Below are 72,089 nucleotides of genomic sequence, written 5' to 3' on the forward strand. Positions count from 1 at the left end.
ATCATTGACTCTCAGGGTTATTTCCCCCTGTTGGACGTCAATGAGGGATCGTCCAGTTGCTAGGAAGGGTCTTCCTAGAATGAGAGTAGCACTCTTGTGCTCCTCCATTTCCAGCACAACAAAGTCAGTGGGAAAGGCGAATGGCCCAACTCTGACAATCATGTCTTCAATCACGCCTGATGGGTATTTAGTGGAACCATCAGCAAGTTGGAGACATATCCGGGTTGGTTTAACTTCTTCAGTTAAGCCAAGCTTTGTGATAGTGGATGCAGGTATTAGGTTGATGCTTGCCCCAAGATCGCATAAAGCTGTCTTGGTGCAATTACCTTCTAATATGCATGGTATTAGAAAACTTCCAGGGTCTTTAAGCTTTTCAGGAAAGCTCTTCAGAATGACTGCACTGCATTCTTCAGTGAGGAGAACTCTTTCTGTTTCTCTCCAATCCTTTTTATGACTCAAGATCTCTTTCATGAACTTGGCATAAGAAGGTATTTGCTCAAGTGATTCTGCAAATGGAATCTTTATTTCAAGAGTCCTGAGATAATCTGCAAAGCGAGCAAATTGCTTATCCTGCTCCTCTTTCCGGAGTTTTTGAGGATAAGGTATCTTGGCTTTATATTCTTCAACCTTAGTTGCTGCAGGTTTATTGCCTACAGAAGTGGTTGAAGAAGCCTTTTTAGAGGGATTGTTATCAGCATTTGTGTGTGTCTGATCCCTCACTGGCAATTGAGTGCCAGAGTTAGAAACTGGAGTGACGTTAGACGCCAACTCCTTGTCTGTTCCTGGCGTCTGAACGCCAGAATTGTGCCCATTTTGGGCGTTCAGCGCCAGATCTTGCCCAGTTTGGGCGTTCAACGCCAGATCCTTGCCCATTTCTGGCGTTGAACGCCAGTTTTGCCTTGTTTCTGGTGTTGAACGCCAGTTTTGGGCATGGTCTGGGCGTTCAGCGCCAGCCTTCCACCAATTTTCTGGCGTTTTAGCGCCAGAATTATTTTTCCCTGGGCTCTTACTATCCTCAGGTGAATCTTTGGTGGGTTGCTCATTTCTTGACTTTTTGCTGCCTTGAGGTGAGATATTTAATGTCTTCCCACTTCTTAATTGAACTGCTTGGCATTCTTCTGTTATTTGCCTTGACAGCTGCTGCTTTGTTTGCTTAAACTGTTCTTCCATATGTATATTAGCCATCCTTGTCTCTTGTAGTCTATCTTTGAATTCGGCTAACTGCCTTGTTAGGAAGTCTAATTGCTGATTAAATTCAGCAGCTTGTTCTACAGGACTGAGTTCAGCAGTTGCTGTTTTAACCTCTTCTTTCATGGAAGGGTCACTGCTTAGATACAGATGCTGATTCCTGGCAACTGTATCAATGAGCTCTTGGGCCTCTTCAATTGTCTTTCTCATGTGGATAGATCCACCAGCTGAGTAATCTAGAGACATCTGAGCTCCTTCTGCAAGCCCATAGTAGAAGATGTCTAACTGAACCCACTCTGAAAACATCTCAGAGGGGCATTTTCGTAGCATCTCTCTGTATCTCTCCCAGGCATCATAAAGAGATTCATTATCTCCTTGTTTAAAGCCTTGGATGTCCAGCCTTAGCTGTGTCATCCTTTTTGGAGGGAAATATTGATTCAGGAATTTTTCTGTCAGCTGTTTCCATGTCCTTATGCTGGCCTTAGGTTGGTTATTCAACCACCTCTTAGCTTGATCTTTTACAGCAAATGGAAACATTAATAGTCTGTAGACATCCTGATCTATTTCTTTATCATGTACTGTGTCAGCAATCTGTAGAAACTGTGCTAGAAACTCTGTAGGTTCTTCCTGTGGAAGATCGGAATACTGGCAACTTTGCTGCACCATGATAATGAGCTGAGGATTCAACTCAAAGCTACTGACTCCAATGGAGGGTATGCAGATGCTACTCCCATATGAAGCAGTAGAGGGGTTAGAATATGACCCCAGAGTCCTTCTGGACTGTTCATTTCCACTTAGATCCATGATGGAGAAAGGGAGATGATGTCAAGTAAAAATTTTATTTATTTTTATTTATTTATTTATTTATTTCGAAAATAAATTAAAATAAAATAAATAAAAATAGGTGAAGATTTTCGAAAAAATGAGGAGAGAGAAAGTGGTAAGAAAGTTTTGAAAAAGATATGATTTGGAAAAGATTTTAAATCTTGAAAAAAATCTGAATTTTTTTTTAAAAATAATTTTCGAAAATTTGTTTTAAAATTAGAGAGAAAAGATATTTTTGAATTTAGTGAGGAGAGAGAAAAACAATAAAATAGAACAAGATTTAAAATTTTTAGATCTAATGCTCCTTGTTTTCAAAAAATTTGGAGAGAAAACACCAAGGAACACCAAACTTAAAAATTTTAAGATCAAGACACAAGGAAAACTCAAGAACACCTTGAAGACTCACAAGAACACAAGAATATGAAGAAGGAACACCAAACTTAAAATTTTTAGAAAACCAAACCAAAATATTCGAAAATCAAGGGAAATCAACAGGAAAACACCAAACTTAAAGTTTGGCACAAAATTTAATAGAGAAAATATTATTTTTGAAAAAGATTTTAAAAAGAGTGTACCAAACTGCCACGGGCTTAGACTAACGCTCTAGCCAATTGGGCAGTAAATGTAACACTTGTTTTAAAGAAGGATATTTTTAACCAAGAACAATAATAAGAGACTCTAAACCAAAAAGAAAAATTTCCTAATCTAAGCAACAAAACAATCCGTCAGTTGTTCAAACACGAACAATCCCCGGCAATGGCGCCAAAAACTTGGTGCACGAATTATGAATCACACTTTTCACAACTCGTACCACTAACCAGCAAGTGCACTGGGTCGTCCAAGTAATACCTTACGTGAGTAAGGGTCGAATCCTACGGAGATTGTTGGTTTGAAGCAATCTATGTTTATCTTGTAAATCTTAGTCAGGAAGTCACTTATGTTTATCAGTTGAATTGCGAATAACCAAGAGAGCATAAATTAAAGGTTACTTGTTATGCAGTAATGGAGAATATGTTAGAGTTTTGGAGATGCTTTGTCTTCTAAATCTCTACTTTCCTCTGTCTTCTAATTCACGCACGCACGTCCTCCTATGGCAAGCTGTATGTAGGGGATCACCGTCGTCAATGGCTACATCCCATCCTCTCAGTGAAGAATATGCTCACATGCTCTGTCACAGCACGGCTAATCATCTGTCGGTTCTCAATCATGCTGGAATAGGATTCACCCTCCTTTTGCGTCTGTCACTACGCCCAGCACTCGCGAGTTTGAAGCTCGTCACAGTCATTCAATCCCTGAATCCTACTCGGAATACCACAGACAAGGTTTAGACTTTCCGGATTCTCATGAATGCCGCCATCAGTTCTAGCTTATACCACGGAGATTCTGATTAAGGAATCTAAGAGATACTCATTCAATCGGATATAGAACGGAGGTGGTTGTCAGGCACACGTTCATGGTTTGAGGAAGGTGATGAATGTCACGGATCATCACCTTCATCACATTTAAGCGCGAATGAACATCTTAGATAGGAACAAGCGTGTTTGAATGGAAAACAGAAATACTTGCATTACTTCATCGAGACACAGCAGAGCTCCTCACCCCCAGCAATGGAGTTTAGAGACTCATGCCGTCAAAGAGTACAAAGTTCAGATCTAAAATATCATGAGATACAAAATAAGTCTCTAAAAGTTGTTTAAATACTAAACTAGTAGCCTAGGTTTATAACAAATGAGTAAACTATGATGGATGATGCAGAGATCCACTTCTGGGGCCCACTTGGTGTGTGCTGGGGCTGAGAGTTAAGCAATCCACGTGCAGAGGCCATTTGTGGAGTTGAACACCAGTTTTTGTGCCAGTTTGGGCGTTCAACTCCAGCTTTTGATCCTTTTCTGGCGCTAGACGCCATAATTGGGCAGAAAACTGGCGTTGAATGCCAGTTTACGTCGTCTATCCTTGTGCAAAGTATGGACTATTATATATTGCTGGAAAGCCCTGGATGTCTACTTTCTAACGCAATTGAAAGCATGCCATTTAAAGTTCTGTAGATCCAGAAAATCTACTTTGAGTGCAGGGAGGTCAGAATCCAACAACATCAGCAGTCCTTTTTCAGCCTGAATCAGATTTTTGCTCAGCTCCTTCAATTTCAGCCAGAAAAATACCTGAAATTATAGAAAAATATACAACTCATAGTAAAGTCCAGAAATATGAATTTTTCCTAAAAAATAATGGAAATAAACTTAAAACTAACTAAAACATACTGAAAACTATATGAAATTAACCCCAAAAAACGTATAAAATATCCGCTCATCATGTATGTTGATAATTTAAATATTATTAGGACTCCTGAAGAGATTCCATCAATTATAAAAGTTCTAAAAGAAGAGTTTGAGATGAAAGATCTTGGAAAGATTAAATTTTGTCTCGACCTGCAGATCAAGCATACAAAAAATGGGATATTTATTCATCAAACAACACATACAGAAAAGATCTTGAAGAGATTTTATATGGATAAGTCACATCCATTAAGTACCCTAATGATCGTAAAGTCCTTGGAGGTGGAAAATGATCAATTCCGTCCTAAAGAAGAAAGTGAAGATATCCTTGATCCTGAAGTACCATATCTCAGTGCCATTAGAGCGCTAATATATCTTGCTAATAATACACGATCTGACATATCATTTGCTGTGAATTTACTAGCAAGGTATAGTTTCTCTCCAACCAGAAAACAATGGAATGGAATCAAACAAATCTTTCCATATCTTCATGGAACAATTGATATGGGACTGTTTTATCCATATGAATCCAAGTCACAATTAGTTGGGTATGCAGATGCAAGATACTTGTCTGATCCACACAAAGGAAGATCTCAAACAGGATACTTATTCACATATGGTGATACAGCTATATCATGGAGGTCCACGAAACAAACGATAGCAGTAACATCCTCTAATCATGCTGAAATACTAGCGATACATAAAGCTAGTCGCGGGTGTTTTTGGCTCAAGAGTTTAATCCAATATATTCTATCCTCATGTGGACTGAGTGATAGAAAAAGAGTTTCAACTATTCTGTTTGAAGATAATACAGCGTGTATTGCTTAACTTAAGGGTGGATACATTAAAGGTGATAGAACAAAGCATATTTCTCCCAACTTCTTCTTCACTTATGATCTTCAAAATCAAGGAATAATTAATGTTGAACAAATCCGCTCAAGCGATAATTTGGCAGATTTATTTACAAAGTCACTTCCAAAATTCCCCTTTAAAAAATTGGTATATCAGATTGGGATGTGCTGATTTCGAGATATTAAATAATATCGACAAGAGAAAGAGGCTGTACTCTTTTTACCTTGGTCAGGTTTTTTTTCCAATTGGATTTTTCTTAACAATATTTTTAATAAGGCAGTCCTGATCACAAAGGATATTGTACTCTTTTTCCTTCACTAAAGTTTTTTTCATTGAGTTTTTCTTTGGTAAGGTTTTAACGAGTCATAATTCTAAATGGACATTTAAGAGGGAGTATTATTATATGGATAGAATGGATACCCATTAATAATATCAGCGGTTAAAGTTTTTAAGAGTGAGACTTAAGATTCTCACAGAAGACCAACCTTTAATAAAATTTGAAAATGATGAACTCATGCATGTAAAAATAAGATTTTATAGCCTAAGACATAACACACAAAATGAAAAATCATTCTCGCATACAACACTTTTTTCTTTCTCTTCATATATTAAAATACATATATTCTATCTAAATTATATTAAAATACTAATATAAAAAAAATATTAATATTAAAATTATCTATTTATATCTTTATATTTTATATCTATTTTTTTCTTATTTATTTATCTTACAACAAGTTTATCTATATATCATTGAAAAGTTGTGCAATTTATTGGAATTTTGTGTGCTGTGTTAATGCTTTCATACATTGTTAACTTTAGTAGCTATTTTAAATTCAACAAATCAGGTTACAATATTTAAAGGACAATCTTGCTAAATATAAATTCAATAAAGAAGGTTGCTCAATTCCTTTTTAAATGGAATATAACATGACATATTAACATGTTCTTGTTCAAAACACAATACATCCTGATTAAAGTTACTCTTTATAACCTGATGCACATCATAATACTATTACTTTAAAATACACAATATACAAATTAATCCCATAACTTAAATTACAATTATCAACCCCATGAATATGAAAGTCATTAGTATTTTAAGAGCTTTAACTTCTGCTTTTAAACTGTCCGTTTAGCATGTCATGTTCACTTTTTATTTGTTATAATCGCTTTCAATTTTTGCATTAGTTTTTGTATTTTTTTTTTCTATTATATTTATCATTATCAATCCACTTAAAAAAAATTGTAATGACTGCCCTTCTGCAAAAATTTTAAATGAATAAGATTAAAAAACCATATAAATAGTAAGAATGATAAAGATAAAGAAATTCATAAGAGTAACTTATCCGGTATATTGGACAAATATGAAACAATCTATCTGAATTTTTTGAAATTCTAAATTTCTTAATCAATGTCTTTAGCTCACAAATAATATATTAAGTCTTTGTTCTTTCTCTTCTTTCGCATAAATGATGAGCGGATATTTTATACGCTTTTTGGGGTTAATTTCATATAGTTTTTAGTATGTTTTAGTTAGTTTTTAGTTTATTTTCATTAGTTTTTAGGAAAAATTCATATTTTTGGACTTTACTATGAGTTGTGTGTTTTTCTGTAATTTCAGGTATTTTTCTGGCTGAAATTGAGGGAGCTGAGCAAAAATCTGATTCAGGCTGAAAAAGGACTGCTGATGCTGTTGGATTCTGACCTCCCTGCACTCAAAGTGGATTTTCTGGAGCTACAGAACTCAAAATGGCGTGCTTTCAATTGTGTTGAAAAGTAGACATCCAGGGCTTTCCAGCAATATATAATAGTCCATACTTTGCTCAAGGATAAATGATGTAAACTGGCGTTCAACGCCAGTTCTCTGCCCAATTCTGGCGTCCAGCGCCAGAAAAGGATTAAAAGTTGGAGTTCAACGCCAGAAATGGATCCAAACCTGGCATTGAACGCCCAAAATGGCCTTATGCACGTGAATTGCTTAAGTCTCAGCCCCAGCACACACCAAGTGGGCCCCAGAAGTGGATCTCTATACCATCTGTTATAGTTTATTCAATTTTTGTAAACCTAGGCTACTAGTTTAGTATTTAAACAACTTTTAGAGACTTAATTTGTATCTCATGACATTTTTAGATCTAAACTTTGTACTCTTTGATGGCATGAGTCTCTAAACTCCATTGTTGGGGGTGAGGAGCTCTGCTGTGTCTCGATAAATTAATGCAAGTATTTCTATTTTCCATTCAAACATGCGTGTTCCTATCTAAGATATCCATTCGCGCCTAACTATGGAGAAGGTGATGATCAGTGACACTCATCACCTTCCTCAATTCATGAACGTGTGTCTGACAATCACCTCCGTTCTACATCAGATTGAATGAATATCTCTTAGATTCATTAATCAGAATCTCCGTGGTATAAGCTAGATTGATGGCGGCATTCATGAGAATCCGGAAGCTCTAAACCTTGTCTGTGGTATTCCGAGTAGGATTCAGGGATTGAATGACTGTGACGAGCTTCAAACTCGCGAGTGCTGGGCGTAGTGACAGACGCAAAAGGAGGGTGAATCCTATTCCAGCATGATCGGGAACCTCAGATGATTAGCCGTGCTGTGACAGAGCATTTGGATCATTTTCACAAGAGGAGGGGATGTAACCATTGACAACGGCGATGCCCCAACACACAGCTTGCCATAGAAGGACGTGCGTGCGAGAATCAGAGGACAAAGGAAAGCAGAGATTCAGAGGACAAAGCATCTCCAAAACTCCAACATATTCTTCATTACTGCATAACAAGTAACCTTTAACCAATGCTCTCTTGTTTATTCGCAATTCAACTGATAAATACAATTGACTTCCTGACTAAGAATTGCAAGATAACCATAGATTGCTTCAAACCAACAATCTCCGTGGGATTCGACCCTTACTCACGTAAGGTATTACTTGGACGACCCAGTGCACTTGCTGGTTAGTGGTACGAGTTGTGAAAAGTGTGATTCACAATTCGTGCACCAAGTTTTTGGCGCCGTTGCCGGGGATTGTTCGTGTTTGAACAACTGAAGGTTTATTTTGTTTCTTAGATTAGGAAAATTTTTCTTTTTGGTTTAGAGTCCCTTATTATTGTCGTGTTACAATTTTAGAATCCTTATTTTCTTTTTAAAATCTTTTTCAAAAATAATTTTTCTATTAAATCCTGTGCCAAACTTTAAGTTTGGTGTTTTCTTGTTGGTTTTTCTGTGTTTTTCGAAAATTTTAAGTTTGGTGTTCTTGTGAGTCTTCAAAGTGTTCTTGAGTTTTCCTTGTGTCTTGATCTTAAAGTTTTTAAGTTTGGTGTTCCTTGGTGTTTTTCTCTTTCCTCACTAAATTCAAAAATATCTTTTCTCTCTCTAATTTTAAAACAAATTTTCGAAAATCAATTTCAAAAAAAAAATTTCAGATTTTTTAAAAAAAATTTAAAATCTTTTCCAAATCATATCTTCTTCAAAACTTCCTTACCACTTTCTCTCTCCTCATTTTTTCGAAAATCTTCACCTATTTTTATTTATTTTATTTTAATTTATTTTATTTTCGAAATAAATAAATAAATAAATAAATAAATAAATAAAAATATTTTTTTTACATCATCTCCCTTTCTCCATCATGGACCTTAAGCGGAAATGAACAGTCCAGGAGGACTCTGGGGTCATATTCTAACCCCTCTACTGCTTCATATGGGAGTAGCATCTGCATACCCTCCATTGGAGTCAGTAGCTTTGAGTTGAATCCTCAGCTCATTATCATGGTGCAGCAAAATTGCCAGTATTTCGGTCTTCCACAGGAAGAACCTACAGAGTTTCTGGCACAGTTTTTACAGATTGCTGACACAATACATGATAAAGAAATAGATCAGGATGTCTACAGACTATTACTGTTTCCATTTGCTGTAAAAGATCAAGCTAAGAGGTGGTTGAATAACCAACCTAAGGCCAGCATAAGGACATGGAAACAGCTGACAGAAAAATTCCTGAATCAATACTTTCCCCCAAAACGAATGACACAGCTAAGGCTGGACATCCAAGGCTTTAAACAAGGAGATAGTGAATCTCTTTATGATGCCTGGGAGAGATACAGAGAGATGCTACGAAAATGCCCTTCTGAAATGTTTTCAGAGTGGGTTCAGTTAGACATCTTCTATTATGGGCTTGCTGAAGGAGCTCAGATGTCTCTAGATTACTCAGCTGGTGGATCTATCCACATGAGAAAGACAATTGAAGAGGCTCAAGAGCTCATTGATACAGTTGCCAGGAATCAACATCTGTACCTAAGCAGTAACCTTTCCATGAAAGAAGAGGTTAAAACAGCAACTGCTGAACTCAGTCCTGTAAAACAAGCTGCTGAATTCAATCAGCAATTGGACTTTCTAACAAAGCAGTTGGCCGAATTCAAAGATAGACTACAAGAGACAAGGATGGCTAATATACATATGGACGAACAGTTTAAGCAAACAAAGCAGCAGCTGTCAAGGCAAATAACAGAAGAATGCCAAGCAGTTCAATTAAGAAGTAGGAAAACATTAAATACCCCACCTCAAGGTAGCAAAAAGCTAAGAAACGAGCAAACCACCCAAAATTCACCTGAGGACAGTAAGAACCCAGGGGAAAGTAATTCTGGAATTAAAACGCCAGAAATTTGGTGGAAAGCTGGCGCTGAACGCCCAGACCATGCTCAGGACTGGCGTTCAACGCCAGAAATAGGCAAGAATCTGGCGTTGAACGCCCAAAATGGGCAAGACCTGGCGCTGAACGCCCAAAATGGGCACAGTTCTGGCGTTCAGACGCCAGGAACAGACAATGAGTTTGCATCTCACGTCACTCCAGCTTCTAACTCTGGCACTCAATTGCTAGTGAGGGATCAGACACACACACGTGCTGATGACAACCCCTCTAAAAAGGCTTCTTCAACCACTTTTGTAGGCAATAAACCTACAGCAACTAAGGTTGAAGAATATAAAGCCAAGATACCTTATCCTCAAAAACTCCGGAAAGAGGAGCAGGATAAGCAATTTGCTCGCTTTGCAGATTACCTCAGGACTCTTGAAATAAAGATTCTATTTGCAGAAGCACTTGAGCAAATACCTTCTTATGCCAAGTTCATGAAAGAGATCTTGAGTCATAAAAAGGATTGGAGAGAAACAGAAAGAGTTTTCCTCACTGAAGAATGCAGTGCAGTCATTCTGAAAAGCTTTCCTGAGAAGCTCAAAGATCCTGGGAGTTTTCTGATACCATGCATATTAGAAGGTCAATGCACCAAGACAGCTTTATGCGATCTTGGGGCAAGCATCAACCTAATACCTGCATCCACTATCAGAAAGCTTGGCTTAACTGAAGAAGTTAAACCAACCAGGATATGTCTCCAACTTGCTGATGGCTCCACTAAATACCCATCAGGCGTGATTGAAGACATGATTGTCAGAGTTGGGCCATTCGCCTTTCCCACTGACTTTGTTGTGTTGGAAATGGAGGAGCACAAGAGTGCTACTCTCATTCTAGAAAGACCCTTCCTAGCAACTGGACGATCCCTCATTGACGTCCAACAGGGGGAAATAACCCTGAGAGTCAATGATGATGAGTTTAAGTTGAACGCTGTCAAAGCCATGCAGCATCCTGACACATCAAAAGACTGCATGAAAGTTGATCTTATTGACTCTTTGGTAGAAGAGATCAACATGGCTGAGAGTCTCGAATCAGAGTTGGAAAACATCTTTAAAGATGTGCAGCCTGATTTAGAGGATTCAGAGGACATGAAAGAGCCTCTGAAAATTTTTCTGGAAGAAGAAAAACCTCCTAAACCCGAGCTCAAGCCATTACCACCATCCTTGAAATATGCATTTCTGAGAGAAGGTGACACTTTTCCAGTGATCATAAGCTCTGCCTTAAATTCACAGGAAGAGGAAGCACTTATTCAAGTGCTAAGGACACATAAGACAGGTCTTGGGTGGTCCATAGGTGACCTTAAGGGCATAAGCCCAGCTAGATGCATGCACAAAATCTTATTGGAGGATAATGCCAAACCCGTGGTTCAACCACAGAGGCGGCTAAATCCAGCCATGAAGGAAGTGGTGCAGAAAGAGGTCACCAAATTACTAGAGGCTGTGATTATTTATCCTATTTCTGATAGCCCCTGGGTGAGCCCTGTCCAAGTCGTCCCAAAAAAGGGAGGCATGACAGTGATTCATAATGAAAAAATGAACTGGTTCCTACAAGAACAGTTACAGGGTGGCGCATGTGTATTGACTACAGAAGGCTCAATACAGCCACCAGAAAGGATCATTTTCCTTTACCATTCATAGACCAGATGCTAGAAAGACTAGCAGGTCATGATTATTACTGCTTTTTGGACGGCTACTCAGGCTATAACCAGATTGCAGTAGATCCTCAGGATCAAGAGAAAACAGCATTCACATGTCCATCTGGAGTGTTTGCTTATAGAAGGATGCCATTTGGGCTGTGTAATGCGCCTGCAACCTTCCAGAGATGCATGCTCTCTATTTTCTCTGATATGGTGGAAAAATTTCTGGAAGTCTTCATGGATGACTTCTCAGTATATGGAGACTCATTCAGCTCCTGTCTTGATCACCTGAAACTTGTTCTGAAAAGATGCCAAGAGACCAACCTAGTTTTAAACTGGGAAAAATGTCACTTCATGGTGACTGAAGGGATTGTTCTTGGGCATAAAATTTCAAACAAGGGAATAGAGGTGGATCAAGCAAAAATAGAGGTAATTAAAAAATTACCACCACCTGCCAATGTTAAGGCAATCAGAAGCTTTCTGGGGCACGCAGGATTCTATAGGAGGTTTATAAAGGATTTTTCAAAAATCGCAAAACCTCTAAGCAATCTGCTAGCTGCTGACATGCCATTTGTGTTTGACACAGAGTGCCTGCAGGCATTTGAAACGCTGAAAGCCAAGCTGGTCACAGCACCAGTCATTTCTGCACCAGACTGGACATTACCATTTGAGCTAATGTGTGATGCCAGTGATCACGCCATTGGTGCAGTGTTGGGACAGAGGCATGATAAGCTTCTGCACGTCATTTATTACGCCAGTCGCGTTCTAAATGATGCCCAGAAAAATTACACAACCACAGAAAAAGAATTACTTGCAGTGGTTTACGCCATTGACAAGTTCATATCATACTTAGTAGGATCAAAAGTGATTGTGTATACTGATCATGCTGCTCTTAAATATCTACTCACAAAGCAGGATTCAAAACCCAGGCTCATCAGATGGGTGTTACTTCTGCAAGAGTTTGATATAGAAATAAGAGACAGAAAAGGGACAGAGAACCAAGTGGCTGATCATCTATCCCGGATAGAGCTAGTAGAAGGGACGCCCCTCCCCTCTCTTGAGATCTCTGAAAATTTTCCAGATGAGCATTTATTTGCCATTCAGGAAATACCATGGTTTGCCGATATTGCAAACTATAAAGCTGCAAGGTTCATACCCAAGGAGTACAACAGGGTACAAAAGAAAAAATTAATTACTGATGCAAAGTACTACTTGTGGGATGAACCTTATCTCTTTAAGAGATGTGCAGACGGAATAATCCGTAGGTGTGTGCCTAGAGAAGAAGCACAGAGGATCCTGTGGCATTGCCACGGATCTCAATATGGAGGCCATTTCGGAGTTGAGCGAATAGCCACCAAGGTCCTCCAATGTGGCTTCTATTGGCCCACACTCTATAAAGATTCCCGAGAGTTTGTACGTAACTGTTACAATTGTCAAAGAGCTGGTAATCTGCCTCATGGTTACGCCATGCCTCAACAAGGAATCTTGGAAATTGAGTTGTTTGACGTATGGGGAATTGATTTCATGGGACCTTTCCCACCATCATACTTAAACACTTATATTCTGGTAGCTGTTGACTATGTATCAAAATGGGTTGAGGCCATTGCCACACCCACCAATGATACTAAAACAGTGCTGAAGTTCCTCCAGAAACATATCTTTAGCAAGTTTGGTGTCCCTAGAGTACTCATCAGTGATGGGGGCACTCACTTCTGCAATAAACAGCTTTACTCTGCCATGGTTCGGTATGGAATTCGCCATAAGGTGGCCACTCCATATCATCCACAAACTAATGGGCAAGCTGAAGTCTCTAACAGAGAATTAAAGAGAATCCTGGAACGGACAGTAAATACCCGTAGAAAGGATTGGGCACGGAGCTTGGATGATGCTCTGTGGGCTTACAGAACAGCATTCAAGACCCCCTATAGGGACCTCTCCATACCAACTCGTGTATGGTAAGGCATGTCACCTGCCCGTGGAACTGGAACATAAGGCCTACTGGACAACCAGATTCCTAAACTTTGATGCCAAATTAGCAGGAGAAAAATGATTGCTCCAGCTAAATGAGCTAGAGGAATTCAGATTCACAGCTTACGAAAATGCCAAGCTTTATAAAGAGAAATAAAAAAAGTGGCATGACAGAAAGCTGTCATCTAGAATCTTTGAACCAGGACATAAGGTTCTGTTGTTTAACTCTAGACTCAGGCTATTCCCCGGAAAACTGAAATCCCGGTGGAGAGGACCATACGTGATTACAAGTGTATCACCATATGGTTATGTGGAGCTTCAAGATATTGATTCTGATAAGAAATTCATTATCAATGGACAGAGAATCAAGCACTATCTTGAAGGCAACATTGAGCAAGAGTGCTCAAGACTGAAGCTAGATTAAAAGCTCAGCAAGGTCCAGCTAAAGACAATAAAGAAGCGCTTGCTGGGAGGCAACCCAGCCATGGGGCAACAATCCTCTAAGCATTTTGCCCTATTTTTATTTTTATTTGTTTATATACAGTTCACTGACACTAAGGTGAGGAATCATTTGTATAAGTCCACAGAGTTACAGAAGGACTCGGCATACAAAACAGAGAAAAAGAGCTCACTGGCAAGAAAACGCCAGTAAAAGTGTATTTTGGGCGTTCAACACCCAAAATGGGCATCCACTGGGCGTTGAACGCCAGTAATGGTAGCAATCTGGGCGTTCAACGCCAGAAATGGGCACCCACTGGGCGTTGAACGCCAGTAATGGCAGCAGCTGGGTGTTGAACGCCCAGGAGAGCAGCATTTGGGCGTTGAACGCCCAAAATAGGCAGTGTTTGGGCGTTCAAACGCCAGGATGGCAGGGAGGAGACAAAACTCATTTTTCTTCAAATTTTTTCATTCTAAATCTTGATTTTCATACTTCAATACATGATTTCTTACATAAACATGTTAAGAACCCTGATTTCTAAAATCCCTAATTTCTAAAAATCCTACCTTAAAAATATCAAATGTATTTTAATCCATAAGCACCAGGCCTCTTTGCAAATTCAATCCAACTCTTTTCAAAACCTTTTTTTTACAAATTTATCTTTTCAACTCATCAATATCTTTTTCAAAACCTTCAAAATCTAAATCTATCTTTTTCAAAAATCTTTCATATCCTCTCAATTTTAAACTATATCTTCTCTTATCATATCTTCTATCTTATCTTTTCCAAATAAATCTTTTTATCATATCTTTATCTCTTTTTCGAAAACCCACCCTCCCTCCCTATAAATTTGAGTTCGGCCTCCCTCCCCTCCCATCAACAATTGCACCTAGCTCTCCTTCTATCCCTCTCATTTCTTTTCTTTTGCTTGAGGACAAGCAAACCTCTAAGTTTGGTGTGTTTATCCGCGATCACTAAGATCATGGCTCCCAAAGGAAAATAACCCACTCCAAGAGGCAAGAAAGAGAGCATTCCAAAACCACTTTGGAATCAAGGGAAGTTCTTATCTAAAGAACATTCAGACCATTATAACAAAATAATGGGTCTGAGATCAGTGATCCCGGAAGTTAGATTCGATCTGAAAGAAGATGAATATCCGGAGATCCAGGAGCAAATTCGAATCAGGAACTGGGAAGTCTTAGCTAATCCTGAAACGAAAGTGGGAAGGAATATGGTCCAGGAGTTCTATGCTAATATGTGGCAGACTGACAAGCAAAAAACTATCTGGAACTGCTTTCTATGAATATCGGACCATGGTCAGAGGAAAGATTGTTCATACCATCCCTGATAAGATCAGAGAGATCTTAAAGCTACCTCAGCTAAAAGACGATCCAGACTCCTTCAACAGGAGAATGATGAGAACAAACAAGGGCCTGGATAAGATTCTAGAGGACATATGTATCCCTGGAGCCAGGTGGACCACCAACACAAAGGGTGTCCCAAATCAACTCAAGAGATAGGATCTCAAACCAGTCGCCAGAGGATGGCTGGACTTCATTGGGCATTCACTGTTGCCTACTAGCAACCGTTCTGAAGTCACAGTTAAAAGAGCAGTGATGATCCATTGCATCATGATGGGAAAGGAAGTGGAGGTTCATCAGCTGATCTCAGTTGAATTCTACAAAATTGCTAACAAAAATTCTAAAGAGGCCAGGTTGGCTTATCCAAGCGTGATTTCTCTGCTCTGCAAGGACGCCGGAGTAAGAATGGGAATAACTAAGTATATCTCAGTTGAGAAACCAATCACCAAAGCATCAATGGAAAAACAACAAGCGCAGGAGGATCCCACCAAGAAGAAAACACAGGAATTTCTCCCAGAAATCCCTCAATCTGAATACTAGGAGTATCTTGAGACGTCTGTCACCAAGATACGGGAAGCTATGGAGCAAATAATAAAAGAACAGAAGGAACACAGTCAAATGCTGACCTATATGTTTAAAGAACAAGAGGAGCAAGGGCGTGACTTAAGGAAATTGAAGCGCCAGAAGTTTTCTCTTGAAGAATCAAGCACCCCACGGATCAGAGGAACACTCATTTCCCAGAACAAAGGTTGTTAAATTCCAATTTCTGCTTTAACTCTGTGATAGTGTCGTTATAGAAGTTCACCTTAGGAGTCATATAGTAGTAATTAGTATCTATTTTGATTTTATCTCCAATTAAGCCATAGTTTATTTTTCTCATCATCAGCAAACATGAATAAAATAGTAAACCTTTTGAATAAGAGGCAATAAAATTTCGAGTTTTTAATAAGAGAAATTCTAATTAGTTACATGTGGTGGCAATACTTTCTGTCTTCTGAATGAATGCTTGAACAGTGCATATGTCTTTTGAATTTGTTGTTTAAGACTGTTAAATATATTGGCTTTTAAAAGAATGGTGAACATGAGACATGTTATTGATAATCTGAAAAATCATAAAAATGATTCTTGAAGCAAGAAAAAGCAGAAAAAAAAAAGGGAGAAAAGCAAAAAAAAGCCAATAGCCCTTAAAACCAAAAGGCAAGGGTAATAAAAAGGATCCCAAGGCTTTGAGCATCAGTGGATAGGAGGGCCTAAGGGAATAAAATCCTGGCCTAAGCGGCTAAACCGAGCTGTCCCTAACCATGTGCTTGTGGCGTGAAGGTGTCAAGTGAAAACTTGAGACTGAGCGGTTAAAGTCAAGGTCCAAAGCAGAAAGAAGAGTGTGCTTAAGAACTCTGGACACCTCTAATTGGGGACTTTAGCAAAGCTGAGTCACAATCCAAAGGGGTTCACCCAATTATGTGTCTGTGGCATTTATGTATCCGGTGGTAATACTGGAAAACAAAGTGCTTAGGGCCACGGCCAAGACTCATGAAATAGCTGTGTTCAAGAATCATCATACTGAAATAGGAGAATCAATAACACTATCTGAATTCTAAGTTCTTATAGATGCCAATAACTCTGAGCTTCAATGGATAAAGTGAGATGCCAAAACTGTTCGGAAGCAAAAAGCTGCTAGTCTCGCTCATCTAATTAGAATCTGAGCTTCACTCAAAAAACTCTGAGATATTATTGCTTCTCAACCTATTAGTCTTCTATTTTATTTGTCTAGTTTCTTGAGGACAAGCAACAGTTTAAGTTTGGTGTTGTGATGAGTGGATATTTTATACGCTTTTTGGGGTTGATTTCATATAGTTTTTAGTATGTTTTAGTTAGTTTTTAGTTTATTTTAATTAGTTTTTAGGAAAAATTCATATTTCTGGACTTTACTATGAGTTGTGTGTTTTTTTGTAATTTCAGGTATTTTTTTGGCTGAAATTGAGGGAGCTGAGCAAAAACCTGATTCAGGCTGAAAAAGGACTGCTGATGCTGTTGGATTCTGACCTCCCTGCACTCAAAGTGGATTTTCTGGAGCTACAGAACTCGAAATGGCGTGATTCCAATTGCGTTGGAAAGTAGACATCCAGGGCTTTCCAGCAATATATAATAGTTCATACTTTGATCAAGGATAGACGATGTAAACTGGCGTTCAACGCCAGTTCTCTGCCCAATTCTGGCGTCCAGCGCCAGAAAAGGATTAAAAGTTGGAGTTCAACGCCAGAAATGGATCCAAACCTGGCGTTGAATGCCCAAAATAGCCTTATGCACGTGAATTGCTTAAGTCTCAGCCCCATCACACACCAAGTGGGCCCCAGAAGTGGATCTCTATACCATCTGTTATAGTTTATTCAATTTCTGTAAACCTAGGCTACTAGTTTAGTATTTAAACAACTTTTAGAGACTTAATTTGTATCTCATGACATTTTTAGATCTAAACTTTGTACTCTTTGACGGCATGAGTCTCTAAACTCCATTGTTGGGGGTGAGGAGCTCTGCTGTGTCTCGATGAATTAATGCAAGTATTTCTGTTTTCTATTCAAACATGCGTGTTCCTATCTAAGATATCCATTCGCGCCTAACTATGGAGAAGGTGATGATCAGTGACACTCATCACCTTCCTCAATTCATGAACGTGTGTCTGACAATCACTTCCGTTCTACATCAGATTGAATGAATATCTCTTAGATTCATTAATCAGAATCTCTGTGGTATAAGCTAGATTGATGGTGGCATTCATGAGAATCCGGAAGGTCTAAACCTTGTCTGTGGTATTCCGAGTAGGATTCAGGGATTGAATGACTGTGACGAGCTTCAAACTCGCGAGTGCTGGGCGTAGTGACAGACGCAAAAGGAGGGTGAATCCTATTCCAGCATGATCGGGAACCTCAGATGATTAGCCGTGCTGTGACAGAGCATTTGGATCATTTTCACAAGAGGAGGGGATGTAACCATTGACAACGGTGATGCCCCAACACACAACTTGCCATAGAAGGACGTGCGTGCGTGAATCAGAGGACAAAGGAAAGCAGAGATTCAGAGGACAAAGCATCTCCAAAACTCCAACATATTCTTCATTACTGCATAACAAGTAACCTTTAACCCATGCTCTCTTGTTTATTCGCAATTCAACTGATCAATACAATTGACTTCCTGACTAAGAATTGTAAGATAACCATAGATTGCTTCAAACCAACAATCTCCGTGGGATTCGACCCTTAGTACTCACGTAAGGTATTACTTGGACGACCCAGTGCACTTGCTGGTTAGTGGTACGAGTTGTGAAAAGTGTGATTCACAATTCGTGCACCAATAAACGAGCTGGACTCATAGCTATCAAGTGAGTGAGAGAAGACACTCTACTACCACAACTTCCGTTTCCAACACCCATCATGCGAACAACCTTTAGTATTACTCTTTGAACTTCTGCAACTTCACTCTAAAGGAATAGACTATATATCTACTATTATTTTGGGATTAAAGTTTATTAATTATTTAGGGATTATTGACCAAATTTTATAAAATTATTATATTAGCAGCCAATTAAGATGTAGAAGGGGGTGTGCTGACATGTAATTTAACGTGTCACCTTAGTTTTTGTTAACGTTGTTAATAAGAAAAGTGACAAAAAAATTAGTATCACTAACTTAAAATCCTTTAAAGATGGATTTGCTTTAAAAAAAAGTTCAGAGACTAAATTGGAGATTGCGTAATCTTTAGGAATCAATTTGACAATTTACTCAATTATTTTGACTAACATGAAACAATGTGTTGTTTAATAAATTGAACAGAAATTCTTTGCATACAAGCGATTAAGGCTTGTAAGCCTTACAAGTCAATTAACCACTAACCCCCCAAAATGCGCTCCTAAGATTACGTATCTTACACGCGCTATATAATAGATCCTGCGAATATATAACTACCAATTTTAAAAGATTTATTTCCTTCTTCCTTCTCCTTCTTTCCAAATTTCTACGTTCTTCTTCTTGCGTAGCTTCCCCTGCCTTTTCGATCGTTCTTTTTCCCTCCTTTCTCACTGATTTGTTCTTCGTCATTGACGTGAGTTCCTCTCTCTGTAACTCCAGCTTCGTTTTTTTCAATTTTCTGGTTTCTGAAATCAAAGTTTGAACTCGTTTTGAAGATAATGGATGATTCAACCTCAGATTGTCAGCTGAATCAGGCGAAGTGAATTTTGAATTTGAATCTAACGAAGTTCCTAAGGTTTGATTTACATTCAGCTAATTACGATTACTCTGAATTTTGTTGCAGTTATTCGTATATCATTGTCTAGCTGAATAATTCGTGAACATTGAGTGTGAAATTAATGCGTGAACATAAATCTGTGGATTGAATCTAATGTATTAGTTTTGATTAATTATCTGCAATTTATAGCAGACGCTCGAGTGTAGATCAGAATTTTTTGGGTGTATTTTAGGGGGAAGTGTGGGTGTATTTACAGTTTATGGCTTTTTTTGTTATTTTAGTTGAGTTGTTATCGTTCGGGTGTATTAGATCAGACATGATTGGGTGTATTTTTAGTTTTTGACATGGTGTATTCTGCAGCCTGTGTATTTACAATTTATGGCTTTTTTTTGTTATTTTAGTTGAGTTGTTGTCGTTCGGGTGTATTAGATTAGACATGATTGGGTGTATTTTTAGTTTTTGACATGGTGTATTCTGCAGCTTCTCTCTGTTGTTGATGACCAGTTTGTTCCGAAGGTTGGAATGACCTTTACTACCCTTGAAGATGCTGGAAAATTTTACATGAACTATGCCAAGGCTACAGGTTTTTCTACAAGAGTTCGGAGCACAAATAGGAAGGGAAATGAGATTAAGAATCAATTGATTACATGTAGCAGAGAGGGAAAATGGAAATCTAAAATATCTCTGACCGAGAATATAAATTCGACAGCCGGTTTAAACTGTCCTACAAGAATTTATATACACACATTGAAGGATGTTGGTGCTTGGATCATTTCAAAGGTTGTGCTGGTTCATTCACACCCTTGCTGTCCAAGTAAAGCAGAGATGCTCAAATAGCACAGGGAACTAAGCATGTCCATTCGTCGTACAATAGAGAATAACGAGGAGGCTGGTATTAGACCAAACAAAACTTACCAATCATTTGTTGCGGCTGTCGGGGGTCACCGTGAGTTAAATTTTATTGAAAAGGATGTGAGGAATTACATTACGAGAGAAGTGCGGAATGTTTCTGAACAAGAAGATGCAAAGGAATTCGAGAAATATTTGTTAAGAATGAAAGAGAAGAATCAGAATTTCTTTTTTGAGCTCGAACTCGAGGAGGATCAATCGATTAAGCTAGCTTTTTGGGCCGATGCAAGAAGTAGAGCTGCCTTTGAGTATTTCGAAGATGTTATTTCATTTGACACCACCTACAATACAAACAGGTAATAAACTGTCCCTGTTTATGATGCTAAATTAATGTATTTTTATGAATCTGCCGCAGAGGTGTATATTGGGTGTTTTTGGGGGTATACAAAGCATTTTTTGAGTGTACGTAATGATTTTTCATTCTGCACTATGATAATTTGTTTCAGGTATAATTTGGTTTGTGGTTCTTTTGTCGGGGTGAATCACTACGGTCAGTCAACACTTCTTGGATGCTATTTGATAAAAAACGAAGAAATTGAATAATTCAAATGGTTATTTCAATGTTGGCTTTGTTGCATGGGAGGAAATGCTCCGAAAGGGTTTCTCACCGATCAATGCGCATCAATGAAAAGGGCTTTAGAGGCTTGTATGCCAACAACAATTCACCGTTGGTGTATTTGACACATCATGAAAAAGATTCCAAGAAAATTAAACGGGTACAAGGGACATGCAGAAATTGAACAAGAAATTAGCCAAGTTGTTTGGAACTCTCATAGTAAAGACTCATTTGATAGGAATTGGAATGATTTTTTGCTGAATTTTGGTCTTGTGGACAACAAGTGGATTTCAGGTAATGTTTGTTTAAAATCTGCAGCAGAGGTATAAATTGAATTCTTTTCGGGTGTATTTATAGTCTGTGTTTGGATGTATTCTGCAGATCTCTATGAAGACTGTCATATATGAGTTCTAATCTATCTGGATCACCACTTCTGGGCAGGGATGAGAAGCACACAAAGGAGCAAGAGCATGCATTCATTTTTTAACAAGTTTATTACCCGGAACAGCTCGCTTATTCAATTTGTCAAACAATACGATAATTGCCTCGAAAGCAAGGAGCAAGCAGAGAGAGAATCAGATGCTGCAGATTTTCATACGGTCATACCGTGTGCAACCAAATCCTCCATTGAAGCTCAGTTTTAAGATGTGTACACTCATCAAAAGTTTAGGGAAGTCCAAGCACAACTCAGAAGAAAGGCGAATTGCATCACTAGATTAACGAATTCTGCTCTAGGCTATTTAGTATACGAAGTTGGAGAACAAGTTTCCAGCTCAATATTCAACAAGTTTGTAGTTACTTACGACTCAGTAGCAGCCGAGGTAAAATGCCAATGCTTATTATTCGAGTCAAGAGGAATATTGTGCTGTCACACACTAAGCGTGTTAAGCTTTGAACGAGTAAGCCAAGTGTCACCTAGATATATACTGGAACGATGGAGCAAGACGGTAAAGAGGCGGCACACACACATCAAGAGCAGCCACGACGAGCCACTGTTGGAGCCAAGAAGCAAGAGGTTTGACTAATTGGTTTTTCGTTCGCAAAATATTTGCGAATTTGCATCAGAATCGGAGGAGCTGACTGCAATTCTGCACCGTGTGTATGATAACGTCATGGTTGAGATGGAATCATTGAAAGCCAAAAGAAAGGGGACATCTTCTTTTTCTCACGAAGATGCCAACTTGGAATCCGTTAACGAGCTTTAAAGCCCTCCAAGGATTCGAACAAGAGGACGTCCAAAAAATAGGCTACGTTCAAAGTTGGACAAACAGATTGCAAATGCCACAAAGAAGAAGAAAACGAAAGCTTTAAACGAGGTAAATGTGATGTTCTTTAAATATGTGGTGATTGAGTTTAACTTTCTCGTTAATAGTTTAGCTAATATGTGAGTTTGTTATATTCAGTTAAACCTCTTTGATGCTGCATCAGTGGTGCATTCAAATTCCAGCCAATATCAAGGACATGTTATGAATTATCAGTTCAGGGTACCAGCAACAGCGGATAACTCTTTGGGTGTATTTTTGTGAATTTTCTTATGTTTCACATTTTACATATATATATATTTCACAATATGCTGTTTATGTTATAAAATATTGTTTGTTTTTTTTATTATGGTTTAAGGGTTTAGCATTTTAGGGTTTAGCATTTTAGGTTTTAGGGTTTAGAGTTTAGTATTTAGGGTTTAGGTTTTAGTGTTTAGGGGTTAGGGTTTATGGTTTAGGATTCATGGTTTTAAGGATAAAGCATTAGGGGGATAAATGTTTGGGTGTATATTGAACTTTCTTTGGGTGTAAACAATGTGAGGTTATGAGTGTATATTTGGTTTGGTGTTTTTCTTCATATTATAGTACTTGTAATTCAGACATTTTGAATACATCAGATAGAGTTTAATTATTGAAAGAAATTTTACAATAAACTGGATTATAATTGGCAATTTTTTATAGCATCTGTTCAATTTGTTACAAGACTATATAACATTTACATTAATCAGTGTCAATATCCTTAGAATCTATCTGACAATATGGACTCAATAACAACGAGGATGACTTGGACAGTCTTATTACATTACTTCCCCTAATGGCTTCAGCTTTGTCTTGATTCATTTCATGGAATAGAATCCGGGAAGCATATTCTACTCTAAAGTGGTCCACCTCGTCCTATAGTTAAAAATAATATTCTGTTTAATCAACCATGTTAATTAAGTAATATAATACAGAGTTATTTAGTTTTAAACACATTTACCTCGGTCCAATTGTCCCACTCATACTTCTGCCTTTTAATGTTTTCGGGCTGAAACATCTCAAGCCACTTCATTACGTAGATAGCACAGTCATAGCTGAAAACAAAGAAAATAAATTACAAATTACATATAGAAAAGTTTAATTTTTAGAGTGAAAGATTTATACCTTGTCTTTTGGCCCGAGTTGTTAAGGTATGGTGGTTCAATTTCCTTGTCCTTGTCCTTTGTCTTCAGAGGTGCCCCCCAGCATATACTTTAATTTGTGAAATTACATATCCCTTAAAACACAAAACAAATCAGTAATACATGAATAATTTCAATAAAGGGATACACCCAAAGGAGCACAAAGTTACACCTTATATTGAACAGAAATACACCCAACTATTAGAATACAGAACACAGAACCAACTTACAATGAATGTATTCAGGGCAGTTCTCTCATTGGACGGAGATTTCGTGTGATATGGGTCGACTATATAAAATTTTCTCTTTCTTGTATCAGCCAACCATAACCACCAATGTTGTGAATGGCAAACAGGTGCAAAAATCTGAAATATGTTCAGATTGAACACTGTTTTAGTTTATTTGGCACATAAGTAAAAAATGGTAATAAGAAGTTTTAGAAATGAAAACTTACATAACGATGGAATGCTAATTTTTTAAGGTCCAAGAATGGTATAAACATTGGGTAGTCTTCCACCCTGAATGACTTATTGTTTTTAGGCTGTAAGAACACCCTTTCTGGATGATTTCTAAAGGGCCATGTTATGCAAAAATTGCGAACCACAAAATGAATACAACAAATACACCCAAACGAATCCAGAAAATACACCCAAATGAATAAACAACTTACAACTAATTTAACACAGAAAATACACCCAAATGAACAAATAAAATACACCTGATTTAAGACAAAAAATACACCTGAAGGTATGCAAAAAATACACCCAAAATTCGTTGAAACAACTCTTACCACAATATCAGGGGGAGACAGTATACTTCCTCTTGAAACATTTTAATCTTTTGCTGGTTTAGGATGAAGCACATGGCAGAGACAATCTAGAAAAAGATGCCGATATGAATTTTACATCAATCAGAATTGCAGTTAATTTTGGTGATAAAAACATTAATGTTAATGTAATATTACCTCAGCTTCTATATGCATTTCAGGTGCAAGTGATGCAAGGTGGAGTTTTGACAAAATGTATCTATCTTGGGCTTGGAGTGTGCAGACAGTGTCAAACTCATTAGTTAGTCCATCTGCGTATTTCTTCACTCTTATGGCCCAGAGGTAGCATTTCTCTTTCATGTCAGAACTATGTTGATTCGTCCTCGCAGGAGTTTCAAACTTCTCGAAACTCTCTGCGTCACTCTCCTTTGGAATCTGCGGACTTTTTTCTTTTGTTGTCACCCACCACTTACAATTTTTTGTACAAGATCCCTAATTGTTCTAGTAGTTTTGGGGTTTCTGGAGTTTTTGCCATCCCTCCATCTTGCGTTGATGCTCCCTCCTGCGTTGCTGCTTCTTCTTGGCTTGAATCAGTGAAGCCAAGGCTGAATGATGGCATCAGATCTGTCTTAGGAACATACGATGCTGTCCGTGCCATCATCATCAGCGCAGCAGTGTCTTCTGAGGCTGGATTACTGCGTGATCATGTATAACGTATTATAAGAATAAGAATATACGAATGATAACGAAACATTGATTTTACTCTAATGAACTTACATTTTAGATGGAGCTGGGGAAGCGTGGGTGTACTTTCTTCAAGTTGTTGGGGGGTTCAGGAGTGCTGCACGGTTACATAAAATTAATCATGTTATAAAAAATATTCAGGGATCAATCGTGAAAATATACACCCTAACAGGGGTAATATACACCTAAACTGTAACGAAATATACACCCAAGACTATTTCTTACCTTTTTGTAGTTCCTTCAATTTGTAGCACATGGGTTGGTTCATTTTCTGTCTCAGGTGTTTCTTCAATTTCTGGCATAGTGATTGTTTGGGATAGTGGTAGACAAACTTGAATCGGAACTCTAAACAAGAATAAAAATAAAAGGTTAACAAAGCCTCCGAAAATAAAAAGGTTATAAGGTTGAAATTTTCTTGAAAAACTCACATTGCAAGCGCTTCGGACTGTGTCTCTTCCCTCACAACCATCATATTCTCTTCAGCCGGCTCACTGGCTAACTCTTCAACCAGACTCAACCTAAAATACACCCTAAGAAATTAAAAAATACACCCGAAGCATTCAAAAGAAAGACAGGCTTCGTTTTTTAAGAACTTACATACTTGCAGTTTTTGCTTTTTTTTTCCTGCCTTTTTTTCTCGAATAAAACAATAAAGAGCTTTTTTTTTTCTAAAAAAATATATACAGAATTAGAAGTAGAAGGTAATAAAAGAACAAAAGTAACGGTTATTTGAAAGAGAAATTATATGCTCTCTACCAGTTTGTTTATGCTACTTTGGTCTGTGTGTCCTTGAGAGGAAGGATCATCACTTCCCAAGTTTACGTCTAGTATTCTAAACATAATAGAGTACATGTTATTCACAAAAAATACCATACTATTAAATCAGGATAACAAGATTTTATCAAATAAAGCTTCTTACATTTCAGATGAGACATAGTGACCTTCTGTCGATCGCAGGTCAGCTTCCTTCTCCCTGCGAAACAAGAAACAATTATTAGCAAAGAAAACACCCTAAAATCTGAAATATACACCCCAACAAGACATACCCCTGTGCAACAGATTTTTCATTGTTTTCCCTTAAGAATTCATCTAATTCTTCAGTTCCAATTTCAGATCTGACAGTACATGCATAAAAGAACATGTTAACAAATATAATTTTGATGATAGACGATAATATAGCTTACAAAGTACTGTACCCATGATAGGATTGAGCTTGCTCAGTAGATGAATCCTCAACAATGACCTTTTTCTTTTTAGATTGTGTCCTGGGGGGAAAAAACAAGTATGAATCAGAAATACAAAATTAATTTGATCACAAAATACTATCCAAAGAAGTGCTTACTTTTTTGGTATTCTCTGAGTCTTTTTCTTTGTTTTTTGCTTCTCCACTGGTGCTGATTCTTCGCTTCTATAAGTTAATAAGAGACACTCTGTTAATACATGAAATCTTGATAATAAACCCAAAGGAAAGAAGTAATAATTTCAGAACATTACTTATTAGTTGATTCAGATTCTGAATTAGAATCTTCCTAAATCTTCTTTCTTTTTTTGGACTCCATTCTGGAAGGCAAACAATCATTATTTAAAAACATACTAAAAGAGATAAAATACACCCAAATGAATGCACAAAATACATCCAAATGAATGCACAAAACACACCTAACTTGATAAACAAAATACACCCAACCAGATAAACAAAATACACCCAACTTGATAAACAAAATACACCCAACTGGATAAACAAAATACACCCAAGTATGTTACTTACTTTTTGGCTTTTTGGCTGGGTTGTTTTCTTGGTGAATCCTCTGAGTCTTCTTTAGTCTCAGACTCAGAGGTAGAATTGTCACTATCAGTTGTTTCAGCGTCCGATGATGATGTTGAACTTGCCTTCTTTTTTTTTGGTTTCTTGTTTTTTTTTTTGCTTTTTTCTTTATTTTTTTCATTTTTTCCTTTGTTTCCACCATCTTTACAATCCCCTGAAACATTAGAAATTTTAGTTAGTAGTATTCAGGTAAATAAAATACACCCAAGATATTTTGTTCACTTACCATATGTTCCTCCATTTTCGCCTTCATTCTTTCGACCTGCTCTCTAGTCCAGTTGACAATTCAGGGTTCTGGAGGTCTTTCTGCTTTCTTCTTGTCTTTATTTTTAGATAGATGAAAGTAAACTATCATCAGGGCAAACAGGCAGCCGTCAATTGACTTTTTTTTTTCAGATTGTAATCTGTTATGCCCTTGATGATAAAATTCAAAACATGTGCTCCCCAACTCCGTTCTGTTATTGTGTCCATTTTGAAAATTGGTGCCAGGTGCACAGATGAGATTTTGTTTATTGTTGTTGGTAACAGGAACGCCATCTGTATATAGAGGATGAAAATCCTCTTGAACATGAGGCGATCCTGTTCATTATCAACGCCTATAGCCATCATCTCATCCGTCAGATTTTTGAGGGTCTTACCCTGGAATCTTCTAAAAATTTGTTTGTCATCTTCAGAAAGATCCTTATAATTGACTTTATGAGGAAATAGATCTCCTACAAAAAGAAAAACAACATAGTATGAAAATCACTTGAAATACACCCAAGCACCAATTGAATTACACCTGAATATGGCTCATATACACCCATGTTTGTAGCGAGTTACGTGACGTGTTGATGCCAAGCGCAGCCCCTATTGTTTTTGGTGTTACTTTAAAAGAGCCGTAGCCGGTTTCGAGTCTGTTTTCTCCTAATTTAAAGGAGTTAGCCAACTCCCTTAATATTTGGTGATGCACCCTTAGCGGCGGGATGTGCATCAGGCCACCAAATCCCAAATCCCTAACAATTTCTTTCTTCTCCTCGCTCATATTTCTAAATTTGTCACTCAACAAATGGGTTGCACATTTAAGGTCTTTGGTTTGCTGTAAACAAAGCAAAATTAGAGTCAGAGATATTTCTATTATGAAAAACTGATTTCATCTAAGACATATATTTGTTCTTACATTTTTTCCAGCTTGGTTTTTGCCTGCCATTTTTTCTGAAATGAAAAATACACCCATAGATATCAGTAATATACAACCATAGATATCAGTCAGATACACCTATAAATATCAGTCAAATACACCCATAGATATCAGTCAGATATCACTCAAACATGCATAAATATACAAGGTCAAGCAACATTACAAGATCAAGCAATATACACCCATGGACAAGAAAATATTAGAACAGTTGCAACTATTGACTATATTACAGTATATCAGTTCAGAAATATACACCCAACAAAGTATGCTATATACACCCAACAAATTACTCCATATACACCCACCAAATTACGCAATATACTCCCAAACATCAGTTACGAGAAGAACTAGAACAAGAAGAACAGTAGCACCTAGAACAACTAAGAAGAACAGTAAAACTTAGAAATAAGAAGAACAGTAAAACCTAGAATAAGAAGAACATTAAAAACAGTAAAATGAGAGCTAGAACAAGAAGAACAGTAAAACATAGAAGAATGTATAAGAACAGTAAAACCTAGTTCTTCGATTTCGAAATGTGAAAAATCTACGAGATGAGTAAAATAGTAACGTACCTTGAGTAATATATCTTCGTTTTTTCTGGAGATTGTTGATGGAAAGTTCTATTTTGTGTTGATGGAGAGTTCTAATCTTCGCGACGAGTTCTATATCTTCAGTTTCGAATGTTACTCGAAAATGGACGGTTTATATTTTCTTCGAAGGGGTTGGAGAAGTGGAAGAGTGCGCCATTAAGGAGCGCTTTTTGCGAAGCGCAACCGTTTGAGTGGCGTGCGTGTAAATGACACTCCATTCAAAGGGAGTGACTACGCATGTGAATGAAGTTTGGGCTAAGAATTTGTAAAGTTTGTAGGACTTTTTTGCTTGTATGTGTAGCAGGCCCGTAAATTGAAATAAATATTCATTTTATTTGATATATAAGCATCTCACTGACCTATTTAATATTTAATAAAAATTAATAGAAAGATTAACTTAAATTATATTTGTATTTTTTTTTTTTTTTTTTTTTTTTTTACAAACGCTAAATTAAATGCTAAATGAATATTATTTTGAGCATTAAGTATTTAAGTTTAATAGTCACCAAAAAAAAAGTATTTAAGTTTAATGAGTAATTAATTGCCATTTACCCGTTTTTGTGGAACATCGAAAAGTTTATTGCAATGCTTCCCGCGCAGAAGAAAGAGCAAGCAAGTGACAACCAAAAAAGGAGGGAGTAATGAATTTTGATCTCGTAGATTAAATCGCAGCAGCGGGAATCTATATAGTCATCAAAAGTCGAAACTAAACCAAAAGGCAAAAGCCAAAAGGTGGCCCGTGCCGCGCACTTGAAAACCGCAAAACGGCATCGTTGTAAGGCGCCAATGTATTCATAGCCCCGCTCTCTAATCTAACGTGATATCTGAGCCGTCCACGTATACATCGACGGCGTCACGTCTGACATGACCCCTGCCCCATAAAATAAAAAATGAAATCTGAATTCCCAAGTCTTTCACGCACAAACAACTCAACAGAACAAACCGCCAGAATGGATGCTTCTAGAACTTCAAGCAGCACCGGCAACAAGAGTAACAGCACCAAGCTGCTTAATCCATGGATGCTCCATTTCCAGAAGCTCGCTCTTGAACTCAAGTGCCCTCTCTGGTTAGACTTTTTTATATTTTATTACGTGATTGCCCTTTTTTATTGGCTTTAGTTATTTCTCTCTCTGTAATCGATTCGAATCGCACGAATATTTTAAAATTTGAATTATTATTCACAAATTAATTTGAACTTTTCCTTCTTCTTCTGGTGTTTGTGGCACCATGCATGCAGTTTGAGCTTGTTCAAGAGGCCGGTTTTGCTACCCTGCAACCACTTATTCTGCAAGTAAGTTTCTTCCTTTTATTTTATTTTTTGAATTGTTTTGTTGTTCTGTTTTTACAGTTTGATCGAAATATTATTTATTTATTTATTTTCTTTTGCAGTTCGTGTTTGGCGGATTTCACAACGTCTGGTTCCGAATGTGTTGTCTGCAATGCGAAGTATGCTCAATCAGGTAAACTACACTTCTCTCTTCTCTGTGTGTTTGTGAATGCATGCTCTTTTGTTGAGGCGGTGAATTTAATTACCTATGGGTAACTATAACGTGTTTCCGAAATTAATTTTGTTTTATGTGCATTAATTGTGTGTGGCAGATATAAGGCATGTGCCTTTTGTGGAAAACGTGGTAGGGATTTATAGGAGCTTGGATGCAACCTTTTCTGCTAGTTTGTTTAAGCAACATTCTTCTGGTGAGTCAATTTTCCTTTGCTTTTGGAAATCCTATTTCAATTGAGAGGGAAAGTAAAATGGCACTACAGTAGTAGTTACTTGCATATCACTAGTGTGATTTAATTTCTTTAAATTGGTGAATGAAGATGTGAGGGTTTTGGAGCCATGCCAAGGGTTACAAAATTCAGTTCATAGGAGCAAGGATACTGATAATGTTGGGGCTGGCAAGAATCAGAAACGGAAGATGAGTGGTCTTGCGGTGCATGATAAGGGCGAGGAGATTGAGGTGTATTCTGGGGGGCAGGTTGAGAATCCAAGGCGGTCTTCCCAGATGAAAATTGAGGGTCGTGAAGACTCTGGGGTTGTTGAAATGGATGTGAATCAAGGGACGCAATCAGCACCAGATAGTCCACCATTTTGTGACACCAAGGGCTCAGAGAATGACTGCAGTGATCAAGATAGCGAGCATGTAAGAGAAAGCAAATCCGTGTTAATGCTCTTCCATTTAATGTTTTAACACTTGGCGCGTCATTTTTCATGAATTAATATTCATTGTGGAATTAATTTAAGTAATCTTTAATGAGATTAACTGTCATTAGTAAGAGACCTCATTATGACGCAAACTAATTAAATGATGAAATTAGTTGATGAGGAGGAAGTTCCCTCGTGTTTTTTTGGGAGAGGAAAAAAGGGAGAATAAAAGAAGGGGGGGGGGGGGGGGGCGTAAACATTGTTCTGTCCTTTATTTTATTAAAGTTTAAAGTGCCTTCCTCTGCATTTTAGCTTTTGCCTTCTGGGGCATTGGAAAATTCCTCATCGAAAAGAGCAAGTACAGGAAATGGAAATTTGAAGGAAAGAATGACACAACTGAGGTCTGAAAGTTCAGCCTCTGAAACGGAGGGTCTTACAAGAGAGCTCAAGAGGCAGAAAAACCTTACCCATGGTAATGATCAACTCAGAACTGAAAAGGACCCTGGTGCCGTGATGCTTGCTAATGTAGATGACTCTTATTCAAGTACATGTTCATTTTGCCAGTCCTCAAAAATCTCAGAGGTAATATTTGATTTATACTGTAATTGTTTTACATCACGTCATTATTGGCCGCACCATTCTCCTTTTCCCTGAAAACTGTTATGCTCTTTCTATACGTGCTATTGGACAATTCATTGAAATTTGAAACTAATTTCCTGTTTTTGATGATTTATTTTAGGCTACTGGACCAATGCTGCATTGTGCAAATGGGAATTTGGTTATTGGTGATGCAGCAAAGCAACCAAATGTCATCCATGTACACAAAGTTTGCAGTGATTGGTATGATAACTTAAGAATGTGTTATGTGATTACTATAGCTTCCTGGCATATATATTGTCTAACTGGACTTGTAGATCAGCTTAACAAAATATATTAATTCTGACTGATTATGGATTGGTTCAAATATTTTGTTTTCTTGTTTTATTTGTTCTTTCTTGTATGCATTTTTTAGCATTTTGATTATTGTATATTTTGTATTAGCTTTCTGTTGGTATTTAGACAATAAACATATATAAACATTGGGAATCCAGGGCACCACAAGTTTACTTTGTTGGTGACACTCTTAAGAATGTGAAGACAGAACTGTCAAGGGCAGCAAAGCTTAAATGCAGCAAATGTGGCTTAAAGGGAGCTGCACTTGGATGCTATGTCAAATCCTGCAGAAGAACTTATCATGCTCCTTGTGCAATGGATGTCTCAAATTGCCGTTGGGATTATGTACTTCTCTCCCTTGTTAAATACTGAAGGTTATCTTTTGGCATTTGTTTGAAAAATTTTATTTAGCTCCTGTTTATTTAACATTGCCTGTATATTCTCTGGTACAGGAGGGTTATCTTTTGCTTTGTCCTGGTCATTCTCATGTGAAATTTCCTAGTGAGAAATCCAAGTCTAGGAAACAAACAACTGATAAGCATCCCACTTCATCTCACCTGTATGTTTTTTGGAGATATTATCTGTGTTCTAGTTATTGAAATTAATTATGAGTACCAAGTGTTAAACCTTTTTACCCTTCTCCCTTGGTATTTAGTATCACAACATTTTTAAAATGGCATACAGACTTTTTTTTATCATATATATAAATTTAGTTGGTCTCATGTCAACTTCTCTTAGAATTTGATGATGTCAATTGTCAGCATATTACTGTGTAAATTTATTACCCAATATCTATTATTCTGATAATGAATTCTGTATGTTTCATTTTTTTATTGAAAAATATTTTGCAAAATTCATATAGTGCACTTATGCCATTTGTAATCTGTGATTGTGTAGCATATTCCAATTCATAATTGAGCATTCCAAGGTTCAGTTCACATCCATGTTTTGTTTGCCAAAAAGTCTTCCTCTTCCTATATTAGAAAGTTATTGCATTTATTAGGGGGAGTTTAGGCTGCCTTCGTTATTCCTTTGCATGTGGCCTTTCTCCATCCCTACATAATGCAGGATGCTTTGCACCGGGCTGCCCTTTGAGTGTTGCTGTTGTTCTTGTTCTGTTTTATTTATTTATTTGTTTAACTTTTTCGGGTGGGGGATAACATTCAGAACTTAAAGTTTTTCTTCTAAATACAGGCCATCTCAATGTTCAAACGATCTGGGATGTTCAAAGGATGAAGATAAAAAATTGCTTTTTTGTGGATCTGCTTTATCAACCGAGGAAAAGGTTAGAACTCAGCAAAAGTACACAATGAATGTTGAGTCTTTTGATAAGTCTTTTTTAAAATGTTTGTTTTCTGTTAAACATTCTACACCTGATGAAGAGTACAAGGCATTAGTCTCTTCTCTGTCCATCATGTGATTAGCCAATGAGTATTTCCCAATATTTGTTTTTTAATCTTTCCTCTGTTGATGGTGCAGATACTTCTGATAAATTTTGCAAGCAAGATTGGTGCTAAAGTTACCAAGACTTGGACTTTAGAAGTCACCCATGTGATTGCAGCTACTGATGAAAATGGAGCATGCTCTAGGACACTAAAAGTTCTTATGGCAATTCTAAATGGAAAATGGGTTCTCAAAATGGATTGTAAGTTATTGTGGTTCTATGTGTTCTTATGTTGATTACTTGATTTTATCCTCATATTTTATTTCTGATTATCAACATCATTCGTAATGACTTCATTATTTGGTTCTTACTTTGCAATGATATGTTCATTTGAGGGTTGGTGGTTGGAAGGAAGATTAGAATTTGTGGGATAGTGAGATCAAATTCAGTAATTCATGTAAAATATCTATTTTGATTGTGGTCATAATAATTCTTCTTGAAATATCATAAAATGGGACATGGGACATTGATCTTTCTACTCATGGAAATTCATAAAATACCACTAGTTATTATGAAACCTAATTATTATTTATTAAGATATAATCTGCCTTTATTATTGATTGCATCTTTTATGCTTGTATATACATCTTATAACTCATTAGCCTAGTTATTATGCCTTCTAAGTTGTCTATGAATAGTTGGCCTTGCTATGGTTTTCTTTTGTGCTGGTTATGCACACTATTTATTTCTGCTTATTCATATGTCATGCTTATGTAATCTATCTCGTATTTTAGGGGTAAAAGCAAGCATGGAAGAGATGAATCCTCTTGGAGAAGAACCATATGAGATCACACTTGACAACCAAGGGTGTCACGGTGGCCCAAAAGCTGGCAGACTCAGGGCAATGGTCAATGTAAATACTGTTTCATTGCATCATATGTTCATGCAAAGCCATAGCTTGTCTTTTGTCATATAACTTGAAATGCTGCAACTTGACATCTTTGATTGCCTTTTTCTTTTTGAGCTCACTCATTTAATTATTCAGCAAATCTCTTGCTATTATGAATTCTAGTATTCTAATATTTTAATTATGATTGCAGGAGCCAAAGTTATTTACTGGCTTAAAGTTTTATTTGTCCGGAGATTATGTGACAACATATAAGGAAGATATTGAAGAATTAATTGAAGTGGGAGGAGGTGCTGTTTTGAGAAGCAAAGAAGAATTGGAAGCAAAAAAGCTTGAATTCGAAGGGGTTCCTTCGAAGTTCCTTGTTGTTTACAACCTTGATCCTCCACAGGGATGCAAGTTAGGAGAGGAAGTTTCGATTATTTGGCAAAGAATGAATGATGCAGAGGAACTAGCATCTAGTACTGGTTCTGAAGTCATTGGTCACACGTGGATTCTGGAGTCAATTGCAGCATGTAAACTTCAGCCTTTTGTTATCTAAAATGCAGTGGGAAGCTCATATTTTCTTGTATAGATTATGAGCATTGTTACTCAAAGTATGCTTGTCTATTGCTGCTATCGGACATACTGCTTTGTAACTGCAACACGAAAGCCATCTTTTGATAGGGTGTTAAGTCTGCAACAGAATTTAATTGATCAGTAGTGTATAGGGTTTCAATTGAATTTATATCTTGCTCTGGCATTTTAGGTATGTTGTTTCATGTAACATCAATTAGCTAGTAATAGTATGGAGTAACTATATCAATTAGTTAGGAATTGACTTTGATTTTGTATGAATTCCTGTCTAATATTTTGGAAATTTTGTTAACTTGATGAATTCGTTGACTGTATCCTCAACTACTTATAGAATATCTACTTTCCAATAAGTTTTAGCTCGTGGATGGTTTTTCATGTATCTGGTAAGCAGCTGCATTTAGCCTGTTGATGTCACCATGCAGTTGAAGACAGCTATTGGTGGAAGTTTATCAGCAATGATGTCTTAACCCTACGTAGAAAAACTTCGATTTCCCCTTGTTATTGATCCAAAGATTGAAGTAGTACACTGGTTTTCGCTAATTGAGATCTAGATGTGGGGTGTTTTGGCTAATTCTATTATTACTATAGCCTTGAGATGAAGCAGTGTTCATCTCCAAGCCTGTTTTCTTTTGTGCTACATCATCATTATATACAAAGAACTTGGCAACAACCAGAAAGCAAAGCAAGTTGATAAAACTCAGCCCTGCCATGAATGCATAATAATAATCCAAATGTGAAACGTTCAGGTTATTCAATACCCAACCCTTGTGACCATTTCTCTTGGTGAGATTAGCAACCGTTGTTAGAAGGAAAGTAGCAAGAAAGCTTCCAATTCCCAAGCTGGTGGTGAAGTATGATGTTCCCATACTCTTCATGCCTTCAGGTGCTTGATCATAGAAGAACTCCAGCTTCGCAATTTCAACAAAGTTATCAGCAATCCCCGTCAGCGCAAACTGAGGAAGCAAGATGAAAATAGTGAGAGGAAGTTGGTCATGCTGGCGCAAGAGGTTATGTTCTCTTGCAACGCTGAGTCTCTTCCTCTCAACAAAACTCGCAGTGATCAACACAATGATGTGAATCACGAGGCCAATTCCGAGTCTCTGAAGAAGTGTAATCCCTCTGGGATTCTTGGTATATCGCCGGATCACGGGAACAAATACACGATCATAGATAACAATGCTAATGAGCATGAAGATGGTTATGAATGATGTGAGACAAGCTGGGGGGATATCAAAATCTGGTCCCATACTCCTGTTTAGGGTGTTGCCTTGTTTTATGAAGAGTGTGGTTGCTTGAATTAGCATGGTGCTTGGTAGAAGAGTTGTGATCAAAATAGGGACCATTTTGGTCATTTGCTTTGTCTCCTCAACTTGTGTCACTGTACAAAGCATCCACGGTGAAGTTTGGTCTGTCCTCGTTGCCGCCTTGTCTAGAAAACTGCATCCATATATAAAGGGGAGAATAGTTCAAATGAGTCATGCCAAATTTTGGGCCACCTTTGTGTTTTGTGTTTTGTTTTTCTCTTTATTCATGAAAACGGTACTAAGATTGTGGAACTTAGCTGGAGCAATTCAAAAGAACAATCAATTTTTAAAATAAATAACTGATCACAAAGTTTCACCTAGACAAAATCATAAAAACCCCTTTTAAAGTAATTTTTAGGTTTTTCTTTTTTTGGTGACAAGTAATTTTTAGGTTTAACCAAATTTGTAATTAGGACTTTATATTTTTTTTAAGTGGATCTTTATACTACTTTTAATTTTGTAATTAGATCCTTACCAATGTAAAAAATGTTAGAGCTAATATTTTTTCACAAATTGAAGGTGCACACAATTAAGAATCTAATTAAATCTTTGATCACAAATTTTTTGTTAGGAATATTTCGTTAACTTTTTCGTTTTTGACACGAAAAGGACCTAATCACAAAAATAAAAGCAGTGTAAGAATCTAATTGAAAAAAAGTATAAAGATCTAATTACAAATTTAGTCAAACTATAAAGACCAGTAACAAAGTAACTAAACCTTATTTAAATTATAACACTAACATTGTATATAAAGTTGCTTTTAGCTTTGATGCCTTGATTCTAATGTATTCTCCTAAGAATGATTTTTTAGAAAAGTTTATCCAAACATAACCTGAATGAAGGGCTATGATCAATCCTGGTTCTCCCATTACTGACATACTCCTCAATGCTTAGTTCATGCAACTCTTTTGGATCTCCAGGAATATGCACTTTCCACTTCCTCAATGCTGCAACATAGACCTGAAGAATCCTAGTTATAGGGCTCCCAGAGGGTAACTTGTGCCTATACAAGGGAGTTCCAAATAAAAAAACCAATATTGAAACTGCAAGCCCGATAGTTGGAAGCCCATACCCAATGGTCCAACTGACTTTCTCTTGAATGTAGACCAAGAAAGTGTTGGAGAAAAGGGTACCAAAGAAGATGCTAAACATCCACCAATTGAAGAAAGAGAGCTTGTGGTGCCTCTCTTTGGGCTCAAAGTCATCGAATTGGTCTGCGCCCATTGTTGAGATGTTGGGCTTTGTGCCACCTGTGCCAACTGCAATAGTGTACAGAGCCAAGAAGAATATGTCCAGTTGCAATTTGGTGGCGCGTGGGCAATTGGCGTCGTCTACACCCACTGGACATGGCGGTGGCCTCAGTGCCCGTACTGACACTGCTAGAGTTATCAAAACCATGCCCTGTCAAATGCCCAAGATGACATGATGAAATAATTTTAAAGTGAAAAAATTAATAAAATAAAATAATATTTAATTATTTTAAAATTAAAATAGTCGAGTTTATATTTTTAATGATTATTTTTTTATTTTATTATTAGAAAATTTAAAAGATTATCCCTTCCAATAAATTAGTTCTTTCGTTATTTTGAAGGAAGGCTAATTTATCTTATAATAGTAGTTTTTAAAATTTTGTCTTATAATAAAATTTATTAAAAATTTATTTATTTGGCATGCACATTAAAAATTTAATTAAAAACAAATTTGTCTGATGAAAATAATTTTTGAAAATTTGTAGAGAATAAAAATTTATTAAGAACTGCTAAATCATTTAATCTAACTCTTTAGAGACAAATTTCAATGTTTACTCAAAAAAATTATTTAGAGGTATACTCTTAGCTTTATTCATTCTTTTTGGATGTTTTTCTATATATATATATATATATATATATATTTCTCTTAGCAAAAATCAAATTTTTTTTTTACCGAAAATATGGAGACTCGAACCTACAATCTTTTAATTGAGTATGGAGAGACTATGCCATTTGAGCTATTGCTTCTTGGCGAAAAAATTGATTCATTCGTAGTTAAATAAAGTGTAAGATCAAATTATCCTTCTCGCTTATATAATAGTAAAGAAAAATGGGCGAAAATGTTTTGCTTAGGTTGTAGCTAATTTTACTTTGTTGTATAACACTAACTATTTGATATACCAGAAGATAGATTGCTGATGCAATAACAAAGGTCCAATATCGTCCAAGGTAGGCATCAGCTATGTAAGCCCCTGCCAGTGGCGTCATCCACACAGAACCCACCCAGTTACTAACGTTGTTTGAAGAATTCACAATGCCTTCATGCAACTTCTCTGTCAGATATTGTACTAGGTTTGATGCTATTCCATAGTATTGTTGGGAATAATACACCATTCCCCCTTGAGAAAACACCTTTGACAGAGAAATAAAATAGACACAATCACAACACAAGAATTTAACGTGGAAACTCCAATTACCGGAGAAAAAACCACGGCCGTTGTCAAATGACAACCAGAGAATATCACTATGTGAAAATTGTTACAACACATAGACTTCTTTCTCTCACCGGCACTCCAGTACACCCACACTCTCTCAAAGCAAATATCTAACTACACCTCACAACACTCTCTAATCAAAGAGTACAGAGGAAAAGAAAAATCAGATACAAGCTTAAAGTGTTTCTGACTGGTGCGAAAACAAATGGAGAACTTAGCCTCATATTTATAGCCTAGGCCACCCACTCCATTTGCTATCCTGAGCAATGTGGGACTAATTCAACCAAATCCTAACAATCTCCACCTTGATTGAAATAGTCACACATCTTCATCTTCCATTGTCAACACCGACAATTCTTTGCTGCCATTGTCTATACCGACAATCATAGTTCAGAGAACTATCATACTCCACCATGAAAGTATACTCACTTGGAATTAGACCACTCCAAGCATTTCACCTTGGTACAGATCGAAACCTTGCTGAAATTCATGGTGCAACTTCCAAATTGGCTTTTCCTGGAAGTTCTTCAGCCATCGACCTAACTCCGCCACACACCTTGCATTTCAACGCCAACCAATGCCCGTGTGCAATTGTGGACCCGATTGCCACAACTCATCCTTATCCATGGCAGTGCGGTAATACCATGAGGATACTTCTTGTCTTCTAGAGAACATCATCTTCTCTCATAGAGAGAGCAATATTACAAGTATCAGATTGAGAGTCTTTTTCTGAAACCGCATTACCTGGACAATTTCTCTTTACATGCCCAGACTTTCCACATTTCCAGCATGTTACACTCCTTCCACGATTTCCTTTTCCATAATTGTCACTTCTAGCTACAAGCGCCAAATCTGATGAAGTGCTACCCTCATTTTTCATTCTTCTTTCTTCAGCAATGAGCTTACTGGCAACTTCTTCAAAATTCAGAGTTTCCTTCCCATACATTAAAACAGGTTTGATATACTCATAGGAAGAGGGAAGAGACAATATGAGCCTTAGTGCCTTATCTTCATCATCAATTTTCACTCCAATTGCCTCTAATTCAGAGACAATACCATTGATAGCACTAAGATGGTCGGAGATTTTCACATTGTGATCCATGCGTAGATTATGGAACTGCTCCTTCAATAACAACCGATTTGAGATGCCCTTTGACTGATACAACCCTTCGAGTTTATCCCAAAGTTCCTTGGCTGTTTTTATTCCTTGCACATTTGCAAGAACATTCTTAGCCAAACACAGGCGAATAGCACTTGCAGCTCTCAAATCTAGTTCCTCCCATTCTTCATCCTTCATACCAGAGATCCTCTCCTTCAACGCCTTGTGCAAACCTGATTGTATCAACACATCCTTGACTTGTATTTGCCACAAGCCAAAATTGATTCTTCCATCAAATTTCTCTATTTCAAGCTTCACAGCACTTGAATATCCTGACATTGTTGCAACCGTATACTGGAATAGTATAACTCAACCGTGCACTAGGAAGGGTCCCCAGGAAAGAGAGGTGGGTCACAATGGACACACTTAAATACCAAGTCTTTCCTTAGCCAGAACCTTTCCAAACAGCACTCTCACAGTGTCACACTGCATTCCAGCAACAACAACAGCAACCAAAGATCAACCTCAAGCCACAGGACAAAATTCTTTTCTGATGTGGAAGGTCAGACTAGGCTGCAACCACAGAGCATACTAAGAATAAATTCCACCGAACCGAAGCTCTGATACCACTTGTTGGGAATAATACACCATTCCCCCTTGAGAAAACACCTTTGACAGAGAAATAAAATAGACACAATCACAACACAAGAATTTAACGTGGAAACTCCAATTACCGGAGAAAAAACCACGGCCGTTGTCAAATGACAACCAGAGAATATCACTATGTGAAAATTGTTACAACACATAGACTTCTTTCTCTCACCGGCACTCCAGTACACCCACACTCTCTCAAAGCAAATATCTAACTACACCTCACAACACTCTCTAATCAAAGAGTACAGAGGAAAAGAAAAATCAGATACAAGCTTAAAGTGTTTCTGGCTGGTGCGAAAACAAATGGAGAACTTAGCCTCATATTTATAGCCTAGGCCACCCACTCCATTTGCTATCCTGAGCAATGTGGGACTAATTCAACCAAATCCTAACAAGTATGCCATCCTCTCAAACACTTCATACCCTATCATCATTCCAAGTATAACACATGAGAAATTAACTGTTTCTTCTTTTACACCCAACACCAAAATTTTTACTATGATTTATTTTTCCAACCAACAAGAAAGAGAAAAGAGAAAGAAAAAAACATTTATTTTTTTAAAAATTATTTATGAAGTAGTTGTGAGCATTATTAGTATCGAAATGAATGAGAATTGTGATTATATGGTGCATTTTTCATGGATCAATATACCTTAATGTGAATTTCAGAATTTCATTAAGAAATTGGTTAAATAAATGCAAGTTTATTAATTTATAATTATATCATAATAATAATAATGGAATAATTAAGGCCACGGAATTAGGGCTTCATTTGATTTATTACCTACTATGAAGGAGCAAGCTTTCCATTTCCCAGTCTTTGATCTTAAAACGGGTCTACCTTTGAGATCCACTGTGCCATCTTGAGTATAATCCTCTTCCAATCTAGCAGGAGCTTTCTCTTCTGCCGTAGCAGCAGCCATGATATGATCGATGATGTTGAGAGAAGAACAATACAATACTATAGCATTTATAGACAGAGTAGGGTATAATGATATATATAATCAAGTGCGATGAGTAGTTTGAATATTTTATGTGTAATTTATTTTAGACTTATCTCTTGAGAGACGAATAATATTTATAGAGAAAGTCTAGGGCAACAATTTTTGTGTTTTATAACCAGCATTTAACTATACAAAAAAAAGTGAGTGATCATTAGATGTAATCTCACATTATTAAAAATACTATTGATAGCCAATTGATGGTTACAAAACATAAAAATTACTGGCCTAGCACTCCTGATATTTATAAGCTTAGGTTTTGTGAACTAAAGTTGGAGTCAAAGATTGCTCGTTTGCATGAGCTACCTAACATAACAAGAATAACCATGAAAGTTTCCTAGTGCCGAATAAAAGGAATCAGCTATAGCTAGGTGCATTTTATTATTGATTGTTTCGTAATACTAGTCACTTCTACTCTCATGAATGTTTCGTTGCGTGTGTTGATTACTACACTACCTTTTAATTATCGACCAAATGTCACTAATCTATATTAGAAATTGTTGGACTTCGAAGTTGACGTGAGATCGACGTGCCACTAAATGTTATTAGCTACTACGCAAGCACTAAAGTCATAATTTGAGTTCGTTGGGGTTAGTGTTTTCAAACCCGGACTGAAGCCGTCCAAACGGAACCGAACCGAACCAAGTGAACCGATCAGGTAGAGGAAGCTTGATGAACCAAGCTGGATGCGACACCACCGCGACGTGCAACACGTAACTTTAATTTGTCGAATATTAATTAAAAATATTAAAAGATTATTAGAATTTATTATTTTTAACTATCGTTTAATTATTATTGGTATACAAAATGGATCTTTTTTGACAAAAGGGCGCTTAAACTGCCAATGATTTTGACTATAGAAACGGTATTTCAACAACAGAAACAGAAATGGTTAAGCTAAAGTCGAAGAAAGATATTGCAAAGAGCGTCGAAGTCGAAAGGTATGTAGTTATTAGCTTTCCTTGAGCAACAATGCTTGTTACTCGACCTACAAGTTGAATGGAGAACATGAGTGCAAAATTTGAGGAGCAAACTAAAGAAACGTGAGACTTAAAGACAAAGAAAGTCGTGGGTATCAAAACTTAGGGATCAAGATTCTTCATATTCATGGCTAAGAAAAAGAAGGAAGTAAGATTGTGGACAACATGCTCCATAGTAAGTCTATCTCTATGGTTTATAAATCGTAGAAACTCAAAAGAGTTCTGAAACTTCTTCAAAAATACTAGAACATCACTCATAAGCCTCCGCCAAAATTTTCAGTCTTCGCGACGCAACGGAAGAACATGGAGCATCAGTACATGTGAGTGTTAAAAGTCCACTTTTATTTACTTTTCCGTTTCTTTTCATTTATTTGTTTTCTTTTCATTATTTGCTTTACGCATTTTATTTGTTACTTCTGTTCTTCAAGCATTTTTGCTTTCTTTCAAATTGCAAGTTTAAAGTTTCATCTACTCTATAGCAATTCTTTATTATTTTTCACTATTCAAGCATCTCATACATTTGGACATAACTGTTAAGTAATTTCTGGGTCGAGCCCACTCTTTTTTAGAGGAGTTGTATCTGCTCCTCGATACTTGAGATATTGATACAAGCTCAATTCAACACCCTATCGAGATATTCTGTTAAGGTTCCCAAAAATTGAGAAGTCGATCATTCATAGATTTGGCATTCCTTAAACGCTAACTACAGATCAAGGGGTCATGCTTACTGGTCAAAAAATAAAGCGGTTTGCTGAGTCACGAGGCATTAAAATAGTACATTCGACTCCCTACTATGCACAAGTTAATGGTCAAGTCGAGACCATTAATATAAAATTTTGATTAGTTTGATAAAATAGCATATAGGGAGGCAGTCTTGAAATTGGCACACTACACTAAGTTAGGTGTTATGGGCTTATAGGTGCTCTTCAAGGAAATCAGTTAAATCAACACCTTATGAGTTAATGTATGGCCATAAAACTGTATTGTCACTTGAAATAAATTTACAAAACATAAGGGTGACAAGGTAGAATGATTTGCTAGTCGAAAAATATTGGTTGAGTATGATTAATGAATTAAATGAGTTGGACCAAGTTTGACTTATGGTACTAAGCAGAATGATAAAACAAAAAGAGATAATATCTAAGTCATACAATCGAAAAGTGAAAGGTAAAACATTTACAGTTGGTAACTTAGTATTGAAATTAGTACTTTTGACTGAGCAAGCCAAAGGCAAATGGTCTATTTTATGGGAAGGACCTTTTGAAATAGAAAAAATTTTCGATGGCAATGCGTATGGGATAAGAGATACAAATAGCAGTCGAACCATGCATGTAAATGGTAAGTATCTCAAAAAATACCATTGTCACTAAAACAAAGCAAGTCGAGAATACTAAAAAAAATAAGTGCAAAAGAGAGCTACAGTAAGCTCCTAAACATGAGCTTCAGATCCTCTTGACATTGGTCTAGGCTTGAGGATTCTTGCGCTGCTTTTTGGGTATTAGTGATTCGAGTGACTGCTTCGACTAAAGCACTTTGACTTGAAAGTTTGGAAGCATGAGCCTTTTCAATTCTTTACAGTCAAAGAGAAAGAACAGCATTGGTGGATGCGACTTTGTTTTTTCCTGATTTTAGACCAGTCAATTCTTTCTCTAACGCTGCAATCTTCGACTCCATTTATCGTTCCTTTGTCCGACCCTCCGACAAAACCTCAGTGACCTGAGACTTAGCCGTGTCATATTTTTTCAGCTGAGCATCACACTCGACTAAAATCTCAAGTGACTTATTCAATTCTTGGTCAGCATCATAAATTATGGAAAGGTAGGAGGAGACGTCCTCAATGAATGAGCTAAGAGCTGAATACATGTCCGAAAAAATACGTTGATTGAGAAAAGCAAGTACATCAATAACTCAAGCCTTTAAGACAGTATTATCATTGATATCCTCAATGGAATGGTTCAAGCGATCAAGAACAATGCTGATTTTGTTGACCGCTTGAGGATTTGGACTCGTGGGCACAGGGGAAGTAACTTTTTAGAATAACTACGATTTTGGTCCTTAAGGGATAGGCCAAAATTTTTTTTGTCCCCAACCTTTTTTTACATACAAAATTGTTTCTAAAGTTTAATTTTTACCAAAATTTTAATTTTTATTACCAAATTAACCCTAACAAAAAAATTATAAATTAAAAAAAAAGAAAAAAAGAAAAACAAAACGGATGAGAGAAAAGAAGGGGGGATCGCGAGGGGGGAGGGAAGAAGACGAAGGAGGAAAGGAAGAAGAGGAGAAAGGGGAAGGGGAGACGGTGCCAGCGAGGCTTGGAGCCGCCGCCGTCATCGAGAATGAAAACCAGAGGGAGAGAGAGCTCCCGAGGGAGAGAGGAGACGTGAGCCTTGCCACGAGCCTTACCGCCGTCAGAGAGCTCATTAAGAGAGAGAAAACGCACGGCCAGGGAGAGAAAGAAGGGTGCCTCATCGCCGTCGCTGCCGTCAGTGCTTCTGGTCCTCGCCCTGCTCCTCGCCACTGGTCCTCACCCTGCTCCTCGCCGCCGGTGCTTCTAGGGTTCTATTTCTGATTTGTTCTGCTTCTGCTTCTAATTTGATCTTTTGCTTCTGATTCTGCTTTTATTGTTCATGTGCTTCTGATTCTGATTTCATTGTTCTTGTGCTTCTGATTCAGAATCTGTTTCTTTGATCTTATTGTTGTTGCACTTCTGATTTCATTGTTCTTCTGTTTCTTTGATTTCTTTGTGTTTTGTTCTTCTATTTTTTTGTGTTCTGATTTCTTTAATCTTTTGGTACTTTACCAGTAGAGAAAACAAGCTACAATACACAATACCATATTTCTCTGAACTTTGTATATTTGAGAAAACAAAATCTGAAGGTTACAGAAGGCTTAGAGAAGGGGGGTTGAATCTATGGCTTTAATAAACAAATCCTTTGTTACTCAACTTAAACTTGATTTCTGTTTGAACTATGCAGTGAAAAATTTAAGAGACAAATTCATTTTGTCTCATAAATATAAGAAAATAGAACAGAGAGAGAAAGGAATAACTTGACACAGTCATGTGTCTTGGTTCAGTTGCCTTATACAATGCAACCTACATCCAGTCTCCACCACAATAGTGGTAGAATTTTCACTATAGTCAAAGTATTACATACACCAATTTTTTAGGATTCACATAATCCTATATGGTCTCCCAAGTTTCTTCCTAAACTTGACTTGGTTATGCTAATACCTAACTCTTTACACTAAGTGCTTACCCAACTAGCAAGGAGTACCTCGCAGGTACTTGACACAAGACATAAAATTACAACCAAAGAAAATTAGAATCCACTCTTGGCTTTTCTCTCAAGTGTTTCACTCAGCATTTTTCACTCTTAGGCTTTTTCTCAATATAATTCTCTCAGCCTTTTACCTCTCTAACACAATACAAAAAGATATACATTGAAAATGAAATATAAAACTGTAAAATATGAAGGAGATTGATGCATAACAACTTAAACACTATGAACTGAACCCAACAATAGAACTCAAGACTTCATTCTTCATCTTGACAGAGTGCTCCCTTTAGTGTAGGTGCAGTGTTTCAAAGACTTCAAACTCAGTAATGAGATTTCACACACAGCTCTCTATTCGGGTTCTCTCTCCTTGCCTTTCAACTAGAAACCTTTTTCTTTTTGTACCTTATGCTGGGTCACAGTTAGGGTTTCTCCCAAGTCAACTTATTGGATTCTGAGTTTTGATAAACCATCCCTTCTCTTTCTTCAATCAACCCCTAAATTGGGGATATCAAATATGATTTTCTTACTTGACCGTGGTCAACAGAGCAGCAAAGATGATTTTCCTCAGTGATAATCCCAAATCCAAACCCTTGAAAATGTGCTTTAACTCCAAATAACATTGTAAGCCATTGATTTTCAGCAGAAGTAATCAGACACTACTTTCTTCATTAATCCAAAAATGGTGTTGCAGAAAGTTGGAGAAGGGGTGAAGAAAATAATTTGCATGCAAATGAAAATAAATCACGTTTATCCTCTGACTTAGCTTAGCTTGCTTTGATTAGGGCGATTAGACATTTGCTTTTGTGATTTACCTTTCTCTTTCTTTCTTCTTTGGTGAATAAACCAAGAGGAAGCTTTCTCTCTTTCTTCATGAGTCTGACCGAAGAGGACCTTGTGGATGTTGGTTTTGGATGGCTTCAACTTGAATGAGTAACTTGGGCTTGGATTGGCTTCTTTCCATTCATCCCGAGTGATTTCTTTGCCACATTCCATTTGGGCTTCGTTTGTGGATTTGGCACACTTTAGCAGCTTCTGTTTCTTTGTTCCATTTGTTTGGGCTACTGCAAATTTTATTTCTTTGGCCTGCAATACGTAACAAAAGCTGATCAAATAAACAATTGGATATTTAACCCAATAAATTAATGTTTGTCATCATCCTTAAACTAATTTTATTCTTTATCTCAACAATCTTTCCCTTGATGACAAACATAGTGTTAAGAAATATGATCAAAGGTATTGAATTAGATAAAGTTAAAGTACTTTTCTTTAGATGATGTCACTTGCTTTTGACTTACTCCCCCTTTCTTTTTCAAAGGTTGCTCTCCCTGAATTTGTACCTTTCATTTGTTTTCTGTTCACATATTTACAAAGAGAACACAACCATGTACAACATATAAATGATTATCAAGGGATAGAGCATACATCAAGAATTCCAAACCATTGTCTAAACCAAAGCAACACCTTAAACTGAAACCGGGCATTTGGAAAAATTTTACTTCCCAGAAACAGAGTATGTAAAAACATACAAAATAGAGCATGTCATCATCACATAAAACAAAGTATAAGACAAATCATAAAATAGATCATGTACTACTACTCCCCCTTTTGTCATCAAGGGAGAAAATAGGAGCAATTTCAAACCTGCAACAATGTGTTAAGGCAAAGTTCAGATAGCTAGATAACCATGAGCAAGGTAAAGCAGTAGTTAATTGTTTACAGTCATCCAAAATAAGACAAAGTTCAAACCAAATTACATTTGTTCCATGAGACAATTATCCAAAAAAAAAAATAGAAAAGAACAAAGGAAGAGACATCCTCAAGCATTAGAACCATCCCCCTCAGAATCAGCAGGTTCTTCAGGGTCAGAGGCCACATTATCATCCTCAAGGGTGTTTTCAATGAACTTCATGAGAACTGCCACCCTATCTCTAGACTTTCTGAGGTAGTTTTCATACTTGGCAACCAATTTTCTCTGCTCTTTGCTTAAGGTAATTAGATGGTTGGATTGAGAGACAAATTCCTGCACCACATCCTTCACCACACCATATAGAAGCGATTTATGTCCAGTGGAAGCTGAAGTCCCCGAAGCAGATGGAGGATTAGAGTCCTCAGGTTCATAGTCAATATCATCATCATCATCAAGGACCACCTTTTCAGTTCGAGTTGGTCCCTTTTTCTGCTGTTTTACTGAACCACCTCCTTTTAGATGTGAGTGTCTATTTTTATATGTCTCATTTGACAGGTCAACACCAAAATATTCAAAAATACAGGTTAAAAACATGCCATAAGGAAGAGCTTTATCTTTCTCACTTCTTATGCAATCAAACATATGTCTTACCATTAAGTATGCAAAAGAAATTTTAGATTTAGTGAGAATAGCATACAAGACTATAGAAATCATGGTTCATGGCAGATCGAAAATGGTGAGGATTATAGTTAGAGTGAGAGGTTACGAATTGTGATTTGTGTTCAAAAGGGTCAATGGATGGCTCCTTAACCGATTTAAGAGGGAGATAAAGATTACCTCTTTGAGAACGTTGAGGGGTTGACCTTTGCTTAGGTCGCGATGCTTCAGGCGCAGGCTCCCCAACAGTAGGACGCTTCCCTTTCGAAGTGCTTAGTCTAGAGGGAGCGCTGGGTGGAGCCGTCAGCTTGGGAGAGGAGGGATACCTTGGAGTGGTTTTGGTGTGTGCCATTGGATTGGTGTGAGGAGGAGAGGTTGGTGGAGATGGTGATGATGTGAAGGTCTGATCTTTGGAGCGAGGAGAAGTTCTAGGTTTTTCAGGGAGTTTGAGGATTTTGGCGCTTGGACTCTTTTGAATCATGGTTTTCTTCCTCATTGGTGTGGATAAAAGTTTTGAACACACAAATCACTAATGGTAATGGGGAAGAAACGAAGAGGTAGTGGAAGAAGTTATAAAGAGAGAGGTTTGGTAACTACAGCAAGAAAAAAAAGGTTTCTTAAAACAAGTAACAACATCACCTATGACTAGACCTTGAAAAGACTTGACATCATAAAGCATAGTTTGATTTTAGTTAAAAATACTAGGTAAAACAACTGATTAAAAATGAAACCTTTTTCACTAAAGGACAAAATACCAATTCACACATGGATTTTGCAACACTCATTGGGCCTAGAGATGATAGAGTTTAAGGAAATATATTGAACCACAATAACTCTGAACTGAAGGGTTGGCCCAGAAGATTCAGAATGTGCAATTGAGCCCAAAAAATAATATTCAGGATGATGGTTCTTCATTTGCCCAGAATTGCCTCATCCCAACCTGAGAGACAAAAATTTTAACAAACACATCAGCAAGGCACAAATAATGAATCATGACTTAGGATCCCTAGATTTGTCCTAAGATTGCAAAATCTGTCTTCAACTAGAGGTTTGGTGAAAATATCTGCTAATTGATCATCTAATTTAACAAATTGATTGTTAATATTTCCTTTTTGAACATGTTCCCTTATTGAGTGAAATCTTACCTCAATATGTTTAGTCCTAGAGTGCAAAACTAGATTTTTGGAAATATTTATTGTCACACAATAGAAAAATATTTTTATCATTTAATTTATAATCAGCAAGTTGAGTTTTCAACCAAATAAGCTGAGAATAGCAAGAGGAGGCAGCAATATACTCAGCCTCTACAGTGGATAATGCCACTGTAGACTGCTTCTTACTTGACCAGACATTTAAGGACTTCATAAAAAACAGCATATGCTTGATGTACTTCTTCTATCCACTATATCTTTGGTAAAGTCTGCATCACAATAACCAACTATAGAAAATTCATTAGTCTTAGGATACCATAAACCAAAATTGGATGTGACATGAACATATCTAATAATCCTTTTAACTACAGAAAGATGTGATTCTTTTGGTTTTGATTGGAATCATAAACACATTCCAACACTTTGCACAATATCGGATCTAGAGGAAGTTAGGTACATAAGAGATCCAATCATTCTTCTATATCTAGTCTCATCAACATCTTTCTCAGTTTCACCCTTTTCTAACTTTGATTTAGGGTGCATGGGTGTTCCCATGGGTTTGGCATTTTTCATATCAAATTTCTTAACTAATTCTTTGGCATACTTCTCTTGATGAATGAAAATACCATTTTCAGTTTGCTTTATTTGAAGCCCAAGGAAGAAATTAAGTTCACCCATCATACTCATGTCAAATTCACTTGTCATGAGTTTTTCAAATTTAGTACAAAGGGTGTCAATAGCTAATCCAAATATAATATCATCAACATAAATTTGGACTAAAATAAAAGAATCATTAGAATTTTTAATAAATAGAGTAGTGTCTGTGGTGCCTCTTTGAAATCTATTTTTCAAGAGAAAAAAACTAAGTCTTTCATACCAAGCCTTAGGAGCCTGTCTTAGTCCATATAGAGCTTTTGAGAGTTTGAAAACATGGTTAGAAAATTTTTTATTTTCAAAACCAGGTAGTTGTGCTACATACACTTCTCTATCTATTACACCATTTAAAAATGCACATTTCACATCCATTTGATACAATTTGAAACCACAATGAGCAGCATAAGCTAGAAAAAATCTTATGGCTTCTATTCGGGTAACAGGGGAAAAAGATTCATCAAAGTCTATTCCTTCCTCTTGATCATATCCTTGTGCCACTAATCTTGCTTTGTTTCTAGCAATGCTTCCATCTTCACCCAACTTGTTTCTGAATATCCACCTAGTGTCGGTCACTTTCTTTCCAATTGGCTTTGGAATAAGTGTCCAAACTTGATTGTTTTCAAATTCACCAAGCTCTTCCTCCATAGCCTTTATTGAGTGATTCATTAATGTTTTGTGGCTCCATTTGAGAGAGAAAAGCTATGTTTGTTTCTTCATTTACTTTTCTTGTGGAGGAACGAGTCTTGACACCTTGAGAGACATCCCCAATAACAAATTTCTGAGGATAATTTTTTAAAAATCTCCACTCACGAGGTCTAGTGGACTTAGGAGCATCTTCGGTTGCTGAAGGATCCAAAGAACTAGTACTTTCAGAAATTTCGCTTGATTCAGGAGACAAAACATAATTGTCTCCTACAGAATCTACTGCAGCAGCTATTTCAGATTCAGGTGGCCCAGAGATTTATTTTCCTTGATTTTGGGCTTCTCCATCTTTGTCTTCAACTTGAGTTCCTGCATCATATTCTTCCAAGATACTTTGAACCAAGTTAGTATCACAAAATGTAACATGTATGGACTCCTCAATAATTCTAGCATCTTGATGATAAACTCTATATACTTTGCTAGTTGTGGAGTATCTTACAAATAAGCACTCATATGTCTTTAGATCAAATTTTTCTAAATTTTTTTGTTATTTAGGACAAAGCATTTGCATCCAAAGATATATAGGTAATTCAAATTTGGTGGGTAGCCTTTCCAAAGTTCATAAGGTATTTTCTTCAAAAATTTTCTTATGATTGTTCTATTCAAAATGTGGCAAGCCGTGTTAACAGCTTCAACCCAAATGAATTTTGGAACATTACTTTCACAAAGCATAGCTCTTGTCATTTCTTGAATACTTCTGTTTCTTCTTTCAACAACACCATTTTGTTGTGATGTTCTTGGACAAGAAAAATTATGTGATATTCCAAATTCCTCACAAAAGGATTCAAATGATTAATTTTAAAATTCAGTTCCATGATCACTTCTTATTGAAGCGATCTTTAAATCCTTTTCATTTTGAATTTTCTTGCAAAAAATTTCAAAAGTCGAGAAGGTATCATTTTTGTGTGCAAGAAATAAAATCCAGCCAAATCTTGTATAGTCATCCACAATAACCAACCCATAATGTTTACCACCTAAGCTTTGGGTTCTTGTTGGACCAAATAAATCAATATGTAGCAATTCAAGTGGTCTTTTAGTAGAGATGTCTTCCTTTGATTTAAATGTATTCTTTGTTTGTTTTCCCATTTGACAAGCATCACAAGTGATGTCTTTGTCAAATTTTATTAAAGGAAGACCTCTTACTAATTCCTTCGTGACGAGCTTGTTTATTTGAAACATGCTAGCATGACCTAATCTTTTATGCCATAACCACTTTTCAGATTCTTTGGAATGAAAACAAGCTACATTTTGATTATTTAGTTCATCAAGTGTGAGACCATATACATTATCACAACGGTTTGCTACAAATAGTACTTCATTAGATTTTTCAGTTACCACTTGCCATTCTAATCTTTTGAATATTACCAAGTATCTCAAGTCACACAGCTGACTAATACTCAAAAGATTAAGCCTCAAACCATCAACCAAAAAGACATCATCAATAAAAGTAGAATGATTGTTACCTACTTTTCCAACAGTTATGATTTTACCATTTCCATCATTTCCAAAGGTCAAAAACCCTCTATCATACTTATTGAGTTTGATGAATAAGGTTGACCTTCTAGTCATGTGCCTAGAGCATCTACTATCCAAGTACCACATATCTTTCTTCTTCTTGGATGTTAGACAAATCTCATCAAGTTGATCCTCACCAGCTGGTGCAAAAATTACAACCACAAACTAACCGGCAAGTGCACCGGGTCGTACCAAGTAATACCTCAGGTGAGTGAGAGTTGATCCCACGAGGATTGAGGGACTAAGCAACAATGGTTGATTAATTTACTTAGTTAGACAAGCAGAAAATAGTGTTTGAGAGTTCAAAAGCATTAAACAGTAAATTCAGAATATCAAAAGACAGGCAAGTAAATAAGTTGGAAAAACAATATGGAGAAGGCAGTTAAGGCTTCAAAGTTATCTATTTTCTAGATTGACTTTTCTTATTAATTTATTTTAATCATGCAAGATTTAATTCATGGCAAACTATATGTGACTAGACCCTAATTCCCTAGACCTTTCTAGTCTCCTCTAACTTTCATCAACCGCCAATTCCTTGGTCAATTAATTCCAATTAGGGGGTAAAGTTTAATTCTAGTTATTATGCCACAAAAATCCCAATTATCCAAATATAATAGGATTATATGTCACATATCCCATTAAGTCCAGATAATTAGAGTTTAGAAGAAATTGTTTTCAAGCTGTTGTTCAAGTAAAGAGCTTTTCCAAGTTATACAAGAACTCAATTAGAAAGAGGGTCATACTTCTGTTCCATCCAAATTCATAAGATAAAGAACGAAAATAATTCTTAAATTATAAATCAGTACATGAATTAAAATAGAAAAATAATATAATCAATCCATACAATAGACAGAGCTTCTAACATTAACAGTGGAGGTTTAGTTGCTCATGAAAAAGAGAGAAAATAAGGATTGTAAATTGGGATGAGGTGGAATGAAAAGTGAACTAATGTTGGAATGGAATCCCCCAGAAGAGAAGTTTCTTTTTTCTTTTATATATAATCCTAATTAATTTAAAATCTATTTTTTTAAAACTAAAATAATATCTTTTCCTATTTATAAAAATTACAGTTTAAAACAGAATTAATTAGATCAATCAGCGTTTTCTGCATGTGGCGCATATCACGCGTACGCGTCAATCACGCGCACCCGTCACTGTGCAACTTCGCTTTTCACGCATACGCGTCAGGTACGCGCACGCATCGCCATGGAAAGCTCCAAATCACGCGCACGCATCAGGTACGCGCATGCATCGCTCCTTGCTGTCATCTCCTTTAATTCTTGTGCTGATTCCATTTGTGCAAGCTTCCTGTCCATCCTTTAAGCCATTCCTGCCCTATATAGCCTTCTTCTCTTTTTCTGTGGAAGCTCCATCAAATCCAACCGAATGCTACCTAAAATAAACAGAATTGCACAAGACTCAAAGTAGCATCTATAGTGGCTAAAAGATAATTAATTCTTGATTAAACTCAGCAAATTAAATGCAAATTCACTAGGAAAAGATAGGAAAGATGCTCACGCATCACAACACCAAACTTGAATTGTTGCTTGTCCTCAAGCAACCAAACTAATATAGGCTTAGGATGTGAATTTGCATGAGAATGAGAGTTCGATTAAGCTCATGTCTCTTCTTATAGTTTTGGCATCTCATTCTCCTTTGAATCAGAGGGATGTCAGTGTCACTCGGAATTAGAATCCGGATCATATTATGAATTCTCTGATTTTTGTACTTCAATTTAATCCTTGAACACAGCAATTTTTCTTTGATTCTCTTTTCTTTGGTGCTTTGCACCTTGAGCCTAGCCGTGACTTTAAATTTTTTGTCTCAAACTTCACTTGACACAGAAACACCACAAGCACTTAACTGGAGAATTCTCTTTAAGTTCTGATTTTTCTTTCAGTTACTCCCAGACAGTGGTGCTCAAAGCATTTGGCATACTCTGTTAATTGCAATTGATCTTGACTCTAAATGTTTTGTCTCAAGGATTACTTGACACAAGAACACCACAAGCATATGACTAGGGAAACAACTCTTTGAGCTTTTAATCATGTCTGACCTCCCTAGTCATTGATGCTCAGAGCCTTGGACCTTGCTCTTTTTTTTTTTTCTCTTTTTTTGTTTCTTTTGCTTCAAGGATTAAATTTTTGTTTATTTCAGAGAAGTCATAATAATTCTCTAAATTCCTGTTCCTTGTACATCAACATTCTTTGATTTAAATTTAAATATGCACTGTTCATGTCATGCATTCAGAGTCACAGAAAATACCATCACATTTGAATAAATGAGACTACTTTAAAAATTAAACTCAATTTCTCATGCACTACATCTTTTCTTCTTTCTTTTTGATTTCAAGCTCAGTGGGCAATACATGAGACACCTTTCAAAATTAAAGCAATTAACAGAAATTTTTGAAAATAACAGAACTAAACTAAAACCTAGGAATTTATCTAATAAAGGATCATGCAATAAACGAGACAAAATAGCAGAAAAACTGGAACATAACACAGTAAGAGCGGGAAGGAATATAGAATGAAAGAAATTCAACCACCTCAGTTATGCTAGTGGCCATCTCATTCCTCCATGAAGAACATTCATCTCCCTTTGGTGCTATTAAAATAAACCGAAAAGCCATAAGCAAAGCGACAACACCAAACTTAAAGGTTTGCTTGTCCTCAAGCAAAGAAGAACTGAAAAAAAAAAAAACAAATATTTTGATGAAAGAAGAATAAAAGGATAAAAGAATAAGAGAGAATTAGGATTTGGGGGGTGGATGATTTGAAATCAGGCGTTGAGGTGGTTTGATTGGGCGTCGCATGCGACGCGTACGCGTCTGGGATGCGTACGCGTGATGTTGGTTGTGCGAATGGCGCGAGGGCAGCCCCGCGCATGCACAACTCTCTGTTCGCGTGGCTTGGGAACCAAAATTCTCATATGACGCGTACGCGTCAGGGACGCGTACGCGTGGTGGGGCTTGTGCTCCCAGCACAATTCCAGCCCCACACCATTATAACTCTCTGGCCATACACCCATTTACGCCAATTTTCAGGGTCACGCGTATGCGTGGACTGGCGAAAACGCAAGCGACGCGTACGCGTGGGCTCGGTTGTGCGCTAGGCACGCTACCAGCACCACTCCTGCACAACTCTCAGTTCAATTTTATTTTTCACGCACATACATATGGTGCGTACGCGTCAGCGACGCCTGCGTATCGTGTGCTCGCTTTTTTTTTTTTTGGTTCCTGCTCTAAAATAGCTGCATGATCAGAACAAACGTAAAACGACAGAAAAACAGTAAAAACTCAATAAAAATTAAATAAATAAGAAAATCACAACTATGAAAAATAACCAAGGATACGAAATTATTGGGTTGCCTCCCGACAAGTGCTTCTTTAACGTCACTAGCTTGACGGTCAGTTATGCTAATTTAGCAGATGAGCGAACCTCTGGCGATCAATCTCGCCTCCAAGATAGTGCTTCAACCTCTAGCCATTCACTGTAAATCTCCTGTCAGAATTCTCTTCCTGTATTTCCACATGACCATATGGTGAAGCTCTGGTAACCACAAATGGTCCTGACCACCGGGATTTCAGCTTCCCGGGAAAGAGTTTGAGCCTTAAAATATAAAGAAGCACTCTCTATCCTGGCTCAAAGACTTTGATGGCAATCTTCTTGTCGTGTAATAACTTGGTTCTCTCCTTATAGAGCTTGGAATTCTCATAGGTAGAATATCTGAATTCATCAAGCTCATTCAACTGAAGCATTCGCTTGATTCCTGCAGCTTCTGAATCAAGATTCAGATACCGGATCTCCCAGTAAGCTTTATGCTCCAGCTCAACTGTCAAGTGACAGGCTTTGCCATAGATCAACTGGTAAGGAGACATGCCAATAGGAGTCTTGTAAACTGTCCGGTATGCTCAGAGAGCATCATCAAGCTTCCTAGACCAGTCCTTTCTTGAAACACTGACGGTCTTCTCTAGAATTCTCTTGAGTTTCCTGTTGAAAACTTCAACCTGTCCGCTTGTTTGAGGGTGATAGGGGGTTGCCACTTTATGACAGACTCCATATCTCTGCAGAAGTGAGTCCAGCTATCTGTTACAGAAGTGGCTTCCACCATCACTAATGAGTGTCCTTGGGACACCAAACCGGCTAAAGATATATCTCTGAAGAAAGCTCATTACCATCTTAGCATCATTGGTGGGTATGGCCACAGCTTCCACCCACTTGGACACATAATCAACCGCCACTAGAATATAGTTGTTGAATGTGAGGGTGGGAAAGGTCCCATGAAATCAATACCCCACACATCAAACAACTCAACCTCAAGAATCCCCTGCTATGGCATTTCAGGTTGGCAGGGAGATTCGTGGCTTTTTCACATCTGTCACAGTGCTTCACAAATGCTCTTGAGTCCCTAAAGAGAGTCGGCCAGTAGAACCCGCTCTGAAGGACCTTTGTAGCTGTCCTTTTACCACCAAAGTGGCCTCCATCATCAGAACCATGACAGTGCCAAAGAATCTGCTGCATTTTTTCATCTGGGACACATCTCCGGATGATACCATCTGAACACCTTTTAAAAAGGTATGGCTCCTCCCAAATGTAGTACTTTGCATCAGTCAATAGCTTCTTCACTTGTTGCCTACTGTACTCCTTTGGAATAAAATTCATGGCTTTGTAATTTACAATGTCTGCAAACTATGGAGCCTGCTGAAATAAGAAACAATTGCTCATCCGAAAATGTCTCAGTCACAGCTGTGGGTGGTTGTACTCCTGCTTCAGACTCAATTCTGGAGAGATGGTCACCTACTTGATTTTCTGACCCTTTCCTATCTTTTATCTCAATATCAAACTCCTAAAGGAGCAACACCCATATGATTAATCTTGGTTTAGAATCCTGTTTGGTTAGAAGGTACTTCAATGCAGCATGATCAGTGTAAACAATAACCTTAGAACCAATTAAATAAGACCTAAACTTATCAACAACATACACAATAGCTAATAATTATTTTTCTGTAGTTGTGTAATTCTTTTGGGCATCATTTAACACCCGACTAGTATAGTAAATGACATGTACAAGCTTGCCATGCCTCTGTCCTAGAACAGCTCCTATAGCAAAATCACTAGCATCACACATCAACTCAAATGGTAAATCCCAGTCAGGGGGAGCTATAATGGGAAAAGAGGTAAGGTTTGTCTTCAGAGTTTCAAAAGCACGCAGGCAATCAGAATCAAAGACAAAAGGAACATCAGCAACCAACATGTTGCTTAATGGTTTAGCAATTTTAGAAAAATCCTTTATAAATCTTCTATAAAATCCTACATGACCCAAGAAACTCCTGACTGCCTTAACATTAGCTGGTGGTGGTAATTTTTTAATTACCTCCACCTTTGCTCTATCAACCTCAATCCCCTTACTTAAAATCCAGTGTCCAATAACAATACCCTCTGTAACCATAAAATGACATTTTTCCCAATTTAAAACAAGGTTTGATTCTTGACACCGTTTAAAAAAAACAGATAAATGCTTAAGGCAGGATTCAAAAGAATTACTAAAAACAGAAAAATCATCCATAAATACCTCAATAAACTTTTCAACCATATCAGAAAAAATTGAAAGCATACTCCTCTGAAAAGTTGCTGGAATATTACAGAGTCCAAAAGGTATTCTCCTGTAGGCAAATACTCCAAAGGGGCATGTGAATGATGTCTTCTCTTGATCTTGAGGGTCCACTACAATTTGATTATATCCAGAATATCCATCTAGAAAACAGTAAAAAGCATTACCAGCTAACCTCTCAAGCATCTGATCAATGAAAGGCAGAGGGAAGTGATCCTTCCTTGTAGCAGTGTTGAGCCTCTTGTAGTCTATACACATTCTCCAACCTGTGATTGTTCTTGTAGGAATAAGCTCATTTTGTTCATTCTTGATCACTGTCATCCCTCCTTTCTTGGGAACTACCTGCACAGGACTTACCCAAAGACTGTCAGAAATAGGGTAAATAATACATGCTTCCCATAATTTCATTACCTCTTTATGGACCACCTTTTTCATAGTTGGATTGAGTCTCCTTTGTGGTTGCACAACTGGTTTAGCATCATCTTCAAGGAGGATCTTGTGCATACACTTGGTTGGACTAATCCCCTTCAAGTCACTAATGGTCCACCCAAGAGCTGTTTTATGGCTCCTGAGCACTGAAATAAGCACCTCTTCCTCTTTAGGCTTCAGGGAAGAGCTAATAATCACCGGGTATGAATCATTTTCACCCAAGAACACATATTTCAGAGAAGGAGGTAAAGGTTTGAGCTCAAGCTTGGGGGCTTCCTCCTCTGCTTTAGGCGTGTGAACCATAGCCTTCTGGGGTGGTGAATCATCAACTTCCACTAATTCATACTCAGAAATAGGATCCAGAATATCGTCAAGTACCTCAGCTTTCATTACCTCTTGAACAAGTGGTTCAATAACATCTATTTTTATACACTCTTTAGAATCATTAGGGTGCTTGAGAGCTTCAAAAATATTGAGGACCACTTGTTCTTCATTGACCCTCAGGGTTAATTCACCCTTTTGCACATCAATCAGAGCTCTACCTGTAGCTAAAAAGGGTCTACCAAGTATAATAGAGAATTTTACCTCCTCTTCTATGTCTAATATAACAAAATCAACAGGAAAAATAAATGGTCCTACTTTCACAAGTTAATCCTCAACAACACCCACAGGTAATTTAATAGAAAGATCAGCAAGTTGAAGAGAAAAACGAGTGGATTTTACCTCCTCAATTTGAAGCTTTTTCATCACTGAAAGTGGCATGAGATTGATGCTAGCTCCAAGATCACATAGAGCCCTATGAATAGTGACATCTCCAATGGTGCAAGGAATTACAAAGCTCCTTGGATCTGGCATCTTCTCAGGAAGGTTGTGTTGGATAATGGCACTACATTCCTTGGTTAACACCACTGTTTCTTGTTCCTTCCAATTCCTCTTGTGGGTTAACAACTCTTTCATAAATTTTGCATAAAGAGGCATTTGCTCAAGAGCCTCTGCAAACAGAATGTTGATCTGTAGCTTCTTGAAGATATCTAAAAATTTAGAGAATTACTTTTCTTTGGAAGCCTTCTGAAGCCTCTGAGGGTATGGCATTTTTGGCTTGTATTCAGGAGCCTTTGGCAATGTAGGGTAAGTGTCAAGAGATTCAGGGAATGGGTTGTCTGCACGCTTTGGAGGGACGTGCTCCACTTCTTCCTTCTTCTCCTTTGGAGCTTCTTTTTCAACTGACTCTTCATTGACCTTGGTCTCAGAGCCAGCTACTTTACCACTTCTCAATTGAATAACCTTACAATCTTCTCTTGGGTTCACCACTGTATCACCTGGAAATGTACTTGAAGACCTCTCAGGTATTTGCTTGCTCAGTTGGCCCATTTGCAACTCTAAGTTTCTAATGGAGGCTCTGGTTTCCTGCATAAAACTCCTCATCATTTCCTAATTAGAATCTTCTTGGGATTTAGAATTTGCCTGCAGAGGTGGTTGTTGTTGATGAGACTGAAATTGGCGGTTATTGTGATTGTTCTGTTGGAAGCCGCCCTGAGAATTATTGTTGAAATTCTGAGATCTCTGAGGTTGGTCCCTCCACCCAAAATTTGGGTGATTTCTCTACCCCTGATTGTAGGTCTTAGAGTATGGATCATTGTTGGGATTTCTAGGACCACTCCCCATGTAATTGACCTGTTCAGAAGAGGATTGAGCTTAATCATAATTATCATTCTGCACAAAATTACCTGTCATGTCATAAGAGACCTCTTGAGGTGGATTTTGGGTGTTGATAGCTGAGACTTGCATGCCACCCATCTGCTGAGTAAGTAGATTTATTTGCTGAGACATAAGCTTGTTTTGAGCAAGAATAGCATTAAGAGCTTTTACTTCCATAACACCTTTCTTCTGAGGAGCCTTAGAGTTCACAGGATTTCTGTTAGATGAGTATAAATATTGGTTACTAGCAACCAATTTAATCAGCTTAATAGTCTCCTCCGGTGTCTTCTTCTTGTATAATGAACCACCTGCAAAATTATCTAAGCACATCTTGGACATTTCACCCAAGCCTTCGTAAAAGATATCTAGTTGGGTCCATTTGGAGAACATGTCTGGAGGGCATTGCCTAGTCAGTAGCTTGTATCTCTCTCAAGCTTCATAAAGAGTTTCACCATCCTTCTGCCTGAAGGTCTGAACCTCCACCCTAAGCTTAGTCAGCTTCTTTGGTGGAAAAAATTTAGTAAGAAACTCAGTAACAACCTTGTCCCAAGCATCCAAACTCTCCTTGGGTTGTGAATCTAGCCATAGCTTTGCTCCATCCTTCAGGGCAAACGGGAAGAGCATGAGTTTGTACACCTCTGGGTTTACTCCATTTGTCTTCACAGTATCACAAATCTGCAAAAAATTAGAAATAAATTGATTTGGGTCTTCGTAGGGAAGACCATGATACTGGCAGTCTTGTTGCACCAGGGTGACCAATTGTGGCTTCAACTCAAAGTTGTTCGCAGCTATAGGAGGCACCACAATGCTTTTTCCATAAAGATCTACAGTAGGAGCAGAGTAAGAGCCAAGCACTCTCCTGTGTTGCTCATTCCCATTCAGATTTTCCACATTGGCATTAACAGCATTATTAGGATCCATAGTGGATTCTGCAGCCTTGCAAAGTCTTGCTTGTTGCAAACGTCGCCTGAAAGTCCTTTCAGGTTCAGGATCAAAGTCTAAGAGGGGTTCCTTGTCTTTGTTACTGTGCATACACAGACAGAAAACAAGAAAAGATGGGAATCTCTACGTCAGAGTGTAGAGAATTCCCAATGAGGTAACCTGTGTAAAAGAAATAAAATAAAAGATACTAAAAATTAACTCTAAAATTCAAAAATTACTTATTAAAATAGAACAAAAAAATTTCGAAATTATTAAGCAAATTAAATAAGAAAAATTAAAATAAGACTAACTAGAAAACACCAAACTTAATTTCATAAATTAAGAAAAATATTAGTGCTATTTATTTATTTTTCGACAATACTAAAGTAAAATTTAAATAAAATTAAAACTAAAATGCCTAATATAAGCAATCAAACAACTAATAGTTGTTAATCACTATCAATCCCCGGCAACGGCGCCAAAAACTTGGTACGAAAATTACAACCACAAACTAACCGGCAAGTGCACCGGGTCATACCAAGTAATACCTCAGGTGAGTGAGTGTCGATCCCACGAGGATTGAGGGACTAAGCAACAATGTTTGATTAATTTACTTAGTTAGACAAGCAGAAAATAGTGTTTGAGAGTTCAAAAGCATTAAACAGTAAATTCAGAATATTAGAAGACAGGCAAGTAAATAAGTTGGAAAAACAATATGGAGAAGGCAGTTAAGGCTTCAGAGTTATCTATTTTCCGGATTGACTTTTCTTATTAATTTATTTTAATCATGCAAGATTTAATTCATGGCAAACTATATGTGACTAGACCCTAATTCCTTAGACCTTTCTAGTCTCCTCTAACTTTCATCAACCGCCAATTCCTTGGTCAATTAATTCCAATTAGGGGGTGAAGTTTAATTCTAGTTATTATGCCACAAAAATCCTAATTATCCAAATATAAGAGGATTACATGTCACGTATCCCGTTAAGTCCAGATAATTAGAATTTAGGAGAAATTGTTTTCAAGCTGTTGTTCAAATAAAGAGCTTTTTCAAGTTATACAATAACTCAATTAGAAAGAGGGTCATACTTCTGTTCCACCCAAATTCATAAGATAAAGAACGAAAAAAATTCTTAAATTATAAATCAGTACATGAATTAAAATAGAAAAACAATAGAATCAATCCATACAATAGACAGAGCTCCTAACTTTAACAGTGGAGGTTTAGTTGCTCATGAAAAAGAGAGAAAATAAGGATTGTAAATTGGGCTGAGGTGGAATGAAAAGTAAACTAATGTTGGAATGGAATCCCCTAGAAGAGAAGTTTCTTTTTTCTTTTATATCTAATCCTAATTAATTTAAAATCTATTTTTTTAAAACTAAAATAATATCTTTTCCTATTTATAAAAATTAGAGTTTAAAACAGAATTAATTAGATCAATCAGCGTTTTCTGTGTTTTCTGTATGTGGCGCATGTCACGTGTACGCGTCAGTCACGCGTACGCGTCAGGCACGCGCACGCGTCGCTGTGCAACTTCACTTTTCACGCGTACGTGTCAGGTACGTGCACGCGTCACCATGAAAAGCTCCAAATCACGCGCACGCGTCAGGTACGCGCACGCGTTGCTCCTCGCTGTCATCTCATTTAATTCTTGTGCTGATTCCATTTGTGCAAGCTTCCTCTCCATCATTTAAGCCATTCCTGCACTATATAGCCTTCTTCTCTTTTTCTGCGAAAGCTTCATCAAATCCAACCGAATGTTACCTAAAATAAACAGAATTGCACAAGACTCAAAGTAGCATCCATAGTGGCTAAAAGATAATTAATTCTTGATTAAACTCAACAAATTAAATGCAAATTCACTAGGAAAAGATAGGAAAAATGCTCACGCATCACCAGCCATGAAGCAGATTTGAGCTTCACATTCGGAGTCTTCTTCTTCATCCGAATCATTCTCAAGATCTTCCCAAGATGTCATGAGCACTCTCTTCTTTTCTTTCTTTCCTTTGTCCTCCTTCTTGAGCTTCGCACAGTTGTATTTAAGATGTCCAGCCTCCTTGCAGTTGTTGCAAATTACTTTGCTCATGTCCTTCTTGTACTCCTTTGAGCTAGAGCCCTTGTACTTGCCTTTGTTTCTCATTATCCTTCTAAGCCTCCTAGAAAAAAACACAAGTTCATCATCTAAAAAACTGTCACTAGATTCACTCCGTTTTGGTTCAACTTTTGACTTAAGAGATTTTCCCTTTTTCTTTGAGTCTTGGCTTGTGTGTGTGGTTTCATAAGCAAGGAGTTTCTCTCTCAACTCATCATAGGTTATAAGACTCAGGTTGTTACTCTCGGCTAGGACAGTGGCTTTTGTTTCCCATTCCTTTGTGAGGCTTCTAAGGGCTTTTCTCACTAGGGTTTGTTCTGTGTGAGTTAAACCCATGGCATCAAGGCTGTTGATTATGATTGAGAATCTCTCAAACATTTCATCAATACTTTCTCCATCCTTCATGTTAAACATCTCATACTCTTTTTGCAGCATATCAATCCTTGTTTCTTTGACTTGTTTGGTGCCTTCGTGTGTAACCTGGAGTTTCTCCCAGAATTCTTTGGTTGTCTTGCATCTAGACACCTTTCAGTACTCCTCAAAGCTAATAGCACAGTGTAATAAGTTAATGGCTTTAGCATTCAGTTCCACTTTCTTCTTGTCGTCGTCATTCCATTCAGTTTCCTCTTTTGGAGTCACCACTCCATCAGCACTTGTCTTTGTTAGAATTTTGGGGCCGCTTACAACAATCTTCCATATGTTGTAGTCGATGGATTGGATGAAGATTCACATCCTTTCTTTCTAGTAGGCATAGTTCTTCCTATTGAAGAAGGGAGGCTGATAAACCCATATTTCATGAGTTCTTTTGTGCTTAATTAGAGTGATTTACTCACCTCTTCACCTACTTATTCACATTAATTGCATAGTTTTACTTTCCCTTCCTTATTATGTCATATAATGAAAAACATGTTTTCTAAGCTTTAAAAATTAATTATTTTAATTACCTTTATTTCCATTCGATGCCGTGATTAGTGTGTTGAGTAGTTTCAGATTTTCTAAAGGCAGAATGACTTAAAGGATGAAAAAGAAAACATACTAGAATGGAATGAGGAAGCAAAACGGAGCTTTAAAGAAACTGGTGTCCACGCGATCGCATGGATTACGCGATCGCGTGCCAAGCATGAATCAGCAGCGACGCGGCGGAATGCCTGACGCGACCGCGCGCCTTAAGCAGAATACACATGACGCGGTCGCATGACTGACGCGACCGCGTGGCAAGAAAAAGCTCCAAATGACTCGATCGCGTGACCCACGCGGACGCGTGACAGAGGCCACGCACCAGAAATTATAGAATACGTCCCCAGCAAATTCTGAAGCCCTTTTTGGCCCAGATCCAAGTACAGACAGCATAGACCAGAGGTTATAAAGTGTGGGAATGCTTCCATTCAAAGAGAGCTCGCATATTTTCACCTTTCAATGATTTAGATTTAGTTGAGAGGGAGATCTTCTCTCTCTCTCTTTTAGGATTTAGGATTTCTTCTTGTTTTAAGAGTAACTCTGGATCCAGGTTTAATGTTCTTTTAGTTTTACTTTTATTTATTTATTCCAACATTTGAATTGATTATTATAATTTATGAATTATTCCATGTTACAGATTTCTAATTGAATTAATGATAATTTGAGGTATTTTCAGTTTATGATTGTTCCCTTTGATTTAAGTTGCCATTACTTCCCATCTAAGGATACTTTTATTATTTCAGCAAATTTACTTTTTCCCCTTTTGGTTTTGGTTAAGAATTCAGTAACTCAACAGTTATTAAACTCAACATAATTGATAATCGTTACCTTGCTAATTGAGTTGAACTTAATTAATCCCAACCTTTTCTTAGGAAATAATTAGGATTCAAAGGTCAATTTAATTAGTCCCTTAACTTTCCTTTGCTCTGGTAAAGGTTGACCAAGTGGAATTAAGATACAACTTTCATTATAGTTGAGAAGGATAACTAAGTTGGACTTCTAATTTCCCTTATCTTGCCAAAAGTTGTTTTACAGTTATTATTTATTTTTACTTGCCATTTAATTCACTCATCATTTAAATTACTTGCTTCTCACCTTCTAAACCCCGATTACAACCTTTATAGCCAATAATAAGAACATACTTCCTCGCAGTTCCTTGAGAAGACGACCCGAGGTTTGAATACTCGGTTAACAATTTTTAAGGGGTTTGTTACTTGTGACACCCAACACGTTTGTAAGAAAGGTTGATTGCTTGGTTTAGTAACTATACTCACAACGAGAGTTTTTATAACCTCTAAACCATCAATCTTCTGCTCTTTCAAAATGGCGCCGTTGCCGGGGAACTGCTAACGTGTGCCTTATTATTAGTTATTGTAAATATTTTTCTTTTGCTTGTTTATTTATTGTTGTTTTTTCTTTTTCTCTTTATTTGCTACTATGAACTCTCACCCCTCTCGCTTTGAGTTTGGTTCTAATATTGTTAAAGGAAATAGAAGTTATAGTAGGAATGTGCATCAAGGTCAGACCAATCAAGGATGGATGGAGCCAAGAGGATCTAATCAACCCTTTAGGCAGCAACACCCTCCGAGATATCCTGGAAAAAGACCATTCTACCGTGCATACCCAGCTGTAAGACATGGTGGACAACCTTGTAACTACCAACAAGCCCCACCCCGTGCATATGAACCATCCTTTCAACATAACCTCGAACCACCACACTCACAAGCTTCTCTTCACCATTCGCCATCATATGTTCCTTCCTTACCCCAATACCAATCCAATCATTCCCAATCATTACCACTTTCCTTTGTATCATGTCCAAGTCTGGCAAACCGCGAAGCAAAGGATCGCCTAAAAGAAACAGTAACTAAATTTCGAACAACCATTCAACAGCTGGAACAAGCGCTAATTCAATGGGCCACTAGGTGCTCAAATATACAAGGATCAACCACAGCCCCATGTGGACAGCCCGATGAAGAGCGTAGCATGAAAGAAATACTAGAGACTCCAGTGGACAAGACAGAAAATGAATTCGTACTAGAACAAGTGGAAGAAGCTGTCATTGTTCAAGAAGAAGAGTTGGTTGAAGATCTAGGCGATGCTGAACTTCCTTGGGAATCTAGAATCGAGGAAAACTCCGTCCGAGATGCCACAGTTGATGCTAAGGAGGATACCGTACAATCTCCAAGGCAAGTCGTTTATGAAGAATCAGACGGAATAATCCAAGAAGCAAATTTCCTTGATGATGATAGTCACAAGTCTAGTTCTCCTAGTGATGAACTTGCGTCCGCAAGTGAATTCTCTGAGATCGAAGAATCTTCCCCAAGTGAATATGAAGATGATGCGGAGGTAGATTTTTCTCAACCTCCAATCTATGACTCGAGTGATGAGGAAGACATAGAAGACTTTGACCAGGATACAGATACAATTGAAGATCTTTGCAAGGAAGTCGAAGAATTCACAGAAGAACACAAGGAAACGGAACTCGCAGAACCACCAAAAACACCTGTCCCAAGGCCATTACCACCCAATACAAGCTTCAAGTGGGTACAATCCTTAACTTATAATTTTACTTATTCACTTGAATATGGTTTGCTTGAAACAGATGGCCAGCTTAGAGTTCTCTGCGGCTTTAAGAGTAAGAGGGAAATGGCTCGTATTCAGAGCTGGTGCACCAGGTTCAATAAGGTTCCACGCTTCACCTCGAAGTACACAGATTGGTATCGTGCTCAATTACATGGATCACGGAGAACGTTTGGTCGCCACGGTGAGATTCTACTCTTTAACCCGCCCGAATGGAAACTTACAAATCAAAACGGAGGCGGATCTAAAAACACAGCTTGGGATCATGGATTATGTTCTGACATTCGTCATCCCGGGAGGCTGGATATCTGTTCAGAGCTGCGCAGAAGCTTTACATGCCTAGTTTGGGACCCCGGAGGCTATTGGCATTCCAAGCACTGGTGGAGATTTTTGGACGAATTTAAACACAAGCCACCATAACAAGATACTCTTCCAATGTCCAACTTAAGGACTTTAACTAAAAGTGTTAGGTGGGAGACAACCCACCATGGTATGGTCGCTTCTTTTTCAATTTATTTCTTGTTAATTGCTTTCATTTTTCCTTTTTCATTTTAATTTATTAAACCTGGAATCATGCATAAGCATCCATGATAGTCATTGCATTCTGCACTTTTCATGCATATAAAAAAAAAGGTTGCACGACGCGACCGCGTGCCCCATGCGATCGCGTCATATCGCGAAAAACACTACCCATGCGACCGCGTGACCTACGCGGCCACGTGATATATATATCGGCGTAAGGATCCAACGAACAGAAAGTTGGGCTGGAATCGTGCGGCCCTTGTGCGTTTCGCACAAATTGGCCCACGCGATCGCATGCCCCATGCGATCGTGTCACTTACCCAATACCAATCCCACGCGACCGCGTGAGCGACGCGATCGCGTCGCATGGATTGCACATCGCCCCAAAAGGATACAGAGAGTTGCGCTAAAACGGCACTGGAGTCGTGCGTTTAGCACGACTTCCAGCGACGCGATCGCGCGACCCATGCGATCGCGTCACCCTTCTTTCCCCCCTCTCATGCGATCGCGCACCCACGCGATCGCATCACTCCCATTCTCGTCCCAACCACGCGACCGCGTGCCCCACGCGGCCGCGTGGATTCGAAAATATAACCCCCCAGCCCGCGAACCCTATCAGTCGCGCAGCCCTCACCCCCAACCCTCTTCCCCTTCTCTGCCTCCTCTCCCTCCAGCCACCACCCACCACCTTCCAGCCGCCACCGCACCATCACCCAGACGCCACCGCCGACCCGCCACTGCCGCCGTACCACCCCCTCCCCTTCTCTCTCCTTCCTTCTTCCTCTCTCCTCCCCTTTCCACCGCTGCTCGCCGCCACCACCGCGCCCCACCCCCTCAGCCAGCAACCCCAACCCCCACCTCCCACCCCTATCCTCTTTCTCCAACACTTAACCTAAACCCTTTCTCCGCCACCAACCCCCTCCGCCGCCACCCAGACGCTGCACCCCGCCACCGCGCCGGACGCCGCCGCAGCCACCTTCTTCCCTGTTCAACCCCTTCCGCTTCCCAGGTTCCGCAACACGCAACCAATTTTTTTTATCTGTTCGTAACTTTTCTGTATTTTTTATTCCGTTTATGTTCATAATTAGGATAGCTAGACTTGCATGTTGTAGTGGATTTTTAGGTTGTTAGGTAGCTTAGGCTGTGGTTAGTGGATCTAGGTTTGTTTACTTGCACTGTTCTTACTTCTGTGTTATCCTATGTGCAAATCTGTTGCTGCTATAATCATGATTCATATGCTACTTTCTTGTATGTTGCTGCTGTTTACATTGAGTTTTTATGTTTATTTTATATCTATGTACATGCAGCTTGATTTTTTTTAATTCATATGAACTGATTAAATTGCTGTTTATTTTCCAGGACAACCCAATTTTAGCCGGAATGCTGCCCAAATTTTTTTAATTTTGTTTTCATTCATGTTTTGGTTTGGAATTTCTGAAATTTATTTTACTCTGCTTTACCCAAACCACTACATGAATGCTATGGCAGATCTTCTCATCCTTTTTGATTTCCTGGTTCATAAACTGCTTGTTCAATTATGAGTACTTCTATTCTTACCTGTGAATCCTTGTTATATGGAATTTTTCTATGCCACTTACCTTCCTAACTCACTGATTTTAATTTACTAACTTCTTTTTCAAATCCTAACCATACTAACCCTTTTGGTCTCTTTTCTGATTATTTTCACTTTCCTCTAACTTTCTAACCATGGCATATTGCTTATTTTCTTTCCATTTAACATTCATTCAATCACATTTCAATTACTCATTTTCCTTATTCTATTTCTCCCTTACCGCTTTGAGTTTCCTTTGTTTAATTGCCTATTTGCTTTCCTATTTTTTTTATCCATTCCTGATTTTCTGTTTTTCAGGATGTCTACCTCACAGAGGAAAGGTAAAGGCAAAGCCACCGGCAAACGCAAAAGAGGAGAATCCTCCCAGCCCATCATTGCTCTAATGCATGATTCATCATGGCGGGAGAAGAACTTCACACCGCAGGAGAAAGCTAACCAGCTGCTTCCTGCAAACAATCCTATAAAATTTGCAAACCGGTACTGTGAGCTGAAGTACCCGGCTTTTGCAAACTCCAGAAATCTATACCTGAAACGTACCTTGAAGATTTCAGAGGCCCTCCAGCAATACACTACTGAGCAAATCAAGCAAAGGGGCTGGTTCTTTCTGGAGAGACCACTGACAGAGGTCAATGCATCTTGGGTCAGGGAATTCTATTGCAACTACTACCTTACTACCCTTGATGCAGTGAACCTGAGGGGAAAGCAAATTCTAGTCACAGAGGAAGCCATAGAGACCATTCTCCAGCTCCCAACCAAGTCCGATCAGCCAGATGGTTTTGCACAGGCTGAGGAGGACATGGGCCAGATGCTGTTTGATTAGGATGCCGTAAAGGCACGGATAGCTCTCGACCCTGCTGTTCCTTGGGAGATGGGTCAGAACACCACTATGCCTAGAGGGATCAAGAGAGTGTACTTGAACGATGAGGCTCGGCTATGGCATCAGATCTTGAGTAATTTTGTGATGCCGAGTACTCACGAGATGGAGATCCCGGCTACCATGATCACCCTCCTTTGGTGTGTGCTGGAGGGTAAGGACATATACTTACCTCGTTTTATCCGGCACTATATGGCCAGGGCCCACGTACGAGGCACCCTCCCGTTTCCTTACCTGGTTACACGGCTAGGTGGTGCACAATTTGTGAATCACACTTTTCACAACTCGTACCACTAACCAGCAAGTGCACTGGGTCGTCCAAGTAATACCTCACGTGAGTAAGGTTCGAATCCCACAGAGATTGTTGGTTTGAAGCAATCTATGGTTATCTTGTAAATCTTAGTCAGGAAGTCAATTATGTTTATCAGTTGAATTGCGAATAACCAAGAGAGCATAAATTAAAGGTTACTTATTATGCAGTAATGGAGAATATGTTGGAGTTTTGGAGATGCTTTGTCTTCTGAATCTCTGCTTTTCTCTGTCTTCTAATTCACGCACGCACGTCCTCCTATGGCAAGCTGTATGTAGGGAATCACCGTCGTCAATGGCTACATCCCATCCTCTCAGTGAAGAATATGCTCACATGCTCTGTCACAGCACGGCTAATCATCTGTCGGTTCTCGATCATACTGGAATAGGATTCTTCATCCTTTTGCGTCTGTCACTAACGCCCAGCACTCGCGAGTTTGAAGCTCGTCACAGTCATTCGATCATTGAATCCTACTCGGAATACCATAGACAAGGTTTAGACTTTCCGGATTCTCATGAATGCCGCCATCAGTTCTAGCTTATACCACAGAGATTCTGATTAAGGAATCTAAGAGATACTCATTCAATCGGATATAGAACGGAGGTGGTTGTCAGGCACACGTTCATCGTTTGAGGAAGGTGATGAATGTCATGGATCATCACCTTCATCACAGTTAAGCGCGAATGAACATCTTAGATAGGAACAAGCGTGTTTGAATGGAAAACAGAAATACTTGCATTACTTCATCGAGACACAACAGAGCTCCTCACCCCCAACAATGGAGTTTAGAGACTCATGCCGTCAAAGAGTACAAAGTTCATATCTAAAATGTCATGAGATACAAAATAAGTCTCTAAAAGTTGTTTAAATACTAAACTAGTAGCCTAGGTTTACAAAAAGTGAGTAGACTATGACAGATGGTGCAGAGATCCACTTATGGGGCCCACTTGGTGTGTGCTGGGCTGAGATTTAAACATTTCACGTGCACAAGGCTGTTTTGGGCGTTCAACGCCAGGTTTGGATCCATTTCTGGCGTTGAACTCCAACTTTTAATCCTTTTCTGGCGTTGGACGCCAGAATTGGGCAGAGAACTGGCGTTGAACGCCAGTTTACATTGTCTATCCTTGAGCAAAGTATAGACTATTATATATTGCTGGAAAGCCCTGGATGTCTACTTTCCAACGCAATTGGAAGTGTTCCATTTCAAATTCTTTAGCTCCAGAAAATCCACTTTGAGTGCAGGGAGGTCAGAATCCAACAGCATCAGCAGTCCTTTTTCAGCCTGAATCAGATTTTTGCTCAGCTCCCTTAATTTTAGCCAGAAAAATACCTGAAATTACAGAAAAACACACAACTCATAGTAAAGTCCAGAAATATGAATTTTTCCTAAAAACTAATGAAAATAAACTAAAAACTAACTAAAACATACTAAAAACTATATGAAATTAACCCAAAAAAGCGTATAAAATATCCGCTCATCACAACACCAAACTTAAACTGTTGCTTGTCCTCAAGCAACTAGACAAATAAAATAGAAGACTAATAGGTTGAGAAGCAATAATATCTCAGAGTTTTTGAGTGAAGCTCAGATTCTAATTAGATGAGCGGGACTAGTAGCTTTTTGCTTCCGAACAGTTTTGGCATCTCACTTTATCCATTGAAGCTCAGAGTGATTGGCATCTATAGGAACTTAGAATTCAGATAGTGTTATTGATTCTCCTATTTTAGTATGATGATTCTTGAACACAGCTATTTCATGAGTCTTGGCCGTGGCCCTAAGCACTTTGTTTTCCAGTATTACCACCGGATATATAAATGCCACAGACACATAATTGGGTGAACCTTTTAGATTGTGACTCAGCTTTGCTAAAGTCCACAATTAGAGGTGTCCAGAGTTCTTAAGCACACTCTTCTTTTTGCTTTGGACCTTGACTTTAACCGCTCAGTCTCAAGTTTTCACTTGACACCTTCACGCCACAAGCACATGGCTAGGGACAGCTTGGTTTAGCCGCTTAGGCCAAGATTTTATTCCCTTAGGCCCTCCTATCCACTGATGCTCAAAGCCTTGGGATCCTTTTTATTGCCCTTGCCTTTTGGTTTTAAGGGCTATTGGCTTTTTGCTCTTGCCTTTTGGTTTTAAGAGCTTTGGCTTTTTCTGCTTGCTTTCTCTCTCTTCTCTTTTTTTTTCTGCAAGCTTTGTTCTATGCTGCTTTTTCTTGCTTCAAGAATCATTATTATGATTTTTCAGATTATCAATAACATGTTTCATGTTCATCATTCTTTCAAGAGCCAACATATTTAACAGTCTTAAACAACAAATTCAAAAGACATATGCACTGTTCAAGCATTCATTCAGAAGACAGAAAGCATTGCCACCACATGTAACTAATTAGAATTTCTCTTATTAAAAACTCGAAATTTTATTGCATCTTATTCAAAAGATCTACTATTTTATTCATGTTTGATGATGATGAGAAAAATAAACTATAGCTTAATTGGAGATAAAATCAAAATAGATACTAATTACTACTATATGACTCCTAAGGTGAACTTTTATAATGACACTATCACAGAGTTAAAGCAGAGATTGGAATTTAACAACCTTTGTTCTGGGAAATAGGTGTTCCTCTGATCCGTGGGGTGCTTGATTCTTCAAGAGATAACTTCTGGCGCTTCAATTCCCTTAAGTCACGCCCTTGCTCTTCTTGTTCTTTAAACATATAGGTCAGCATTTGACTGTGTTCCTTCTGTTCTTTTATTATTTGCTCCATAGCTTCCCGTATCTTGGTGACAGACGTCTCAAGATACTCCCAGTATTCAGATTGAGGGATTTCTGGGAGAAATTCCTGTGTTTTCTTCTTGGTGGGATCCTCCTGCGCTTGTTGTTTTTCCATTGATGCTTTGGTGATTGGTTTCTCAATTGAGATATACTCAGTTATTCCCATTCTTACTCCGGCGTCC

The 72,089-nt window shown here is 37.9% G+C and overlaps 2 protein-coding genes across 2 annotated transcripts; one reads left to right on the forward strand and one right to left on the reverse strand.

The window, feature by feature from the left end:
* Nucleotides 1-29,173: 29,173 nt before the first annotated feature.
* BARD1 (breast cancer associated RING 1) lies at nucleotides 29,174-34,707 on the forward strand. The gene is made up of 13 exons (XM_016351874.3): nucleotides 29,174-29,526; nucleotides 29,698-29,751; nucleotides 29,850-29,920; nucleotides 30,060-30,155; nucleotides 30,282-30,604; nucleotides 30,919-31,188; nucleotides 31,346-31,446; nucleotides 31,698-31,884; nucleotides 31,992-32,098; nucleotides 32,734-32,824; nucleotides 33,019-33,184; nucleotides 33,718-33,836; nucleotides 34,024-34,707. The coding sequence occupies exons 1-13, from the start codon at nucleotides 29,351-29,353 to the stop codon at nucleotides 34,369-34,371; spliced, it is 2,109 nt and encodes a 702-aa protein (XP_016207360.1). The 5' UTR covers nucleotides 29,174-29,350; the 3' UTR covers nucleotides 34,372-34,707.
* A 173-nt stretch (nucleotides 34,708-34,880) lies between these two features.
* LOC107646687 (protein NRT1/ PTR FAMILY 5.2-like) lies at nucleotides 34,881-37,111 on the reverse strand. The gene is made up of 2 exons (XM_088489541.1): nucleotides 36,543-37,111; nucleotides 34,881-35,843 (listed from the first exon to the last, which is right to left on the reverse strand). The coding sequence occupies exons 1-2, from the start codon at nucleotides 37,106-37,108 to the stop codon at nucleotides 34,943-34,945; spliced, it is 1,467 nt and encodes a 488-aa protein (XP_088345667.1). The 5' UTR covers nucleotides 37,109-37,111; the 3' UTR covers nucleotides 34,881-34,942.
* Nucleotides 37,112-72,089: the final 34,978 nt, after the last annotated feature.

The sequence above is a fragment of the Arachis ipaensis genome, chromosome B6, assembly GCF_059453495.1.
Source record: "Arachis ipaensis isolate K30076 ecotype BB chromosome B6, ASM5945349v1, whole genome shotgun sequence".
Lineage (NCBI taxonomy): Eukaryota > Viridiplantae > Streptophyta > Magnoliopsida > Fabales > Fabaceae > Arachis > Arachis ipaensis.

Excerpts from the sequence above, each read along its gene's own strand:
- BARD1 (XM_016351874.3), top strand. The coding sequence starts at position 29,351 with ATGAAATCTGAATTCCCAAGTCTTTCACGCACAAACAACTCAACAGAA. Across the intron at positions 31,447-31,697 it reads CACAAAGTTTGCAGTGATTG|GGCACCACAAGTTTACTTTG; the intron begins GTATGATAACTT and ends TTGGGAATCCAG. Across the intron at positions 32,099-32,733 it reads CATCCCACTTCATCTCACCT|GCCATCTCAATGTTCAAACG; the intron begins GTATGTTTTTTG and ends TTCTAAATACAG.
- LOC107646687 (XM_088489541.1), bottom strand. The coding sequence starts at position 37,108 with ATGGTTTTGATAACTCTAGCAGTGTCAGTACGGGCACTGAGGCCACCG. Across the intron at positions 35,844-36,542 it reads GATCATAGCCCTTCATTCAG|TTTTCTAGACAAGGCGGCAA; the intron begins GTTATGTTTGGA and ends ATATGGATGCAG.